The sequence below is a fragment of the Zea mays genome, chromosome 4, assembly GCF_902167145.1.
Source record: "Zea mays cultivar B73 chromosome 4, Zm-B73-REFERENCE-NAM-5.0, whole genome shotgun sequence".
Lineage (NCBI taxonomy): Eukaryota > Viridiplantae > Streptophyta > Magnoliopsida > Poales > Poaceae > Zea > Zea mays.
Window position 1 is genome coordinate 188,414,104 of NC_050099.1, and position 71,200 is coordinate 188,485,303.

The 71,200-nt window shown below is 51.1% G+C and overlaps 1 protein-coding gene and 2 pseudogenes across 1 annotated transcript; 2 read left to right on the forward strand and 1 right to left on the reverse strand.

Annotated features, from left to right (window-relative positions):
* Window positions 1–2,152: 2,152 nt before the first annotated feature.
* LOC103655760 (probable xyloglucan galactosyltransferase GT19) lies at window positions 2,153–2,972 on the forward strand (annotated as a pseudogene).
* Window positions 2,973–3,947: 975 nt separating this feature from the next.
* On the forward strand, window positions 3,948–59,893 carry LOC103655761 (probable alpha,alpha-trehalose-phosphate synthase [UDP-forming] 7; annotated as a pseudogene).
* Window positions 59,894–63,039: 3,146 nt separating this feature from the next.
* On the reverse strand, window positions 63,040–65,855 carry LOC100280378 (uncharacterized). The gene is made up of 7 exons (NM_001366131.1): window positions 65,338–65,855; window positions 65,042–65,159; window positions 64,311–64,429; window positions 63,887–63,972; window positions 63,606–63,715; window positions 63,484–63,513; window positions 63,040–63,410 (listed from the first exon to the last, which is right to left on the reverse strand). Exons 1-7 carry the CDS (start codon window positions 65,841–65,843, stop codon window positions 63,354–63,356), a joined length of 1,026 nt encoding a protein of 341 aa, NP_001353060.1. The 5' UTR covers window positions 65,844–65,855; the 3' UTR covers window positions 63,040–63,353.
* Window positions 65,856–71,200: the final 5,345 nt, after the last annotated feature.

A 71,200-nucleotide genomic window follows, 5' to 3' on the forward strand; every position in this document is an offset into this window, starting at 1 on the left:
GACTTAGAGGGTGTTTGTTTAGGATTATAATCTATCCAGATTATATAATCAATTCAAAATTTATTAGATTATATAATATAGGTAGATTATAATCTCAAACAAACACCCCTCTACTACTATAGTAGCGTGGTTTGATTTGATTATGTATACTACTCGCCCGCCTCCCCCTCCGCGCTGCTAGAGTGCGCTCGGCCCACGCCCCCGACACCCCCACCCCCCTCCGTCGCGTCCACCCAGCCACCAACGACCGCCGCGCCGTGCCCCCGCAATGTCCGCCCCGCCGCGATCCCCTCCCCAGCGCAGTCTCCTGTGCTAATTTGGGATATGTTTGGTTTGTTATAGGCTGCGATGATCTGAAACTGCTATTCAGTTGCACTATCATACACGTAGATTTAGTATGCATTTCTATGTAAAGCGTGACAGAGATGGAACATTGGGGGCTTCCTATTTTATTTGTTAGCTAGCTTGGATACTAAACACCACATGGGCAAAATGAAATTGTTATTGATTTTTTTTATATTTCTTGACTTGAATTGTCTTTATGTGAGTTCTGTATTAAGATTTTTCATTCTTCCCCAGATGTGCATTTCTATTCTTCATCGGTAACAATGGTGCACTTATCTCATGTGTTCAGAACTTCCCCAAGAGTCATGGAACAATAGTTGGTATCCTCAAAGGTTTAAGTGGTGCAATACTGACACAGATTTATGCAATTGTACACTCTCCTGATGATGCTGCACTGATCTTCCTTGTAAATCAAAGCATCGGGTATTTTTTGTTACTGCTTTCGATTGCAAATTTGTTTCAAGATCCATTTTTTATTTTTTAATGATTTATCAGGCTTAAATCAATAGTTCTTTTTATCATCTATTTGGTGCAGATTGACATGGCGTGAGTGAAATAATTTATTTCTTGAGCTAGATCTGCTACTGCCTTACTGGACTAGGTGTAAATTATCACACCAAGTTGTTTTAGTTACTCCACAAAACCAACTGATTTCCCTGCCAAACCAGAGGGTTCTGATCTAATTCCTTCCTAACCAGTTGTATTCTCAGTGCTATGACCATGTCTATAAATCTAATTTATCTGTGGTGTTAAACCTGCACTGTATGCGCCATTAGGACTGCCATAGAGTAAATTGGAATATTAAGGTGAACAGACCTTCTGCTTCTGGTGAGGATGAAGAGCCCCCTGTTCGTTGCCTTGTGTGTCAGCATGTAGCAATAGATGGCGGCTGCAAGTAACAAGGATGCTCCAAGCAGAGCAGATATAATGATGATTCCATGCTTCTTCTCTTGCTTCCCTATTCCAAGATACACATTCCTAGAGTAGCTAAAAGTTTACATATTAGTAGCTGATAGTTAGTACTCAAATCAAGAAAGAAACTGGACTTAAAAACCATATTGATCAAGAAAGAAACTGAACTTGAAAATTGAAAAACTGGTTGGGATTTAGGATGGTGTCGCTCGAGTCTCGACCCACATTTCACAAAGCTTAATTTGGATACGATCATCATGTCTTATGAGAGAGCTAAGAGTAGGGCCATATTACTTGACTGTGTGTGCCTGTGGGTTGCCACAAGAATTAAAAATTAGTATAAATATATATACGGAGAAACATATTGCAAAGTTTATATCAGGCACATCTGTAAGGAGAAGGCCTCCCATTTAGTTGCTACATGTAGAATTGAATCATAAACTGTATTATAAAATAAATAAAGAATTATATCAGTGACAACAAAAATATCGCATGCCTTGCATATCTAGAATTGCTGAATGGTAGTGGTTGAATTGCATCTAAAACATATTGGATGAATAAAAATTAGTCGCTAAAAACAAACACCGAAACATGGGATGACATGCTCGTACCCTCCTCAGTTCATTTGCACCATATATGAATTAAGAGAGGATATAGGATGGCTTGTTTGATATCTTTGCAATCTCTTCAATCTATTTAAATTACAGTGGTTTAATATAAAATTTAATTTAAATTCTACATAAATTATAAATATCCTATGAATTTCTTCTCAAACGAGTACGTGTTTAGAGACAGAGTGGTTTAGTAGGAAATTTAGTTCCAACAATGGAGTAATCAAGGCATTACGCCATTACGGTTACACGGACACCCGTACTCTCCCTCCCGAGGTCAGTCAATGGTGAATCCCCTCCTCATCTTCCTCCCTTTCCTCAGCGTCACCACCTTGCCCGGCACCGCCGACGCGCGCAGGACGGCGGATCCACATACGCGGCCTGCCCCCGCACTTCAACACCGACCTCCTCCGCCATTGCGGCGCCAACGCCCTCCCGCTCGCCGACCCGTCCGCCGTGGCCACCTCGGTCCCACCCTGCGAGTCGCTCGCCGACCACGGGCTCGGCCCTCGCACGCACCCACGCAACCGGTCCTGGTACCGCAACGAGGCGAGGCTCCTGGAGGCCTTCTTCCACCGCCGCATCCTGGAACGGGACTGCTTCGCCGACGACCCAGCCGATGTCGTGTTCCTGCCCTACTACGCGGCTCTCGACGCGCTGTCGTACATGATCGATCCGGCCCTGCTTGACGAATCCACGAGGCACGGTGTGGCGCTGGCGGAGTTCCTATCGTCGGACCAGGCACATATCCTGTCTCGCCGGCACGGGCATGACCATTTCCTGGTGGTCGCGGGGTCCGCATGGGACTACGCGCAGTCGCCGGGCGTGGAGCCGAGGCTATGGGGCTCGACGTCGCTGCTGCGACTGCCGGAGCTGGCCAACTTCACATCCCTGACTCTCGAGTCCCGCACGTGGCCATGGCAGGAGCACGCGATCCCGCACCCGACGTCCTTCCACCCGTCGTCTCTCGGCCACCTCCGCGCCTGGCTCGCCCGCGCGTGCCGTTCGTGTTGCGCCACGCTGATGCTCTTCGCGGGCGGCGCCTCCCGCCCGTGCCGGCCATTGCTGGGACAAACAGTACTGGGATATAGATGGACGGTCTAGATTGGCTCGAGGCAAAACCAGGTGGAGGCAGGCTACCCCTTACACACCTAGCAATCTGTTTCTCGGTATATATATTTATGTCTTTCATTGTTGTTGCTTCATCTAATACATCTTTGTTGTCACTAAGAAAAGCATAGAATTCACTTACTACCTAACAATATTCTGAGCTATTAGGCTCTGCTACTCAATTTATAATGGTGACAGTGGTATCCTCCATTAGGTGATTAATCTACAAAATTACATAAATAATAAATAAGATCTGGAAAGGCAGTTACTCAACCCAATATTGAAGCTGGGAAAACAGAATGGCAGGCACCTTGTCTAAGTACAGCTCAATAGCCCAAGTTGATATCATCGTTATCTGCATCTTGTCCTCTTTGGTGAGGTTATCGAGCCTTCTCAATAAGAAAGTTCTGAGAGCATCCTCTCAAGTAGACATGATCGATAAATAAATTTATATACCATTGTACTACTATTTGATAAAAAAATATCAAGCATATATAACGGCAATCGGCAACATGATTATAATATTTGTACACAACCATGGCATGTTCACAGTAATATAAAATAGCAATGACGGAAAGCTCCAAACAGCAGCGGCGGAGGAGCCATTATGACTTAGTGTGGCATCAGCCATACCTTACTTTTAATAACTCTTATATCTTCTACTATAACAACAAAATAAAACGTGGTTTGGTGGATATGTTGTCTCTAATCTAGCAGTAGGTCTTGAGTTCAATTCACAATTCTTGCAGATTTCATTTTTTGAGCCGGACAGGGACGAGGGCAAAACAGGAAATGAAAAAAGGCAGAACAGAAAATGGCAGGCTACCCTTACAGCCTTAATAAGTAGTAGAGATTATGATGGTACATTGGTACCACAGACTTCAATAGACAAGAAACCAAGTTCAAAAATATTGAGAATCATCAACACCCTAAGTTTGCAATGGGAGAAGTAGGGATAGCCTGGGATCAATGTTTGCATCATGCCCAAAGCTAGGAATTGCTGCAGAACAAGGTTACTTCTTAAGGTTTTCACATGTGCATTGTTCAATCTCTTATTTGGTGCTAACAGCAAAATACTTGATGCAGTAGTACTAGAATTTAATGCTTGTTCTAGCTTTTCATTTGTTAAGCTAATATATTTTTAGTGTCATAGTGTTTCTCTCAAGAAATGTCAAGCATGAACGTTTTGTGTATTGCTCAACACCTAATTAGATTGAGTGATTGACTATTTGTTGTCTTCTCACAATAATAGTACTATGTTTAAAGGAGTCAGAACTAAAAATATTATGTTCTTTTATTCATGTTAACCTTGGAATATTGAGATATTTCATTTTCATTATTGAAAGGGAAATAGGCTCACACCTTTTCCTAAATGATTTTGATGGTTGAATTGCCCAACACAAATAATTGGACTAACTAGTTTGCTCTAGATTATAAGTTCTATAGGTGTCAAAGGTTCAACACAAACCAATAAAAAGTTCAAGAAAGGGTTCAAATAAAAAGAGCAAAAGACAAACCGAAGACTGCCCTGGTCTGGCGCACCGGACTGTCCGGTGTGCCACCGGACAGTGTCCGGTGCACCAGGGAGAATCACTCCGAACTTGTCACATTCAGGTTTCTGGAATTGCCCTCCGCTATAATTCACCGGACTGTCCGGTGTGCCAAGCGGAGCAACGGCTAATTGTGCCAACGGTCGTCTGCAAAAGTCTACAGTGAACAGTGAACAGTGCACCTGCGCGCGCAGAGTCAGAGCAGGCGCCATATGGCGCACCGGACAGTGAACATGACCTGTCTGGTGCACCACCGGACTGTCCGGTGGCCCACATGTCAGAAGCTCCAATGGTCGAACCCTAACGGTTGGGTGACGTGGCTGGCGCACCGGACAGTGTTCAGTGGCGCACCGGACTGTCCGGTGCGCCCTTCGACAGCAGCCTTCCCCAACGGCCACTTTGGTGGTTTGGGCTATAAATACCCCCAACCACCAACACTTCAAGGCATCCAAGTTTTCAGCCAACACATTCAATACAAGAGCTAGTGCATTCAATACAAGACACAAATAGAGTGAATCAAAATCTCTCCAAGTTCCAATTCCACTCAAAGCAATTAGTGACTAGAAGAGAGAGTTTTGTCGTGTTATTTTGAGCTCTTGCGCTTGGATCGCTTTTCTTCTTCCTCTATTCTTGTTCCCAAGTTCTTTGTAATCAAAACAAGAGACACCAATTGTGTAGTGGTCCTTGTGTGGACTTAATGTCCCATTTTTTTCTCGAACGCGCAAGAGACATGCGCATCTTTTCATTAAGAAGGAAGAGAAAAAGGATCCAAAATGGATCAGTACAGGAAGACCCCCATTACGGTGGTCGAAAACAAAGAAACAAAAATACATCCATAAATAAAAGGAACCAGAAACCACTTTGACCTAAAGACCTGGGATTGGGGCTGTTAAGAGATCTAAGTTTGTAGCCCCTCCTAACACCCACAGGTCCCTTTCCTCCTCGGTTCTCTTAATGGCTTCATTAAGGCAGGGAGAAAGGCCGTCAAAAACACAGGCGTTTCGGTGTTTCCACAATATCCAGAGGCCGAGACTGATAAGCGAGTTTAGTCCTTTTCTGGCAATTCCATGCAACTGATCACTACATCTTTTCCACCAGAGCATGGTATTCTCTTCATAGACATAAGGAGTGAAATTCTGGAGGTTAACCTTTGTCAGCAACTTGAACCAGTAATTTCTTGCAAACACACATCTCACGAGGAGATGGTCAATGGTTTCCATTTCCTGGTCACAAAGGGGGCACTGATCAGGGTGATCAAGCCCCCTCCTCTAAAATCTGTCAGTTGTCCAACACCTCTGCAGCGCTACAAGCCATAGGAAAAATTTGCATTTGGGGGGGGGACCAGGAGTGCCAAACCCTGTCACAATGCTCAAAGTATGTTGACCCAATAAATAAACTCTCGTAGGCTACTTTGGCAGAGTATTTGCCATTATGGGCAACCCTAAAAATGTGTTTGTCCTCTCTATGTGGGTTTATGTTTACTGTGATAATAGCATCCCAAAGATCAAGATAATCAGCAAGGACCTCCACAGTGAGAGATCCTTGGATGTCATTTAGCCAACTTCTATTTGCTAGAGCTGTATGAACAGTTCTACTGTTTTGGATTCGCCTTGGCACAGCTAGTAGCAATCTGGGAGCAATATCCATCACACTTCGACCATGAATCCATCTATCTTCCCAAAAAGTGTGGAGTGTCCATTGCCAATTTCCGTGTGAGTGGCAGCATGAAAGAAGGATTTCACCTTGGAAGGAAAATGCATAGGGAGTCCTGCCCAAGGTTTATCAGGTTCCACTTTAGTCAGCCACAACCATCTCATTCTCAAAGCCCAACTGAGTTCTTTAAGGCTGAAAATGCCCAATCCTCCCAACTCAACTGGCCTGCACACTCTACCCCAAGCCACCAGGCAGTGTCCCCCTCTGACTTCTTTTTTTCCACGCCACATAAATCCTTTCTTGATTTTATCAATATCCTTGAGAACTCTTGGATGTAAGTCCACTGCCATTGAAAGGTAGATGATCATTCCTGTCATAACATATTGGACTTGTACTTTTCTTCCAGCTCTAGTCATCAAGTCAGCTTTCCACCCCAGGAGCTGGTCAGCAATCTTGTTGATTATGTATTGAGTTTGATTTCTGGAAAGCTTGCTCAAAGACAGAGGCAGGCCAAGGTATTTACAGGGGAAAGAAGAGATCTCACAGGGGAGACACTCCTGAAGGGTCGCCACTTCCTCTTCCCCACATCTAATTGGGTACACACTGCTTTTTTGGATGTTTGTTTTCAACCCAGAAGCTTCTCCAAAAATATCTAAAATTTTTTGAACCAGTTGAATATCAGATTCATTTGGATGCAAAAACATGATCACATCATCAGCATATAAGGACACTCTGTGTTGCAAAGGTCTAGAAGCCAATGGATGCAGCAGATTTTCTAGATCAGCTTTTGAAATTAACCAACCTAGCACGTCCATGACAAGTATGAACAGCATAAGTGAGAGGGGGTCTCCCTGTCTTAAGCCCTTTTTGAGCTGAATTTTTTCGCCAGCAACACCATTAAGCAGTACTTGTGTGGACGAGGTAGATAGCAGTCCACACAGAACATTCATCCAAATCTGCCCAAACCCCAGTTTTTGAAGAACTTCGAGGAGGAAAGGCCAGGAAACTGAGTCAAAAGCTTTAGTAATGTCTAGTTTCAAAAGGATTCTTGCTTGTCTTTGCTGATGGAGGAGTCTGGCAGTTTGTTGCACAATCATAAAATTGTCTTGGATGAACCGACCTTTGATGAAAGCACTCTGCCTTTGGGAGACCATAGATTGCAGTTTATTCCCCAGTCTATTAGCTAGGATTTTAGTGACTAGCTTGGCCATGCTATGCACTAAACTAATAGGCCGAAAGTCCTTGACTTGGTCAGCACCCTCCTTTTTTGGAATAAGGGTGATAAGAGCTGAATTTAGTTTGTGAAAGTGACCAAATTTCCTATCCCAAATAGCTGACAATACTTGCATCACATTTTCCTTAATGATAGGCCAACAGGCTTTGTAAAATCTTCCTGTGAACCCATCAGGTCTAGGGGCTTTGTCGGACGGTAGCTCTTTAATGGCTTCAAAGGCTTCTTTTTCTGTAATTGGTAAGTCCAGATCCTCCAAATTATGAGAGGGCAGCCCCAGGTAGTTAAGATTAATAGTGACAGTTCTATCTAGTCTTGTTCCCAATAGGCTTCTGTAGAAGTTATCCACCAGCATGGCTTTGTCAGCATGATCAGTAAATACATTATCTCCAGAGACCAGTTTTGCCACAAAGTTCTTCTTCTTTCTATATCTGGCATGCATATGGAATAGTTTGGTGTTAGCATCACCCTCTCTGAGCCAGTTGATTCTTGATCTGGTACGTGCAATGGTGCGCTTAAAAGAGGCAAGGGCTAAGGAGTGCTTTTTCAGTCCACATCTCAGCCAATCCTCCAAAGGGGACAAAAGCCTGAAATCTTGGGCTACTTCAAGCCTGTGAAGAATCTCCCTTGCTAAAGCTAACTGTGAGGTCACATGTCCAATATTTTGTCCACTCCATTTCTGCAAGGACCTAGCAGTGGCTTTTAGTCTTCTATCAAAGCTTAGAACTAGGCAAACTCCTTCATCAATAGATATCCAAGCATCATTGACAGCTTCCTGGAATCCATCTAACTTTGGCCAAAATGATTCAAAATGGAACCGCCTCTTGCCAAAATAGTTGCTTTGCAGACCTAGCACAAGGGGGCAGTGATCAGAGTCCTCCGAGGCAGCACTTTGGAGGAGGTTATTGGGAAAAATATCTTCCCAGTCACTTGAGCACAGGACTCTGTCTAATCTAACCAATGTAGGAGACACTTGGTGATTAGACCAGGTATATTTGCGCCCTATTAGAGGCAGGTCAATAAGGCTTGTATCATCAATAAATTTCCTGAATCTCCCCATCATGGCTCTATTACAAAAAGTGTTGTTTTTGTCATCCTCTTTGTATATAAGATTGAAGTCCCCTAAAACAACCCAAGGCCCATGACACTCTGCTCTGATCTGTCTGAGTTTGTCGGCGTTTCGAGACCGGGGGTTCCCTGGGCCGACGAGTGAATGTCGTCGCGTGCCCCAGCCCAGATGGGTCGGCGCGAGGCCGAGCGCGAAGGGGGAAGAAAGGTGGCCGGAGACGGGCGTGAGAGAGGTGGAAATCCCGCGGCCTTCGTGTTCGTCTCGTGCCCAGGTCGGGTGCGCTTGCAGTAGGGGGTTACAAGCGTCCACGCGGGTGAGGGAGCGAGCGGCCTTACGCGAGCGCCTGTCTCGTCCTCGTCCCCGCGCGGCCAACCCTCTCTAAGAGGGCCCTGGTCCTTCCTTTTATAGGCGCAAGGAGAGGATCCAGGTGTACAATGGGGGGTGTAGCAGAGCGCTACGTGTCTAGCGGAGGAGAGCTAGCGCCCTAAGTACACGCCATCGTGGCGGCCGGAGAGGTTTTGGCGCCCGGTTCGTGTGGTGTCGTGGCCGTCGGAGGAGCACTGGAGCCTGGAGGAAGGACAGCTGTCGGAGCTGTCGAGTCCTTGCTGACGTCCTCTTGCTTCCGTAAGGGGGCGGAGAGCTGCCGTCGTCAGGGAGCGTGCAGGGCGCCATCATTGCCTATCTGGCGGAGCGAGCCAGATGGGACGCCGGTCTTGTTTCCCGTAGCCTGAGTCAGCTTGGGGTAGGGTAATGATGGCTTCTCCTGTCGACGTGGCCGGCTCGCGCCCGAAGTTGGGCGATGTGGAGGCTCCTCCGAGGTCGAGGTCGAGTCTGTCTTCCGTGGCCGTGGTCGAGTCCGAGCCTCTGGGTCGGGCGAGGCGGAGACCGTCGGCTGAGGCCAGGGCTGAGTCCGAGCCCTGGGGTCGGGCGAAGCGGAGTTCGTCGTCTTCTGGGGCTTAGCCCAAGTCCGAGCCCTGGGTCGGGCGGAGTGGAGTTCGCCGTCTTCCGGGGCTTAGCCCGAGTCCGAGCCCTGGGTCGGGCGGAGCGGAGTTCGCCGTCTTCCGGGGCTTAGCCCGAGTCCGAGCCCTGGGTCGGGCGGAGCGGAGTTCGCCGTCTTCAGGGGCTTAGCCCAAGTCCGAGCCCTGGGTCGGGCGGAGCGGAGTTCGCCGTCTTCTGGGGCTTAGCCCGAGTCCGAGCCCTGGGTCGGGCGAAGCGGAGCTTCCTATGGTGCCTGCGGCCGGGCCTGACTGCCTGTCAGCCTCACTCTGTCAAGTGGCACTGCAGTCGGAGCGGCGCAGGCGGCGCTGTCTTTCTGTCAGGCCGGTCAGTGGAGCGGCGAAGTGACGGCGGTCACTTCGGCTCTGTCGACTGAAGGGTGCGCGTCAGGATAAAGGTGTCAGGCCACCTTTGCATTAAATGCTCCTGCGATTTGGTCGGTCGGCGCGGCGATTTCGTCAGGGTTGCTTCTTGGCGAAGACAGGGCCTCGGGCGAGCCGGAAATATGTTCGTCGCTGGAGGGGGGCCTCGGGCGAGACGGAGATCCTCCGGGGTCGGCTGCCCTTGTCCGAGGCTAGGCTCGGGCGAGGCGTGATCGAGTCCCTCGAATGGACCGATCCCTGACTTAATCGCACCCATCAGGCCTTTGCAGCTTTATGCTGATGGGGGTTACCAGCTGAGAATTAGGAGACTTGAGGGTACCCCTAATTATGGTCCCCGACAGTAGCCCCCGAGCCTCGAAGGGAGTGTTAGCACTCGCTTGGAGGCTTTCGTTGCACTTTTTTGCAAGGGGACCAGCCTTTCTCGGTTGCGTTTTGTTCCAGTGGGTGCGCGCGAGCGCACCCGCCGGGTGTAGCCCCCGAGGCCTCGGAGGAGTGGTTTGACTCCTCCGAGGTCTTAATGCCTCGCGCAATGCTTTGGCTGGTCTGGTCGTTCCCTCATGCGAACGGGCCGTAGCCCGGGTGCACGGTCGGGTCCCAAGTTCTCGGGCTGGTACGTTGACGCTGTCAACGGTTTGGCCGGAGCCGGGTTTGCGAGAGCAGCCCCCGAGCCTCTGCACAGGGCGAGAGGACGGTCAGGGACAGACTCGACTTTTTTACAAACGCCCCTGCGTCGCCTTTCCGCAAGGAGGAGGGGGGAAAGCGCCATGTTGCCCTCGGTGGGCGCCGAACATGGTGTCTCCGGTGAGCTGCTAGCGGGTAATCCGAGCGGACGTCCGTGCCCCATTTGCTAGGGGTCGGCTAGAGGCCCAGAGGCACGCCCAAAAGTACCTGCGGGTGATCTGCCGGACCCGGTCCCCTGTCGACGGGGTCCGAGGGCTCGATGCCTCCCTCTGATGGGATTCCGTTACAAGATCGTTCCCGCTGGTCTCGGAAATGTCCTAGGGTACCTCGGGAGCGCAGCTCGAGCCTTGGTTATGTATCGAACGTACCCATAGTCATCCCTCGCTCTGTGTCTGAGGCGGCTGTGAACCCTTCGAGGGCCAGCCTTCGAACCCCTGATCAGTAGTGGGCGCGGAGCCCGAGTGGCCTGAGGCAGCCGTTGAACCCTTCCGAGGGGCCGGCCTTCGAACCTCTGACCAGTAGTGGGTGTGGAGCCCACGTGCTCTGAGGCGGCTGTTGAACCCCTCCGAGGGGCCAGCCTTCGAACCTCTGATCAGTAGGAAGGCTCGGAGCCTGGTTCCTTCACGGAGAAGGGTCCTTTTCGGGGTATCCCCCTTTCCCGGTCCCTGTTGTAAGAGAGAGAAAGAGGAAAAGGAAAAGGATATAAAATCGAATGACATGGCGTACCTTTTTTGACGCGGTCATTATGGCGAAGGTGAAGCGTCGCTCGCTTCCCCTGCCAGACGCGCCGCCTTTCCCGCCGCGGAGTTAATGCGACGGGGCGTGCGGTTCGCTGGGCGGCCTTTGCGCGTGCGCGAGCCGTTCGAGGAACGGAACACGGACGCGTCGTCTTCACGCCGTGAGAGAGGGTTCTCTCGCTGCCCCTGGATAGGACGTATGCTTGGCTGACGACGTGACCGCTGCTCCTGCCCGCCTGCCACCGCCATTACTGCCGGCCCATTTTTTGGCCGCATTGACCGTCGCGCCAGGCTGGCGCTGCTGGGTCGTGCGCTGGGTCGCCTCGAGTCGCGACATTGGTTCCGCAGTCGAGGAGGCGCGGTAATGGCGCGGGTGGCGATGCAGTTGCTCGCATGCAGCATCCGGCGCGCCGGTTGCATGACGCATGGGCCTGGGCCTCCATGTTAGGCGTGTTGGAAGTCGGAGAAGTGCGCCCACTTGGCGCGGTTGCATGCCGCCTGCATGGCTGCCCGCCCTTTCGCCCGCTGGTCTGGGCAAAAGTGGAGAGCCGCTTGTAACCGCTGGGCGGTTGCATGCACCGCGCGCGGCGGTTTGGCTTCTTCTGCTCTGGGCCAGCTTGCATGACGCGTGGGACCCAGCTCCCGCGCCGCAGGGGGAGGACCTTGGAGCGTGTTGGAGAAGACTCGGCCCACGACGGCTGGGGACGCAAGTAGGGAGAGTCGCCTTTAAAAGGAGGGTGACCCCCTTGAAAGGCGACCATGTCTTCGTGCTCCCTTATGCATCGTGTCTTTCCACCTTCCGAGCCCCCGGATGGGGATGCCCGCAGTCCTTCCGCCTTGTCGTTGGGGGGAACGCAACTCCATGGGAGTTGGTACCTTTCAGCCATCGTTCGGCTTCAAGGATTTTCATCACGCAGCCCGGCTGCACCCCTCCGCCGGCGGTCACCCAAGACGGTGACCTCCAGCCCTGGATGGGGAGAGGCAAGCCGGGCTGTGATCTTGGTCCCGCCCTCAGCCTCAAGGATGTTCATCATCCTTGCTGGGGCAGAGAGCGAGGCGAGCCGGGGCTCTACCTCCCGCGCGGGCCGGCTGGCCACCTCTTCTTCCAGCTTCTGGTGGTGGCAACCATCCTCCAGCTCTGCGGAGGAGGCGTCCTCCAGCCATGCCGGGGAAGGCGAACTGTTGCTGCCCAGCTAGGATGCAACATTCCGCCCTCTTCCTCGCTTTCGTGGCGAGGACGGGAACGAGGACCTGCCGGTGCGCTTTGGAGCGGCCCGCTCTTTGGCTTTGATGGCTGGTTCGCGTCCCTTGAGCGGGAACGCGAACGAGAGCCTTTCGGCGGCCGCGTCCGTCCTGGGACCATGGCTGCTGCTGCAGAGGTCGCTGGCGAGTCACCCGGAACTCGTCGCCGCGCGGGCTCCCCGGTGTGGAGGTTGTTCATACCCGCGGGGACGGAACCGGAGTCCCGTTTGTAATGGCACCTTGAATGCCAGTCTTTTGTTCATAGTGGCTGTCGGGGCCTGAACATGTATGCATTTTTGGCACGGAGCCGTGTTTTTTCCTCATTTTCGAGCACTAAGACTCGCCTGTTGGTTGTCTGAACCGCTTCACCAAGCGTGAGAAGCCCCGTGTAAAGGTGATGAGTGAAGTATCCGTATCCCGGAGGCGTAGGAGTCCCTCGGCTCGGTCAGCCTTGTTGTCCGAGGCTTCTCTTGCTTAGTTAAAGGAACCCCTCGGCCGCTCTTCGATGAGTCGAAGCCAGGGGTAGCGGTGTCAGCGCGAACAGAGGCAGAGTTGGCTCAAAAAGAAGACCTGGTCGGTCGGAGCCTGGCCGGGTCGTCCGTTAGCGGGACCGACGCCGGAGTCGATCTGCCGAGGCCTCGGGCCGGGCTGATGTCTTCGGGGGACAGCTGGCCGAGGCCTCGGGGTGACCAGCCGAGTCGCCTGCTCGGGCCGGATTCTCGGAGAAAACCCTAGCGGCGATGGCCCGGGCGAGATGATGACGTCGTCCTTCAGAGTGGAGACCCCCGGACCGTGTCGCCGTCCGAGGCTAGGTCGGACCTCGCCGAAGGTGTAGCCGACGCCGAGGGTGCTGCTGCTCCCTTCAACCGTCAAGATCCGAGCCTGCAGGATCGGATTATCTTGTAGTGTGTGTTTTCTGCGGCCGCCGAGGCCCAAACACACCCTCGCCTTGTTGTAAAGCTGCGTCTCTTTTCCTCTTGTTTCGAGTATCTGGACTTTTTTGTCGGTAACAGATTGTTTGTGCGAGCGAGAGTTGCTTCTCACGGAAGGTGATGAGTGAGGTATCCGTATCCCGGAGGCGTAGGAGTCCCTCGGCTCGGTCGGCCTTACCGCTTACGCGCGCTCTTGCCCGTCCATGGGGTTCTGTCACCGACGCAGTCGAGAAGGCCCGAAGAACTGCTTCGGCAGAGGAGCTTTCGAACGTGAAGACTTGTTCGGTCCGCGGAATCACTTATCCGAGCGTGAGTTACTTATCGCAGAAGGTGATGAGTGAGGTATCCGTATCCCGGAGGCGTAGGAGTCCCTCGGCTCGGTCAGCCTTGGCTGCTTACGTGTACTCCGTCGTTTTCAGGATCCACTTTCGAAGTAGTCGAAAAGTACGAAAGACATTCTGGCAGAAAGGATCTTTTTTCGAGGAAAAAATTCGACGCAGAGGGGGTTCCCCCCTTTTAGCCCCCGAGGGAGGGTCGGGCTTTGCCGAGGCGAGGCCGACCCTTCCTTGATGACTAAACTTTGTGTGGGAGTGAGGTATATGAACAACTTGAAAACATTTTAAGGGTAGAAGCGACGTAGCTGTTGGATGTTCCAAGCGTTGCTGTAGACCTCGCCTTGACTGTTGGCCATCTTGTACGTTCCGGGCTTCAGAACTTTGGCGATGACGAACGGCCCCTCCCAGGGGGCGTGAGCTTGTGCCGCCCTCGGGCGTCCTGTCGCAGCCGAAGCACCAGGTCGCCCACCTGGAGGTCTCGGGACCGGACCCCTCGGGCGTGGTAGCGTCGCAGGGACTGCTGGTACCGCGCCGAGTGTAGTAAGGCCTTGTCCCGAGCCTCTTCCAGCTGGTCCAACGAGTCTTCTCGATTAGCTTGGTTGCTTTGGTCAGCATAGGCCTTCGTCCTCGGGGAACCGTATTCTAAGTCTGTGGGCAAGATGGCCTCGGCCCCATAGACTAGAAAGAACGGTGTGAAGCCCGTGGCTCGGCTCGGTGTTGTCCTCAGGCTCCAGACCACCGAGGGGAGTTCCTTCATCCATCGCTTGCCGAACTTGTTGAGGTCGTTGTAGATCCGAGGCTTGAGTCCTTGTAGAATCATGCCGTTGGCACGCTCTACTTGCCCATTCGTCATGGGGTGAGCCACGGCGGCCCAGTCCACCCGGATATGGTGACCCTCGCAGAAGTCCAGGAACTTTCTGCCGGTGAACTGGGTGCCGTTGTCGGTGATGATGGAGTTCGGGACCCCGAAGCGATGGATGATGTTGGTGAAGAACGCCACCGCCTGCTCGGACCGGATGCTGTTTAGGGGTCGGACCTCGATCCACTTGGAGAATTTGTCGATGGCGACCAACAGGTGCGTGTAGCCCCCGGGTGCCTTCTGCAAGGGGCCGACGAGGTCCAGACCCCACACGGCAAAAGGCCAAGTGATGGGTATGGTCTGCAGAGCCTGAGCGGGCAGGTGGGTCTGCCTTGCGTAGAACTGACACCCTTCGCAGGTGCGAACAATTCTAGTGGCGTCGGTCACCGCCGTCGGCCAGTAGAAACCTTGTCGGAAGGCGTTTCCAACAAGGGCTCGAGGTGCTGCGTGATGGCCGCAAGCCCCCGAGTGTATCTCTCGTAGGAGTTCCTGACCTTCGGTGATGGTGATGCATCGCTGGAGGATGCCTGAGGGGCTGCGGTGGTAGAGCTCCTTCCCATCTCCCAGCAAGACGAATGACTTGGCGCGCCGCACCAACCGCCGAGCTTCGGCTCGGTCGAGAGGTAGCTCTCCTTGGTGGAGATATTGCAGGTACGGGGTCTGCCAGTTTTGATTAGGCGTGACCCCGCTTCGCTCCTCCTCGACGCGCAGTGCCTCACCCTCGGGTGCCGAGGGTGCCTCGAGCTGAATCGAGGGTGGCTCGGGCCGGGCTGAGGGTGCCTCGGGCCGTGCCGAAGATGCCTCGGACTGAGCCGAGGATACCTCAGGCTGGGCCGAGGGTGCCTCGGGCTCGGGCGTGTCGTCGATCTTGATGGAGGGTTGATGCAGCTCTCGCGAGAAGACGTCCGGGGGAACCGTTGTTCGCCCCGAGGCTATTTTAGCCAGCTCGTCCGCAGTCTCGTTGTAGCGCCGGGCGATGTGGTTGAGCTCGAGCCCATAGAACTTGTCTTCCAGGCGCCGAACCTCATCGCAGTAAGCCTCCATCTTCGGGTCGCGGCAGTGGGAGTTCTTCAAGACTTGGTCGATGACGAGCTGCGAGTCACCGCGAGCGTCAAGGCGTCGGACCCCTAGCTCGATGGCGATCCGCAACCCGTTGACCAGAGCCTCATACTCGGCCACATTGTTGGACGCCGGGAAATGGAGGCGTAGCACATAGCGTAGGTGCTTCCCGAGGGGCGAAATGAAGAGTAGGCCTGCACCGGCTCCTGTCTTCATCAGCGACCCGTCGAAGAACATGGTCTAGAGCTCCGGCTGGATCGGAGCTGTTGGGAGCTGGGTGTCGACCCATTCAGCCACGAAGTCCGCCAAGACCTGGGACTTGATGGCCTTCCGAGGGGCGAACGAGATTGTTTCGCCCATGATTTCCACCACCCACTTTGCGATTCTACCCGAGGCCTCTCGGCACTAGATGATCTCCCCCAGGGGGAAGGATGACACCACAGTTACCGGATGAGACTCGAAGTAGTGTCGCAGCTTCCGCCGCGTCAGGATCACCGCGTACAGCAGCTTCTGAACTTGTGGGTAGCGGATCTTGGTTTCGGACAGTACCTCGCTGATGAAGTAGACTGGCCTCTGAACAGGCAATGCATGCCCCTCTTCTTGCCTATCGACCACAATCACGGCGCTAACCACCTGAGTGGTCGCGGCGACGTAAATCAAGAGGGCTTCTCCGGCAGCTGGGGGCACCAAGATAGGCGCATTCGTGAGGAACGCCTTCAGGTTCCCGAGGGCTTCCTCGGCCTCAGGGATCCAAGTGAAGCACTCGGCCTTCCTTAAGAGGCGGTACAGAGGCAGACCTCTTTCGCCAAGGCGTGAGATGAAGCGGCTCAGAGCCGCGAGACATCCCATGACCCTCTGTACGCCCTTCAAGTCCTTGATGGGTCCCATGCTGGTGATGGCTGCGATCTTCTCCGGGTTGGCTTCGATGCCCCGCTCGGAGACGATGAACCCCAAGAGCATGCCTCGGGGTACCCCGAAGACACACTTTTCGGGATTGAGCTTCACGCCTTTCGCCTTGAGACATCGGAATGTCACTTCAAGGTCGGAAAGGAGGTCGGAGGCTTTCCTCGTCTTGACTATGATGTCATCGACGTAGGCCTCGACCGTCCGGCCAATGTGTTCGCCGAACACATGGTTCATGCACCGCTGGTACGTCGCACCCGCATTCCTCAAGCCGAACGGCATGGTGACATAGCAGTACATGCCGAAGGGTGTGATGAAAGAAGTCGCGAGCTGGTCAGACCCTTTCATCCTGATTTGGTGATACCCTGAGTAGGCATCGAGGAAAGACAGGGTTTCGCACCCAGCAGTGGAATCCACGATTTGATCGATGCGAGGCAGAGGGTAGGGAACCTTCGGACATGCTTTGTTTAGACCAGTGTAGTCTACACACATCCGCCATTTCCCTCCTTTCTTTCTCACAAGCACAGGATTGGCAAGCCATTCGGGATGGAATACCTTTTGATGAACCATGCCGCCATTAGCTTGTGGATCTCCTCGCCTATGGCTCTGCGCTTCTCTTCGTCGAATCGGCGCAGAGGCTGCTTGACGGGTCGGGCTCCGGCTCGGATATCCAGCGAGTGCTCGGCGACATCCCTCGGTATGCCGGGCATGTCCGAGGGACTCCACGCGAAAACGTCGGCGTTTGCGCGGAGAAAGTCGACGAGCATTGCTTCCTATTTGGGATCGAGCTCGGAGCCGATCCGGATCTGCTTGGAGGCGTCGCCGCTGGGGTCGAGGGGACGGACTTAACCGTCTCTGCTGGCTCGAAGTTGCCGGCATGACGCTTCACGTCTGGCACCTCCTTAGAGAGGCTCTCTAGGTCGGCGATGAGGGCCTCGGACTCGGCGAGGGCCTCAGCGTACTCCACGCACTCCACGTCGCATTCGAACGCGTGTTTGTACGTGGGGCCGACGGTGATGACCCCGTTGGGGCCCGGCATCTTGAGCTTGAGGTAGGTGTAGTTGGGGACGACCATGAACTTTGCGTAGCATGGCCTTCCCAGTACCGCGTGGTAGGTTCCTCGGAACCCGACCACCTCGGACGTCAGGGTCTCCCTTCGCAAGTTGGAGGGTGTTCCGAAGTAGACGGGAAGGTCGAGTTGTCCGAGGGGCTAGACGCGCTTCCCGGGAATGATCCCGTGGAAAGGCGCAGCGCTTGCCCGGACCGAGGACAGATCGACACGCAGGAGCCCGAGGGTTTCGGCGTAGATGATGTTGAGGCTGCTGCCTCCGTCCATGAGGACCTTGGTGAGCCTGACGTTGCCGATGACGGGGTCGACGACGAGCGAGTATTTCCCCGGGCTCGGCACGTGGTCGGGGTGGTCGGTTTGGTCGAAGGTGATGGGCTTGTCGGACCAGTCTAGGTAGACTAGCGCCGCCACCTTCACCGAACAGACCTCCCGACGCTCTTGCTTGCGGTGCCGAGCCGAGGCATTCGCCGCTTGCCCACCGTAGATCATGAAGCAGTCGCGGACCTCGGGGAACTCTCCTGCCTGGTGATCTTCCTTCTTGTCGTCGTCGCGGGCCCTGCCACCCTCCGCGGGTGGCCCGGCCCTATGGAAGTGGCGCCGAAGCATGACGCACTCCTCAAGGGTGTGCTTGACGGGCCCCTGGTGGTAGGGGCACGGCTCCTTGAGCATCTTGTCAAAGAGGTTGGCACCTTCGGGGGGTTTCTGAGGGTTCTTGTACTCGGCGGCGGCGACAAGGTCCGCGTCGGTAGCGTCGCGTTTCGCTTGCGACTTCTTCTTGCCCTTCTTCTTGGCGTCGCGCTGAGTTGACGCCTCGGGGGCATCTTCCGGTGGGCGGCCCTGGGGCTGCTTGTCCTTCCGGAAGATAGCCTCGACCGCCTCCTGGCCAGAGGCGAACTTGGTGGCGATGTCCATCAGCTCGCTCGCCCTGGTGGGGGTCTTGCAACCCAGCTTGCTCACCAGGTCGCGGCAAGTGGTGCCGGCGAGGAACGCGCCGATGACATCCGAGTCGGTGATGTTGGGCAGCTCGGTGCGCTGCTTCGAGAATCATCGGATGTAGTCTCGAAGAGACTCTCCTGGCTGTTGCCGGCAGCTCCGGAGGTCCCAGGAGTTTCCAGGGCGCACGTACGTGCCCTAGAAATTGCTGGCGAAGGCTTGGACCAGGTCATCCCAGTTGGAGATCTGCCCTGGAGGCAGGTGCTCCAACCAGGCACGAGCGGTGTCGGAGAGGAACATGGGGAGGTTGCGGATGATGAGGTTGTCATCGTCCGTTCCACCCAGTTGGCAGGCCAGCCGGTAGTCCGCGAGCCACAGCTCCGGTCTCGTCTCCCCCGAGTACTTTGTGATAGTAGTCGGGGGTCGGAACCGGGTCGGGAACGGCGCCCGTCGTATGGCCCGGCTGAAGGCCTGCGGACCGGGTGGTTCGGGCGAGGGACTCCGATCCTCCCCGCTGTCGTAGCGTCCTCCACGCCTGGGGTGGTAGCCTCGGCGCACCCTCTCGTCGAGGTGGGCCCAACGATCGCGGTGATGGTGCTCGTTGCCGAGGCGTCCCGGGGCCGCAGGCGTGGTGTTGCGCGTGCGCCCGGTGTAGACCGAGGCTTCCCGCATGAATCGGGAAGTCGCGACATGATGTTCCGAGGGGTACCCCTGCCTTCAGGAGGCGGAGCTCTCGGCCCGTCGGACCGCGGCGCCTTCCAGGAGATTCTTGAGCTCTCCCTGGATTCGCCGCCCCTCGGTGGTTGATGGCTCTGGCATCGCATGGAGAAGCATTGCTGCTGCAGCCAGGTTCTGGCCGACCCCACTGGATGCGGGTGGCGGCCTAACCCTGACATCATCGGCGATGAGGTGCTGGAAGCCCTGGGGTAGATGACGCATTTCTCCGGCCGGAGGTTGGCCCGCCCATGCCTGCCCGACGTCCCGGCAGATTGGCTCAAACGCTCCTGCTCCCTCGTCGAGCCTGGCCTGCACCCCACGGATTTGCTCGAGCTGTGGGTCATGGCCCCCCGCCTAAACGGGGACCACAGCTAGCTCCCGTGGGATGTCAACGCGAGGCACCGGCCTAGGGAGATCACCGTCCTCCGGCATGCCGAGATGGTTGCCTTCGAAGGGACCCCCTAGATCGACGTGGAAACATTCGCGGCTTGGGCCGCAGTCCTCGTCGCCGAGGCTGCGGCTACCGTCGGAACAGTCGGAAAGGCAGTAGTCGCATGCGGTCATGAAGTCCCGCATGGCACTGGGGTCGCCAAGTCCAGAGAAATCCCAACAGAAGTCGGGCTCGTCATCTTCCTCGGACCCCGAGGGCCCGTAGGTCGAGATGTCCGTCAGCTGGTCCCAGGGTGACCGCACACGAAACCCCAGAGGGTTTGGACTCGCCTCTACGAGAGCGTCCGCCAAAGCGAAGCCGCTTGGCGGGTCGAGGCTGGATCCGAAAGGCGTGAGATGGGAATCGGTTGGTACCTCTTGGTCGACGGGCGGTGATGAAGTCACGTCGGGGACTGACTGCACCGTCGTCTCAGGTACGAGGGTGACGTCCAGCAAGCCTTTCGCGAGCGTGCTGGCGTCGTCCGTTTGCTCGGAATCGGCGTGTTGCGGGGAGACAGCGCTTGTCTTCGTCTCAAACGCGAGGTCGATGCCCGACGCGCCCCCCGTTGGGGCGCTGGCGCCGTCGACTCGCTTGACAGCCGACGAGGCGCTACCTCCTGCTTGGCCTTGGTTGCCCCGCCTCCTCCTCCGTCGGGCGGGAGAGGACGGGGTGAGCTCGAATGTTGTTCTTCCACCACGCAGGGAAGACGTTGTCGATTCCGCCGCCGGCAGGCGGGCTGTCGGCCGCCATTGTCGCTGTCGCACGGCGGTGGAAGGAGTATCATGTCATAGCTGCCGTCGAGGGACATGAACTCAAGACTCCCGAAACGGAGCACCGTCCCGGGCCGGAGAGGTTGCTGGAGACTGCCCATCTGGAGCTTGACGGGAAGCTATTCGTCAACACGCAGCAGGCCCCTACCTGGCGCGCCAACTGTCGGCGTTTCGAGACCGGGGGGTCCCTGGGCCGACAAGTGAATGTCGTTGCGTGCCCCAGCCCAGATGGGTCAGCGCGAGGCCGAGCGCGAAGGGGGGAGAAAGGTGGCCGGAGACGGGCGTGAGAGAGGTGGAAATCCCGCGGCCTTCGTGTTCGTCCCGCGCCCAGGTCAGGTGCGCTTGCAGTAGGGGGTTACAAGCGTCCACACGTGTGAGGGAGCGAGCGGCCTTACGCGAGCGCCTGTCTCGTCCTCGTCCCCGCGCGGCCAACCCTCTCTAAGAGGGCCCTGGTCCTTCCTTTTATAGGCGCAAGGAGAGGATCCAGGTGTACAATGGGGGGTGTAGCAGAGCGCTACGTGTCTAGCGGAGGAGAGCTAGCGCCCTAAGTACACGCCATCGTGGCGGCCGGAGAGGTTTTGGCGCCCGGTTCGTGTGGTGTCGTGGCCGTCGGAGGAGCGCTGGAGCCTGGAGGAAGGACAGCTGTCGGAGTTGTCGAGTCCTTGCTGACGTCCTCTTGCTTCCGTAAGGGGGCGGAGAGCTGCCGTCGTCAGGGAGCGTGCGGGGCGCCATCATTGCCTATCTGGCGGAGCGAGCCAGATGGGACGCCGGTCTTGTTTCCCGTAGCCTGAGTCAGCTTGGGGTAGGGTAATGATGGCGCCTCCTGTCGACGTGGCCGGCTCGCGCCCGAGGTTGGGCGATGTGGAGGCTCCTCCGAGGTCGAGGTCGAGTCTGTCTTCCGTGGCCGTGGTCGAGTCCGAGCCTCTGGGTCGGGCGAGGCAGAGACTGTCGGTTGAGGCCAGGGCTGAGTCCGAGCCCTGGGGTCGGGCGAAGCGGAGTTCATCGTCTTCTGGGGCTTAGCCCGAGTCCGAGCCCTGGGTCGGGCGGAGCGGAGTTCGCCGTCTTCCGGGGCTTAGCCCGAGTCCGAGCCCTGGGTCGGGTGGAGCGGAGTTCGCCGTCTTCAGGGGCTTAGCCCAAGTCCGAGCCCTGGGTCGGGCGGAGCGGAGTTCGCCGTCTTCAGGGGCTTAGCCCAAGTCCGAGCCCTGGGTCGGGCGGAGCGGAGTTCGCCGTCTTCAGGGGCTTAGCCCAAGTCCGAGCCCTGGGTCGGGCGGAGCGGAGTTCGCCGTCTTCTAGGGCTTAGCCCGAGTCCGAGCCCTGGGTCGGGCGAAGCGGAGCTTCCTATGGTGCCTGCGGCCGGGCCTGACTGCCTGTCAGCCTCACTCTGTCAAGTGGCACTATAGTCGGAGCGGCGTAGGTGACGCTGTCTTTCTGTCAGGCCGGTCAGTGGAGCGGCGAAGTGATGGCGGTCACTTCGGCTCTGTCGACTGAAGGGCGCGCGTCAGGATAAAGGTGTCAGGCCACCTTTGCATTAAATGCTCCTGCGATTTGGTCGGTCGGCGCGGCGATTTCGTCAGGGTTGCTTGTTGGCGAAGACAGGGCCTCGGGCGAGCCGGAAATATGTTCGTCGCTGGAGGGGGGCCTCGGGCGAGACGGAGATCCTCCGGGGTCGGCTGCCCTTGTCCGAGGCTAGGCTCGGGCGAGGTGTGATCGAGTCCCTCGAATGGACCGATCCCTGACTTAATCGCACCCATCAGGCCTTTGCAGCTTTATGCTGATGGGGGTTACCAGTTGAGAATTAGGAGACTTGAGGGTACCCCTAATTATGGTCCTCGACAGAGTTCTAGCAGGAAGGAGATCTTGTCTTCATTGCTTTGGGGACCATAGACATTTGTTAACCACAAATGCTGGCCATTGGAGTTTTTGAACTGCACAGATACGCTGAAATTGTCCACTCTACTCAACCCTGTGACTTGTAAATGACTCTTCCAGGCTACAAGAATTCCTCCGCTGGCACCCAAAGAGGGTAAGTAGACATAATGCTCGAAGTTTACTCCCAGAATGGTTATCACTTTTATTCGGTTAATTTCCTGCATCTTGGTCTCTTGTAAACAAACAATGTCCACTCCCAGGGAATCAATAAAACTGCGAACAGAACTCTGTCTCGAAGTAGAATTCAGTCCCCTAACATTCCATATAAATATTTTTTTGGATCCATATATTACATGTTCAGAGGAACAACAAAAGAGAGAAGGGGACACTCAGCGGGCAGCAACACTATGCGATGGAGCCTCTGCCCTCAGCTCATCCGGTACCTTCCACCCAAAGAAGGCTGCGAGAGCCTCTATGTGATTGAGGGGAAGTCTTTCAGAGAATATTTTTTCATAATCTTTTCTGGTTTGCTGATCTATCTCTTCCAGTTCCCCACCACCATGAGAGCCTTCATAACTTTCTTTGTTGCTCTTGAGGAAAGATCTTGCTTGCCAATTTCTGCTCCCATTCCAGCAATGAGGCGGCTACGGCGAAGGGACACAGCAGTGGACCGCTTGGAGATTATGGGCTTTGGAGTTGGATTTGCTGGTGCTGGCAGAATACCAGAAACTTCATTCACAATTTGTTTAAGAAATACCTCTTTTTTGGCTGTTACAGGGTCCACACCATCCATCTGCAGGGCTGGAATGGTATTATTTTCCGTTGTTTCTTCAGCAATTTCAACTAGCGGCTTATTATGCTTCTTTTTTCTATGATAAACGAGCAGGTTTGGTGCCTCTATGAGCCTTCTTTCTGATGTTGCAGCGCCCTGTCTTTGGAAACAATGCTGATGGGAATGTTCCTCAAAGTGCACCGGAGCCGAGGCCTCTCCTAAGGGAGCCTCAAGGCCCGCACGGTGTTTGACACTTGGTACCGAGTACAAATCTCTAGTAATACTCTGCTGTCCACTAGGATTGCAGTCCGACTGGTCAGAAAAACAACATGTTGAGCTTGCTCTTCAGTGTGCACCGGAGCCGAGTCATCCTCGTGGGGATTCTCAAGGCCCGCACGGTGTTCAGCAGTGTGGTCGCTACATTGGTTTTCAATGTGCACCGAAGCCGAAGCCTCTCCGAAGGGAGCCTCAAGGCCCACACGGTGATTGAGATTTGGAACCAAGCACAAATCTCTAGTGAAATTCTGCTGGCCAATGGGATTGTAGTCCATTTGATCAGAAAAAACAGCATGTTGGGCTTGCTCTTCATTGTGCACCGGAGCCGAGTCATCCCCGTGGGGAGTCTCTAGGCCCGCGCGGTGTTCTCCGTTGAGATCGCAGCAAGGGCCATCCACAGAATTGTCCAGCTCAGAAGGGTTAGGATTCGTTTGTTTGGAATCCAAGCATTTGGGACCCAGTCTTTCTTTGGCTGAACGACGTTGCTGTCCCAGCTCCCCAAGATTGCTTGCGTTGATGTCTTCCCGTGGTCGCCCTCGTGGAGAGTGTGACCGGGACCGCCGGTATGACCGAGGGCCATCATCATGATCACGGGGCGACAGCGGTGAGGCAGAGACCAAAGGAGCAGCAGCAGCTGAAGGAGGAATAGACCATCTGATCTTAACTGTATAACCCAGAGAGATAACCCCTTGCGAATCTCCAGTAGGCGCCTGTAGAGGCTCAGTGATCCAGAGCTCCCGTGACTCCGGAATCATGGATGTATCAATGCACCAGGCAGAACATCTGAAGGAAACCAGGTCACTCAGGCCAGAGGTATCTGAGTGCACCTTAAATAGCCAAGCAAATGGATTTATTAAATGTTCCACCGTAGCCGTCTCCCACACGTGCACTGGGATGCCATCTAATTCCAGGTTAACCAGCTGAGGAAGAGTTCTGCCAGAAGAGTTTAAAAATCTAGACCATCGCTTGCAGACCACTGTGAAAGTCGCAGCCCGCTGAATGGACCACCTCGAGTCGAGCCTTTGAGCCATATCTTCAGACGGGAGAACCAGCAGAAAACTATTTGGTGATAAGCGACGGAGAACAATGGAGTCTTCAGTGATTTCCAATCTTGGTGAGAGCAGGGATGCCACTTTGAATTTAGAAACTGAGTCACGGTTGCTGATCACCGAGACAACCACTGCCAAACGAAGATCTTCCTCGACAACAGTCATGGCGTGGTTCCAACCCAGCAAGCATGGGGGTACAAGTCCTGAAGAAGGCAGATGGGGCTGCATATAAATCCTGCTCCCATCATCTCTGGGAGGGGTGGGGGGTTTCCGTCTCTTGTGAGAGTGACGCCGGCGAGAACGGCCCCTGATAGTGATGGCATCAGCGCCCCCAACAAGGTCAGAAGCCATTCCTTGAAACAAATACTGGCTGCCTGAAATTGCAGCCATCGAAGTCTTCCTCCGCCAAACCTTCTGAGGCGCTGCAGGGTGAATAGATTGCCTCATCTGGCACAAACCACCAGAAGACGGATAGGAAAGTCTGCTCCAGACAGACTGCAAGATCCCAGGAGGTTGCTGATTTTGAAGACGGGACTAGACAGAGGCGCTTCCTGGGGCGACACCGCCAAGACGTGACCACACTGTCTGCTTGGAAACAGCTGTGGAAAACTGAGCACGATCTGGAGCCTCCGGGCAGCGGGACGCCCTATGCCCAAGCCCACAGCACTTGAAGCATCTTGTCCTTGAACGGCAGTCACGGACCAGGTGATTTGGTGAGAAACAGTTGAAGCACCTGCCGGAAAGATTGGTAGGTGCAGGGCGCTGGAAATTGGCAGCCTTCAGGCGCAACCGCCTGGAACGCCGGGACTCAACAGTCTTCCAACCATCAGCAGCGTCGGCGTCCTTCTCAGTGCCCCCACGACCGATGGCTGAAGAGCCGCAGCCCGGAGCTCCCTACACCGCGACGCCCGTGGCTCAGACCCGGGAGTCCAACTGGCCGGAGAAGAGGGCTGGGAGCGCAGGACCACGTCGCAGAAGGAAGGGCCAGCAGGGGCGCTCCCAGTGGAGCTGCAGGACCCGCTAGAATCCGTGCGCCAGCGATCCGGCTTGGTCCTCCCACCAGTCTTGGACGGAGCCACGCACAGGGGAGGAGGATGTGAGGGAGCGGCCGCCTGCAGGGGGGCTAAATGGGAGGAGGGAGGAGCGGCGGCGCTCCCCTGGAAGGTGGCCGCCGGTCCCGGAGTGGGCGCCGGCGTGGGGCATTGGGGAGTGCAAGCGTCGGTAGGGGAGGGGAGGGGTCGCGCGGGAAGGGAGGGGAAGGGACGTACCTGACAGTCCATCTGCACTTTTATTATAATGCCCCATTTGATTGAGAAGAGAAGCTCACTCGGTCTATGTGACCGTTTGCGAGAGGGAAAGGGTTGAAAGAGACCCGGTCTTTGTGACCACCTCAATGGGGAGTAGGTTTGCAAGAACCGAACCTCGGTAAAACAAATCACCGTGTCATCCGCCTTATTTGCTTATGATTTGTTTTTCGCCCTCTCTTTCGGACTCGATTATATTTCTAACACTAACCCCGGCTTGTAGTTGTGCTTAAACTTTATAAATTTCAGATTTGCCTATTCACCCCCCTCTAGGCGACTTTCAATTGGTATCGGAGCCTGGTACTTCATTAAGAGCCTAACCGCTCGAAGTGACGTCGGGAGCTCACACCAAGAAGGAGATGGTGACCGGCGAGAAGCCCGCGACAAGCCACGGGAAAGCTCCATCGGGAGAGTCCGGCAACAAGAAGAGGGAGGAATCACCTCCCCGCGTGAAGTCGCACCGGAGTGGCGACAAGAAGAAGAAAATGAAGAAAGTGATCTACTACGAGACCGATTCTTCATCGCCTTCCACCTCCGGATCCAACACGTCGTCCGTCACTTCTAAGCGCCATGAGCGCAAGAAGTTTAGTAAGATCTCATTACGCTATCCTCGCATTTCCAAACGCACTCCTTTACTTTCTGTCCCACTAGGCAAACCACCGGTTTTTGACGGTGAAGATTATTGTATGTGGAGTGATAAAATGAGGCACCATCTAACCTCACTCCACGCTAGTATTTGGGACATTGTTGAATTTGGTGTGCAGGAACCATCCGTGGGGGATGAAGGCTATGACTCAGACGAGGTAGCCCAAATCCGGCATTTCAACTCCCAAGCCACCACTATACTCCTCGCCTATATAAATCGAGAGGAGTATAATAAGGTGCAAAAGTTGAAGAGTGCCAAAGAGATTTGGGACGTACTAAAGACCACACACGAAGGAGACGAGGTGACCAAGATCACCAAGAGGGAAACAATCGAGGGGGAGCTCGGTCGCTTCATGCTTCACCAAGGGGAGGAGCCACAAGCCATGTACAACCGGCTCAAGACCTTGGTGAACCAAGTGCGCAACCTCGGGAGCACCAAATGGGATGACCACGAAATGGTCAAGATTATTCTTAGATCACTTGTTTTTCTTAATCCTACTCAAGTTCAATTAATTCATGGTGATCCAAGATATAAACTAATGTCTCCCGAGGAAATGATAGGAAAGTTTGTGAGCTTTGAACTTATGATCAAAGGCTCCAAGCAAATCATCGAGCGAGGCGCCACCTCTACACCCGAGGTGCAACCCGTCGCCTTCAAAGCGACGGAGGAGAAAAAGGAAGAGTCTACGTCAAGTAGGCTTCCCATCGACGCCTCCAAGTTCGACAATGAGGAGATGGCTTTAATCATCAAAAGCTTTTGCCAAATCCTCAAGCAAAGGAAGGGAAAAGATTACAAGCCCTGTTCCAAGAAGGTTTGCTACAAGTGTGGTAAGCCCGGTCACTTTATAGCAAAATGTCCATTATCAAGTGATAGTGACAGGGGCGACGACAAGAAGGGAAGACGGAAGGAGAAGAAGAAGTATTACAAGAAGAAGGGAGGCGATGCCCATGTTTGCCGGGAGTGGGACCCCGATGAGAGCTCCACCGACTCCTCCGACGATGAGGACGCCGCAAACATCGCCGTCAACAAGGGCCTTCTCTTCCCCAATGTCGGCCACAAGTGCCTCATGGCAAGGAACGACAAAAAGAAGGTAAAATCTAGAGCCTTCACTAAATATGCAACATCTAGTGATGAGGATAACTCTAGTGATGATGAGGATAACTTGCTAGCCCTTTTTGCCAACCTCAACATGCAATAAAAAGAAAAATTAAATGAATTAATAGGAGCTATTCATGAGAAGGATGAACTCTTGGATAGCCAAGAGGACTTACTTATTAAAGAAAACAAGAAGCATGTTAAGGTCAAAAATGCTTATGCTCAGAAAGTTGAAAATGTGAAAAATTAACTAGTGAGCTAAGTACTTGCCATGATATTGTCTCAAACCTTAGAAATGAAAATGCAAAATTAATTGCTAAGGTTGAGAAGTTAGATATTTGTGATGATTCAATTGTTAATCTTAGAAATGATAATGATAATTTGATTACTAAGATTGACAAATTGAATGCATCTCTCTCTAGCCTTAAAATTGAGAATGAAAAATTAATTACTAAGGCTAAAGAATTAAATGTTTGCAATGATGTTATTTCCAATCTTAGAAACGAAAATGTCATGTTACATGCTAAGATTGATGAATTAAATGTTTGCAAACTCTCTACATCTATCATTGAGCATGTTAATATTTGTACTAGATGTAGAGATATTAATGTTGATGCTATTCATGATCACCTAGCTTTAATTAAACAACAAAATGATCACATAGCTCAACTTAGTGCTAAGATTAATGAGCATGACTTAGAAAATGAAAAATTTAAATTTGGTAGAAGCATATTCTATAGTGAGAGACGCCCTGGCATTAAGGATGGCATTGGCTTCCAAAAGAGAGACAATGTCAAGCTTAATGCCCCTAAGAAATTGTCTAATTTTGTTAAGGGTAAGGCTCCCATGGTTCAGGATAACGAGGGTTACATTTTATACCCTGTCGATTATCCCGAACACAAAATTAGGAAAATTCATTCTAGGAAGTCTCACTCTGGCTCTTATCATGCTTTTATGTATAAGAGTGAGGCATCTAGTTCTAGTCAATCCACTCATGCTAAATTGCCTAAAATGAAATCTCCTATTGCATCAAATGATCATAACATTTCATTTAAGACTTTTGATGCATCATATGTTTTAACTAACTAATCAGACAAAGTAGTTGCCAAATATGTTGGGGCCAAACACAAGGGCTCAAAGACTTGTGTTTGGGTACCCAAGGTGCTTGTTTCTAATATCAAAGGACCCAAGACCGTTTGGGTACCTAAGAACAAGGCCTAAATTTGTTTTATTAGGTTTATGCATTCGAGGGCTCAAGTTGGATAATTGATAGCGGGTGCACAAACCACATGACTGGGGAGAAAAGGACGTTCTCCTCCTATGAGAAAAACCATGATTCCCAAAGAGCTATCGAATTTGGGGATGGAAATCAAGGTTTGGTCAAAGGACTTGGTAAAATTGCTATATCTCCTGACCATTCTATTTCCAATGTTTTTCTTGTAGATTCTTTAGATTATAACTTGCTTTCAGTTTCTCAATTATGTAAAATGAGCTACAATTGTCTTTTTACGGATATAGGTGTTACTGTATTTAAAAGAAGTGATGATTCAGTAGCATTTAAGAGAGTGTTAGAGGGTCAGCTATACTTAGTTGATTTTAATAGAGCTGAACTCGACACTTGCTTAATTGCTAAGACTAACATGGGTTGGCTCTGGCATCGCCGACTAGCCCACGTTGGGATGAAGAATCTTCATAAGCTTCTAAAGGGAGAGCACATTTTAGGACTAACAAATGTTCATTTTGAGAAAGACAAGATTTGTAGCGTATGTCAAGCAGGGAAGCAAGTTGGTGTTCATCATCCACACAAGAACATCATGACGACTGACAGGCCGCTTGAGCTACTCCACATGGATCTATTCGACCCGATTGCTTACATAAGCATCGGCGGGAGTAAGTACTGTCTAGTTATTGTGGATGATTGTTCTCGCTTCACTTGGGTGTTCTTTTTGCAGGAAAAATCTCAAACCCAAGAGACCTTAAAGGGATTTTTGAGATGGGCTCAAAATGAGTTCGGCTTAAGGGTCAAAAAGATTAGAAGCAACAATGAGACGGAGTTCAAGAACTCACAAATAGAAGGCTTTCTTGAGGATGAGGGGATCAAGCATGAGTTCTCTTCTCCCTACACGCCACAACAAAATGGTGTAGTGGAGAGAAAGAATAGAACTCTACTTGACATGGCAAGGACCATGCTTGATGAGTACAAGACTTCAGACCGGTTTTGGGCGGAAGCAATCAACACCACTTGCTATGCCATCAACCGACTCTATCTTCACCAAATCCTCAAGAAGATATCATATGAACTCCTAACCGGTAAAAAGCCCAATATTTCATACTTTAGAGTCTTAGTTAGCAAATGCTTTATTCTTGTTAAAAGAGGTAGAAAATCTAAATTTGCTCCTAAAGCTATAGAAGGCTTTTTACTTGGTTATGACTCAAACACAAGGGCATATAGAGTCTTAAACAAGTCCACTGGACTAGTTGAAGTTTCTTATGACATTGTGTTCGATGAGACTAACGGCTCTCAAGTAGAGCAAGTTGATCTTGATGAGCTAGATGATGAAGAGGCTCCTTGCGTCGCACTAAGAAACATGTCCATTGGGGATGTGTGTCCTAAGGAATCCGAAGAGCCTCCACAAGCACAAGATCAACCATCTTCCTCCATGCAAGCATCTCCACCAACCCAAGATGAGGATCAAGCTCAAGATGATGAAAATGAAGATCAAGAGGAGCCATCTAAAGAGGAGAATAATGATCAAGGGGGAGATGCTAATGATCAAGACAAGGAAGATGATGAGGGTCCAAGACCACCACACCCAAGAGTCCACCAAGCAATACAAATAGATCACCCTGTGAACACCATCCTCGGCGATATTCAAAAGGGGGTAACCACTCGATCTCGTGTTGCTCATTTTTGTGAACATTACTCCTTTGTGTCTTCTATTGAGCCATATAGGGTGGAAGACGTATTAAGGGATTCAGATTGGGTGTTGGCGATGCAAGAGGAACTCAACAACTTCACGAGAAATGAGGTATGGCATCTTGTTCCACGTCCTAATTAAAATGTTGTAGGAACCAAATGGGTCTTCCACAACAAGCAAGATGAGCATGGTGTGGTGACAAGGAACAAAGCCCGACTTATGGCCAAGGGATATTCACAAGTCGAAGGTTTGGATTTCAGTGAAACTTATGCACCCGTAGCTAGGCTTGAGTCAATTCGTATATTATTTGCCTATGCTACTTACCATGGTTTTAAGCTCTATCAAATGGACGTGAAAAGTGCCTTCCTCAATGGACCAATCAAGGAGGAGGTCTATGTTGAGCAACCTCCCGGCTTTGAAGATAGTGAGTACCCTAACCATGTATATAAACTCTTTAAGGCGCTTTATGGGCTCAAGCAAGCCCCAAGAGCATGGTATGAATGCTTAAGAGATTTTCTTATCGCTAATGGCTTCAAAGTCGGAAAAACCGATCCTACTCTCTTTACTAAAACAATTTCAAATGATTTGTTTGTATGCTAAATTTATGTTGATGATATCATATTTGGGTCTACTAACAAATCTACATGTGAAGAGTTTAGTAGGATCATGGTACAAAAATTCGAGATGTCTATGATGGGGGAGTTGAAGTATTTTCTAGGATTTCAAGTCAAGCAACTCCAAGAGGGCACCTTCATCAGCCAAACGAAGTACATTTAAGACATACTCACCAAGTTTGGGATGAAGGATGTTAAGCCCATCAAGACACCCATGGGAACTAATGGGCATCTCAACCTCGACATGGGAGGTAAATCCGTAGATCAAAAGGTATATCGGTCGATGATAGGATCTTTCCTCTATTTATGTGCATCTCGACCGGATATTATGCTTTCTGTATGCATGTGTGCAAGATTCCAAGCCGATCCTAAGGAAGTTCACCTTATGGCCGTAAAACGAATATTGAGATATTTAGTTCATACTCCTAAGTTTGGTCTTTGGTACCCCAAGGGATCCACTTTTGATTTAATAGGTTATTCAGATGCTGATTGGGCAGGGTGTAAAATTGATAGAAAGAGCACATCAGGGACTTGTTAGTTCTTGGGAAGATCCCTGGTGTCTTGGGCTTCAAAGAAACAAAATTCAGTAGCTCTTTCTACCGCCGAAGCCGAGTACATTGCCACAGGCCATTGTTGCGCGCAATTGCTTTGGATGAGGCAAACTCTTAGGGACTATGGTTACAAATTAACCAAAGTTCCTCTCCTATGTGATAATGAGAGTGCAATCCGCATGACGGATAATCCCGTTGAGCACAGTCGCACTAAGCACATAGCCATTCAGTATCACTTTTTGAGGGATCACCAACAAAGGGGGGATATCGAGATTGCATATGTTAGCACCAAAGAACAATTAGCCGATATCTTTACCAAGCCATTAGATGAGAAAACTTTTACCAAACTTAGGCATGAGCTAAACATTCTTAATTCTAGAAATTTTGATTGATACTTTGCACATATAGCTCATTCATATATCTTTGATCATCTCTTTCATGTGCCATGACTAATGTGTTTTTCAAGTGTATTTCATGCTAAGTCATAGATTGAAAGGGAAATGGAGTCTTCGGCGAAAACAAGGCTTCCACTCCACTCCATCGAACTATTCATCCTTCGCCGTCGCTCCACACCGCTCTACAATTTGGTATAATCTTCACTCCTATCTTATTTACCAAAGGGGGAGAAAGTTTGAAAAAGTGCTTATATTTCACTCACAAGTATCCGTTTTTGGCGATTTATGCCAAAGGGGGAGAAAGTATTAGCCCAAAGCAAAAGGACCGCACCACCACCAATTTCAAAATTTTGTAGTCTTTCAATTTGTATTAAAGAAGTTTTTCAATTGATATTTTATTTTTGATATAATTTCAAATTGGTATGACCTCTTTCAAAATTCATATGTAAAACCCTCTTGAACACTAAGAGGAGAATTTCATTGAGGGGAGTTTTGTTTAGTCAAAGGTAAAGCATTTAAAACAGGGGGAGAAAATTTCAAATCTTGAAAATGCTTCTCGAAATCTTATTCATTTACCCTTGACTATTTGCAAAAAGACTTTGAAAAGAATTTCCAAAAGAATTTGCAAAAACAAAACAAGTGGTGCAAGCGTGGTCCAAAATGTTAAAATTAGAAGAAAGCATCCATGCATATCTTATGAAATGTATATTGGTTTAATTCCAAGTAACCTTTGCACTTACATTATGCAAACTAGTTCAATTCTGCACTTATATATTTGCTTTGGCTTGTGTTGGCATCAATCACCAAAAAGAGGGAGATTGAAAGGGAAATAGACTCACACCTTTTCCTAAATGATTTTGGTGGTTGAATTACCCAACACAAATAATTGGACTAACTAGTTTGCTCTAGATTATAAGTTCTACAGGTGCCAAAGGTTCAACACAAACCAATAAAAGTCCAAGAAAGGGTTCAAATAAAAAGAGCAAAAGACAAACTGAAGGCTGCCCTTGTCTGGCGCACCGGACTGTCTGGTGCACCAGGGAGAATCACTCCGAACTTGCCACCTTCGGGTTTCTGGAATTGCCCTCCGCTATAATTCATCGGACTGTCCGGTGTAGCACCAGACTGTTCGGTGTGCCAAGCGGAGCAACGGCTAACTGCGCCAACGGTCGTCTGCAAAAGTCTACAGTGAACAGTGCAACTGGGCGCAGAGTCAGAGTAGGTGCCAGATGGCGCACCGGACAGTGAACAGGACCTGTCCGGTGGCCCACATGTCAGAAGCTCCAACGGTCGAACCCTAACGGTTGGGTGACGTGGCTGGTGAAAGGGAATTAGGCCTACACCTAGTACCTAATTATTTTTGGTGGTTGATTTGCCCAACACAAATAATTAGACTAACTAGTTTGCTCTAGTGTATAAGTTATACAGGTGCCAAAGGTTCACAACAAGCCAATTAAAAAGACCAATGTTGGATTCAATATGGAGAGCTAAAAGCATACCGAAGTGTGCCCTGGTCTGGCGTACCGGACATGTCCGGTGCACCACCGGACATTCTACAGTACCTGTCCGGTGCACCAGGGGACTCCGCGCTGAACTCCTCAGCTTCGGGAATTTTTAGAGCCGGCGCACTATAATTCACCGGACTATCCGGTGTACACCGGACAGTGTCCGATGCTCCAAAGGGACGCGGCTCTGGAACTTGGCAGCCTCGGGAAAATCAGAACGGCTGCTCCGCTATAATTCACCGGACAGTGTCCGGTGCTCCAAAGGGATGCGGCTCTGGAACTTGGCAGCCTCGGGAAAATCAGAACGGCTGCTCCGCTATAATTCACCGGACTGTCCAGTGTACACCAGACTGTCCGGTGAACCAGCAGAGCAACGGCTACTTCGCGCCAACGGTCACCTGCAGGCGCATTTAATGCGCGCCAGAAGCGCGCAGAAGTCAGGCACGCGCGCGCTGGCACACCGGACATTAAACAGTACCTGTCCGGTGTGCACCGGACATCCAGGTGGGCCTAGAAGTCAGAACTCCAACGATCAAATTCCAACGGCTTTGGTGACGTGGCTGGCGCACCGGACATGTCCGGTGTGCATCGGACTGTCCGGTGCACCATACGACAGACAGCCTCCACCAACGGTCATGTTTGGTGGTTGGGGCTATAAATACCCCAACCACCCCACCATTCATAGTATCCAAGTTTTCCAGCTTCCAACCACTATACAAGAGCTAGCATTCATTGCAAAGCACACCAAAAGAGATCAAATCCTCTCCCAACTCCACACAAAGCCTTAGTGACTAAAGAGAGTGATTTGTAGTGTTCATTTGAGCTCTTGCGCTTGGATCGCTTCTTTTCTTTGGCATTCTTTCTTGTGATCAAACACTCACTTGTAATTGAGGCAAGAGACACCAATTGTGTGGTGGTCCTTGCGGGAAGTTTGATTCCCAAGTGATTTGAGAAGAGAAGCTCACTCGGTTCGAGGGACCGTTTGAGAGAGGGAAGGGTTGAAAGAGACCCGGCCTTTGTGGCCTCCTCAACGGGGAGTAGGTTTGCAAGAACCGAACCTCGGTAAAACAAATCCACGTGTCACACTCTTCATTTGCTTGCGATTTGTTTTTCACCCTCTCTCGCGGACTCGGTTTTATTTCTAACGCTAACCCGGCTTGTAGTTGTGTTTATATTTGAAAATTTCAGTTTCGCCCTATTCACCCCCCCCCCCTCTAGGCGACTATCAATTGGTATCAGAAGCCCGGTTCTTCATTAGAGCCTAACCGCTCGAAGTGATGTCGGGAGATCACGCCAAGAAGGAGATGGAGACCGGCGAAAAGCCCATTACAAGCCACGGGAGTGCTTCATCGGAAGAGTCCCGCACCAAGAGAAAGGAGAAGAAAGACTCCTCCAAAGGGAAGGAGAAGAAGAAGGACTCCTCCAAAGGAAAGGAGAAGAAATCTTCTTCACACAAAGAGAAGAAGGAAAAATCCTCTTCTCACAAGCCTCGTCGGAGTGGGGACAAGAAAAAGAAGATGAGGAAAGTGGTCTACTACGAGACCGACTCTTCATCAACATCCACCTCCGGCTCCGACGCAGCGTCCGTCACTTCTAAGCGCCAAGAGCGCAAGAAGTATAGTAAGATTCCCCTACGCTACCCTCGCATTTCTAAACATACACCTTTACTTTCCGTCCCATTAGGCAAACCACCAACATTTGATGGTGAAGATTATGCTAGGTGGAGTGATTTAATGCGATTTCATCTAACCTCACTCCACAAAAGTATATGGGATGTTGTTGAGTTTGGTGCACAGGTACCATCCATAGGGGATGAAGACTATGATGAGGATGAGGTAGCCCAAATCGAGCACTTCAACTCTCAAGCAACAACAATACTCCTCGCCTCTCTAAGTAGAGAGGAGTATAACAAAGTGCAAGGGTTGAAGAGCGCCAAGGAGGTTTGGGATGTGCTCAAAACCGCACACGAAGGAGATGAGCTCACAAAGATCACCAAGCGGGAGACGATCGAGGGGGAGCTCGGTGGGTTCCGGCTTCGCAAAGGGGAGGAGCCACAAAACATGTACAACCGGCTCAAGACCTTGGTGAATCAAGTGTGCAACCTCGGGAGCAAAAAGTGGGATGACCACGAAGTGGTTAAGGTTATTCTAAGATCTCTTATTTTCCTTAACCCTACTCAAGTTCAATTAATCTGTGGCAACCCAAGTGTCGGCGTTTCGAGACAGGGGGGTCCCTAAGCCGACGAGTGAGTGTGCTGCGTGCCCCAGCCCAGATGGGTCGAGCGCGTGGGCGAGCGCGGAGGGGGGAGAGGCGAGGCGGCCGGAGCCGAGCGTGAGAGAGGTGGAAGTCCCGCGGCCTTCGTGTTCGTCCCGCGCCCAGGTCGGGTGCGCTTGCAGTAGGGGGGTTACAAGCGTCCACGCGGGTGAGGGAAGCGAGCGGCCCCAAGAGAGCGCCTGTCCCGTCCTCGGTCCCGCGCGGCCAACCTCCTCTGAGAAGGCCCTGGTCCTTCCTTTTATAGTCGTAAGGAGAGGATCCAGGTGTACAATGGGGATGTAGCAGAGTGCTACGTGTCTAGCGGAGGGAGAGCTAGCGCCCTAGGTACATGCCGATGTGGCAGCCGGAGAGATCTGGGCATCCTGCTGGCGTGATGTCGTGGCTATCGGAGGTGCGGCGGAGCCTGATGGAGGGACAGCTGTTGGAGCGGTCGAGTCCCTGCTGACGTTATCCTGCTTCCGTAAGAGAGCTGGGGGCCGCCGTCGTCATAGAGCTTGTGGAGCGCCATCATTGCCCCTCTGGCGGAGCTGGCCGGACGAGACGCCGGTCTTGTTCTCCGTGACCCGAGTCGATTCGGGGTAGGATGATGATGACGTCTCCTGTTGACGTGGCGGTCTGTGCTCTAGGCAGGGCGACGTGGGGTTTCCTCCGAAGCCGAGGTTGAGTCTTGCTTTCAGTTGCCGTGGCCGAGCCCGAGCCAAGGGGTCGGGCGAGGTGGAGGTCGTTCGGCCGAGGCCAGGGCGGAGTCCGAGCCCTGGGGTCGGGTGGAGCGGGGTTCGTCGTCTTCCGGGTCTTAGCCCGAGTCCGAGCCCTGGGGTCGGGCGGAGCGGAGTTCGCCGTCTTCCGGGTCTTAGCCCGAGTCCGAGCCCTGGGGTCGGGCGGAGCGGAGTTCGTCGTCTTCCGGGTCTTAGCCCGAGTCCGAGCCCTGGGGTCGGGCGGAGCGGAGTTCGCCGTCTTCCGGGTCTTAGCCCGAGTCCGAGCCCTGGGGTCGGGCGGAGCGGAGTTCGCCGTCTTCCGGGTCTTAGCCCGAGTCCGAGCCCTGGGGTCGGGCGGAGCGGAGTTCGTCGTGGCGCCCTTGGCAAGGCCTGATTGCCTGTCAGACTCACTCTGTCGAGTGGCACTGCAGTCGGAGTGGCGCAGGTGGCGCTGTCCTTCTGTCAGACTGGCCAGTGGAGCGGTGGAGTGACGGCGGTCACCTCGGCTCTGCCGGGGGCGCGTGTCAGGATAGAGGTGTCAGGCCACCTTTGCGTTAAATGCCCCTGCAATTTGGTCAGTCGGTGTGGTGATTTAGTCAAGGTTGCTTCTGAGCGAAGCCAAGACCTTGGGCAAGCCGGTGATGTGTCCGCCATAAAAAGGGGGCCTCGGGCGAGACGGAAGTCTTCTCGAGGTCGGCTGCCTTCGGCCGAGGCTAGGCTCGGGTGAAGCGTGATCGAGTCACTCGTGTGGACTGATCCCTGACTTAATCGCGCCCATCAGGCCTTTGCAGCTTTATGCTGATGGGGGTTACCAGCTGAGAATTAGGCGTCTTGAGGGTACCCCTAATTATGGTCCCCGACAGTAGCCCCCGAGCCTCGAAGGGAGTGTTAGCACTCGCTTGGAGGCTTTTGTCGCACTTTTTTGCAAGGGGACCAGCCTTTCTCGGTTGCATTTTCGTTCCGGTGGGTGCGCGCGAGCGCACCCGCCGGGTGTAGCCCCCGAGGCCTCGGAGGAGTGGTTACACTCCTTCGAGGTCTTAATACTTCGCTTAACGCTTCGGCTGGTCTGGTCGTTCCCTCATGCGAACTGGCCGTAGCCCGGGTGCACGGTCGGGGCCCAAGCTCTCGGGCTGGTATGTTGACGCTGTCAACGATTTGGCCGGAGCCGGTTTTTGCGAGAGCAGCCCCCGAGCCTCTGCACAGGGCGAGAGGACGATCAGGGACAGACTCAGCTTTTTACATACGCCCCTTCGTCGCCTTTCCGCAAGGAGGAGGGGGGGAGTGCGCCATGTTACCCTCGATGGGCACCGAACATGGTGTCTCCGGTGAGCTGCAAGCGGGTAATCCGAGTGGACGTCCGTGCCCCGTTCGTTGGGGGTCGGCTAGGGGCCCAGAGGCACGCCCAAAAGTACCTGCGGGTGATTTGCCGGACCCGGTCCCCTGGCGACGGGGTCCGAGGGCTCGATGCCTCCCTCCGATGGGATTCCGTTACAAGATCGTTCCCGCTGGTCTCGGAAATGTCCTAGGGTACCTCGGGAGCGCAGCCCGAGCCTCGGTTATGTATCGAACGTACCCCTGGTCATCCCTCGCTCGGTGTCTGAGGCGACTGTGAACCCTTCGGGGGCCAGCCTTCGAACCCCTGATCAGTAATGGGCGCGGAGCCCGAGTAGCCTGAGGCGGCCATGGAGCCCTTCGGGGGGCTGGCCTTCGAACCCCTGACCAGTAGTGGGTGTCGGGCCCACGCGATCTGAGGCGGCTGTTGAACCCTTGGGGGGCCAGCCTTCGAACCCCTGATCAGTAGTGGGGGGCTCGGAGCCCGGTTCCTTCGCGGAGAAGGATCCCTTTCAGGGTATCCCCCTTCCCCGGTCCCTGTTGCAAGAGATAGAGAAAGAGGAAAACGGAAAAGGATACGAAATCGGACGACGTGGCGTACCTTTTCTGACGCGGTTATTACGGCGAAGGTGAAGCGTCGCGCGCTCCTCCTACCAGAGGCGCCGCGTGTCCCGCCGCGGAGTTAATGCGACGGGGCGAGTGGTTGGCGGGGCGGCCGTTGCGCGTGGGTGATCCGTTCGAGGAACGGGTCACGGGTGCACCGTCTTCACGCCGTGAGAGGAGGCTCTCTTGCTGTCTCAGGATGGGACGTGAGCCTGGCTGACGACGTGACCGCTGCGCCCGCCCGCCTGCCACCGCTATTACTGCCGGCCCACTTTCGGTCGCTTTGACCGACGCGCCAGTCTGGCGCTGTTGGGTCGCCTCGAGTCGTGGCATAGGCTTCGCAACCGAAGAGGCGCGATGGTGGCACAAGTGGCGGTGCGGTTGCTTGCATGCAGCAACTGGCGTGCCGGTTGCTCGACGCGTGGGCCTGGGTTCCAAGCTGGCGTGTCAGAAGTCGGAGAAGCGCGTCCATCTGGTGCGGTTGCATGCCGCCTGTATGGCTGCCCGCCCCTTCTGCCCGTTGGTCTGGGCAAAAATGGGGGGTCGCCTGTAACCGCTGGACGGTCGTGCGCACCATGCGCGGCGGTTTGGCTTCTTCTGCCCTGAGCCTGCTTGCATGACATGCGGGACCCAGCCCCCGAGTCGCAGGGGAGGGCCTTGGAGCGTGTTGGAGAAGACTCGGCCCGCGGCGCCTGGGGGCGCGCGTAGGGGGAGTTGCCTTTAAAAGGAGGGAGGCTCCTTTCGTAAGGCAACCATGTCTTCTTCCTCCCTTAAGCGCCGGGTCTTCCCGTCTTCCAAGCCCCCGGATGGGGGATATCCACCGCCTTTCCGCCTCCTCGTTGGAGGAACGCAACTCCATGGGAGTTGGTACCTCTCAGCCATCGTTCGGCTTCAAGGATTTTCATCACGCAGCCTGGTTGCTCCCTTCCGCCGGTGGCCACCCAAGACGGTGACCTCCAGCTCCTGGATGGGGAGAGACAGACCAGGCTGCGGTCCCGCCCTCAGCGTCGGGTGCGTTCGTCATCCTCGCTGGGGCGGGGGCCGAGGCGAGCCGGGGCTCTACCTCGCGTGCGGGTCGGCGAACCACCTCCTCTTCCAGCTTCTGGTGGTGGCAATCGTCCTCCCGCGCTGCGACGGAGTCGCCCTCCAGTCATGCCGGGGAAGGCGAACTGTTGCTGTCCAGCTAGGATGCAACATTCCGTCTTCCCCCTCGCATTCGGGGCGAGGACGACAGCGAGGATCTACCGGAGCGCTTGGAGGCGGCCTGCTCTTTGGCTTTGATGGCTTGTTCGCATCCCTTGAGTGGGACCGCGAACAAGAGCCTTCCGGTGACTGCGTTCACCCGGGGCCATGGCTGCCGCTGCAGAGGTCGTCGCCCCGCAGGCCCGAGGTCGCTCATACCCTCGGGGACGGAACCGGAGTCCCGTTTGTGATGGCACCTTGGATGCCAGTGTTTTTGTCCATTGTGGCTGTCGAGGCCTGAACGTGTATGTAATTTCGGCACGGAGCCGTGTTTTTTCCTCATTTTTGAGCACTAAGTCTCGCCTGTTTGATTGTCTGAACCGCTTCACCAAGCATGAGTCGCCCCATGTCAAGGTGACGGGTGAGGTATCCGTATCCCGGAGGCGTAGGAATCCCTCGGCCCGTTCGGCCTTGTTATGTGAGGCTCCTCTAGCTTAGTTGAAGAGACCCCTCGGCCGCCCTTTGGTGGATCGAGGCCGGGGGTAGCGACATCAGTATGAACAGAGGCGGAGTTGACTCGAGAATGGGGAACCTGGTTGGCCGGAGCCTAGCCGTGTTGCCCGTCAGCGGAGCCGACGCCCAAGTCGGTCAGTTGAGGCCTCGGATCGGGCTAGCGCCCTTGGAAGCCGGTTGCCCGAGGCCTCAGGGGTAACCGGTTGAGCCGCCTGCTCGGGCCGGATTCCTGGAGGAGCCCCTGGACCTCGGCGCCGCCCGAGGCTGGGTCGGGCTTTGCTGTAGACGTCGTCGATGCCGAGGGTGCTATGGCTCCCTTCGGCGTGAAGACCCGAGCCTGCAGGATCAGATCATCTTGTAGCGTGCGCTTTCTGCGGCCGCCGAGGCCAGAAGAACACGCCCTCGCCGCGCTTGCGAAGCTGCGTCTTTTTTCCTCCTGCTTCGAGCATCTGGACTCTGTCGGTAACTGGGACGTTTGTGTGAGCAAGAGTTGCTTTTCGCGGAAGGGACGAGTGAGGTATCCGTATCCCAGAGGCGTGGGAATCCCTCGGCTCGGTCGGCCTTGCCACTTACGCGTACTTTCACCCGTCCATGAGGCCCTGTCCCCGACTTAGTCGAGAAAGCTTGAAGGACTGCTTCGGCAGGAGAGCTTCCGAACGTGATGACTCGTTCGGTCCACGGAGTCGCTTTATCCGAGCGCAAGTTACTTATCGCAGAAGGGGACGAGTGAGGTATCCGTATCCCGGAGGCGTAGGAGTCCCTCGGCTCGGTCAGCCTTGGCTGCTTACGTGTACCCCGTCGTTTCCAGGATCCGCTTTCCGAAGTAGTCAAGAGGCACGGAAGAAACCCTGCTAAAAAGAGATCCTTTTTCGAGGAAAATTCGACGCAGAGGGGGTCTCCCCCCTTTTAGCCCCCGAGGGAGGGTCGGGCTTTGCCGGGGCTAGGCCGACCCTTCCTTGACAACTAAACTTTGCGTAGGTGCGAGGTATATGGACAACTTGAAAACATCTTAAGGGTAGAAGCGACGTAGCTATTTGATGTTCCAAGCGTTGCCGTAGATCTCGCCTTGATTGTTGGCCAGCTTGTACGTTCCGGGCTTCAGAACCTTGGCGATGACGAATGGCCCTTCCCAGGGGGGCGTGAGCTTGTGCCTCCCTCGGGCATCTTGTCGCAGCCGAAGCACCAGGTCGCCCACCTTGAGTTCTCGGGACCGGACCCCTCGGGCGTGGTAGCGTCGCAAGGACTGCTGATACCGCGCCGAGTGTAGCAAAGCCCTGTCCCGAGCTTCCTCCAGCTGGTCCAGCGATTCCTCTCGGCTAGCTTGGTTACTTTGTTCGGTGTATGCCCTCGCCCTCGGGGAGCCGTATTCCAGGTCAGTGGGCAAGATAGCTTCAGCCCCGTAGACCAGGAAAAACGGCGTGAAGCCCGTGGCACGACTCGGCGTCGTCCTTAGGCTCCAGACCACCGAGGGGAGTTCCTTCATCCATCGCCTGCCGAACTTGTTGAGGTCGTTGTAGACCCGAGGCTTGAGCCCGTGTAGAATCATGCCGTTGGCACGCTCTACTTGCCCATTCGACATGGGATGAGCCACGGCGGCCCAGTCCACCCGGATATGGTGATCCTCGCAAAAATCCAAGAATTTTTTGCCGGTGAACTGGGTGCCATTGTCGGTGATGATGGAGTTTGGGACCCCGAAGCGATGGATGATGTTGGTGAAGAATGCCACCGCCTGCTCGGACCTGATGCTGTTCAGGGGTCGGACCTCGATCCACTTGGAGAATTTGTCGATGGCGACCAGCAGGTGCGTGTAGCCCCCGGGCGCCTTCTGCAAGGGACCGACGAGGTCCAGACCCCATACAGCGAAGGGCCAGGTGATGGGTATTGTCTGCAGAGCCTGAGCGGGCAGGTGTGTCCGCTTCGCATAGAATTGGCACCCTTCGCAGGTGCGGACAATTCTAGTGGCGTCAGCCACCGCCGTTGGCCAGTAGAAGCCTTGCCGGAAAGCATTTCCAACAAGGGCTCGGGGTGCTGCGTGGTGGCCGCAAGCCCCCGAGTGTACTTCTTGCAGCAGTTCCCGACCTTCGGCGATGGAGATGCATCGCTGGAGGATGCCCGAGGGGCTGCGATGGTAGAGCTCCTCTTTGTCGCCCAGCAAGACGAATGACTTGGCGCGTCGCGCTACCCGCCGAGCCTCGACTTGGTCGAGGGGTAGCTCTCCTCGACGGAGATATTGCAGGTACGGGGCCTGCCAATCTTGGTCTGGCGTGGCCCCGCTCTGCCCTTCCTCGATGTTCAATGCCCCGCCCTCGGGGGCCGAGGGTACCTTGGGCCGGCCCGAGGTTACCTCGGGCTGAGCCGAGGGTACCTCGGGCTGAGCCAAGGGTACCTCGGTCTGAGCCGAGGGTACCTCGGGCCGAGCCGAGGGTACCTCGGGCTCGGGCGCGTCGTCGAGCTTGACGGAGGGTTGATGCAGGTCCCGGGAGAAGACGTCCGGGGGGACTGTCGTTCGCCCCGAGGCTATCTTCGCCAGCTCGTCTGCGGTTTCGTTGTAGCGCCGAGCGATGTGGTTGAGCTCGAGCCCGAAGAACTTGTCTTCCAGGCGCCGAACCTCGTCGCAGTAGGCCTCCATCTTCGGGTCGCGGCAGTGGGAGTTCTTCATGACTTGGTCGATGACGAGCTGCGAATCACCGCGGGCGTCGAGGCGTCTGACCCCTAGCTCGATGGCGATCCGCAATCCGTTGACCAGAGCTTCGTACTCGGCCACATTGTTGGACGCCGGGAAGTGGAGGCGCAGCACGTAGCGCAAGTGCTTTCCGAGGGGCGAGATGAAGAGCAGGCCCGCACCGGCCCCCGTCTTCATCAGCGACCCGTCGAAAAACATGGTCCAGAGCTCCGGTTGGATCGGAGTCGTTGGTAGTTGGGTATCGACCCATTCGGCCATGAAATCCGCCAACACTTGGGACTTGATGGCCTTCCGAGGGGCGAACGAGATCGTTTCGCCCATGATCTCCACCGCCCACTTTGCGATTCTGCCCGAGGCCTCTCGGCACTGGATGATCTCCCCCAGGGGGAAGGATGACACCACAGTCACCGGATGGGACTCGAAGTAGTGTCGTAGCTTCCGCCTTGTCAGGATCACAGCGTACAGCAGCTTTTGAACTTGTGGGTAGCGGATCTTGGTCTCGGACAGCACTTCGCTGATGAAGTAGACCGGCCTCAGAACGGGCAATGTATGCCCTTCCTCCTGCCTCTCGACCACAATCGCGGCGCTAACCACCTGAGTGGTCGCGGCAACGTAGACCAAGAGGACTTCTCCGTCCGCCGGCGGCACCAAGACCGGCGCCTTTGTAAGGAGTGCCTTCAGGTTGTCGAGGGCTTCCTCGGCCTCAGGGGTCCAAGCGAAACATTCGGCCTTCCTTAAGAGGCGGTACAGAGGCAGACCTCTTTCGCCGAGGCGTGAGATGAAGCGGCTCAGGGCCGCGAGGCATCCCATGACCCTCTGTACCCCTTTTAAGTCCTTGATGGGTCCCATGCTGGTGATGGCCGCGATCTTCTCCGGGTTGGCCTCGATGCCTCGCTCGGAGACGATGAAACCTAGGAGCATGCCTCGGGGCACCCCGAAGACACACTTCTCAGGATTAAGCTTGACTCCTTTCGCCTTGAGACACCGGAATGTCACTTCAAGGTCGGAGAGGAGGTCGGAAGCCTTCCGAGTCTTGACTACGATGTCATCGACGTAGGCCTCGACCGTGCGACCGATGTGTTCGCCGAACACATGGTTCATGCACCGCTGGTACGTCGCACCTGCATTCCTCAAGCCGAACGGCATGGTGACATAGCAGTACATGCCGAACGGCGTGATGAAAGAAGTCGCGAGCTGGTCGGACTCTTTCATTCGGATCTGGTGATACCCTGAGTAGGCATCGAGGAAGGACAGGGTTTCGCACCCAGCAGTGGAATCCACGATTTGGTCGATGCGAGGCAGAGGGTAGGGAACCTTCGGACATGCTTTGTTGAGACCAGTGTAGTCTACACACATCCGCCATTTCCCCCCTTTCTTCCTCACAAGCACAGGGTTGGCAAGCCATTCGGGATGGAATACCTCTTTGATGAACCCTGCCGCCATTAGCTTGTGGATCTCTTCGCCAATCGCTCTGCGCTTCTCCTCGTCGAATCGGCGCAGAGGCTGTCTGACGGGTCGGGCTCCGGCCCGAATATCCAGCGAGTGCTCGGCGACATCCCTCGGTATGCCGGGCATGTCCGAGGGACTCCACGCAAAGACGTCGGCGTTTGCGCGGAGAAAGTCGACGAGCACTGCTTCCTATTTGGGGTCGAGCCCGGAGCCGATCCGGATCTGCTTGGTGGTGTCGCCACTGGGGTCGAGGGGGACGGCCTTGACCGTCTCCGCTGGCTCGAAGTTGCCGGCATGGCGCTTCACGTCTGGGACCTCCTTGGAGAGGTTCTCCAGGTCGGCGATGAGGGCCTCGGACTCAGCGAGGGCCTCGGCGTACTCCACGCACTCCACGTCGCATTCGAACGCGTGTTTGTACGTGGGGCCGACAGTGATGACCCCGTTGGGGCCTGGCATCTTGAGCTTCAGGTAGGTGTAGTTGGGGACGGCCATGAACTTCGCGTAGCATGGCCTCCCTAGCACGGCGTGGTAGGTTCCTCGGAACCCGACCACTTCGAACGTCAGGGTCTCCCTTCGGAAGTTGGAGGGTGTCCCGAAGCAGACTGGGAGGTCGAGTCGCCCGAGGGGCTGGACGCGCCTCCCAGGGATGATCCCGTGGAAGGGCGCAGCGCCTGCTCGGACGGAGGACGGATCGACGCGCAGGAGCTTGAGGGTCTCGGCGTAGATGATGTTGAGGCAGCTGCCCCCGTCCATCAGGACCTTGGTGAGCCTGACATCGCCGACAACGGGGTCGACGACGAGTGGGTATTTCCCCGGGCTTGGCACATGGTCGGGGTGGTCGGCCCGGTCGAAAGTGATGGGCTTGTCGGACCAGTCTAGGTAGACTGGCGCCGCCACCTTCACCGAGCAGACCTCCCGGCGCTCTTGCTTGCGGTGCCGAGCCGAGGTACTCGCCGCATGCCCTCCATAGATCATGTAGCAGTCGCGGACCTCGGGGAACCCCCCTGCTGGGTGATCTTCGTTCTTGTCGTCGTCGTGGGCCCTGCCACCCTCGGCGGGTGGCCCGGCCCTGTGGAAATGACGCCGAAGCATAACGCACTCCTCGAGGGTGTGCTTGACGGGCCCCTGATGGTAGGGGCACGGCTCCTTGAGCATCTTGTCGAAGAGGTTTGCACCTCCGGGGGGCTTCCGAGGGTTCTTATACTCGGCGGCAGCGACAAGGTCCGCGTCGGCGGCGTCGCGTTTCGATTGCGACTTCTTCTTGCCTTTCTTCTTGACGCCGCGTGGAGCAGACGCCTCGGGGGCTTCTTCCGATGGGCGGCCCTGGGGCTGCTTGTCCTTTCGGAAGATAGCCTCGACTGCCTCCTGGCCAGAGGCGAATTTGGTGGCGATGTCCATCAGCTCGCTCGCCCTGGTGGGGGTTTTGCGACCCAGCTTGCTCACCAGGTCGCGGCAAGTGGTGCCGGCGAGGAACGCGCCGATGACATCCGAGTCGGTGATGTTGGGCAGCTCGGTGCGCTGCTTCGAGAATCGCCGGATGTAGTCCCGGAGCGACTCCCCCGGCTGTTGCCGGCAGCTTCGAAGGTCCCAGGAATTCCCGGGGGCGCACGTATGTGCCCTGGAAATTGCCAGCGAAGGCTTGGACCAAGTCGTCCCAGTTGGAAATCTGCCCCGGAGGCAGGTGCTCCAACCAGGCACGAGCAGTGTCGGAGAGGAACAGGGGGAGGTTGCGGATGATGAGGTTGTCGTTGTCCGTTCCACCCAGTTGGCAGGCAAGGCGGTAGTCCGCGAGCCACAGCTCCGGTCTCGTTTCCCCCGAGTACTTTACGATAGTAGTCGGGGGCCGGAACCGGGTCGGGAATGGCGCCCGTCGGATGGCCCGACTGAAAGCCTGCGGACCGGGTGGTTCGGGCGAAGGACTCCGATCCTCCCCGCTGTCGTAACGTCCCCCACGCCTGGGGTGATAGCCTCGGCGCACCCTTTCGTCGAGGTGAGCCCGACGGTCGCGTCGATGGTGCTCGTTGCCGAGGTGGCCCGGGGCCGCAGGCGCGGTGTTGCGCGTGCGCCCGGTGTAGACCGAGGCTTCCCGCATGAATCGGGAAGTCGCGGCATGAGGTTCCGAGGGATATCCTTGCCTTCGGGATGCAGTGCTCTCGGCCCGCCGGGCCGCGGCGCCTTCCAGGAGATTCTTGAGTTCTCCCTGGATCCGCCGACCCTCGGTGGTTGACGGCTCCGGCATCGCGCGGATGAGCATTGCTGCGGTTGCCAGGTTCTGACCGACCCCGCTGGATGCGGGCGGCGGCCTGATCCTGACGTCGTTGGCGACGCGGTGCTGGAGACCTTGGGGCAGATGACGTATTTCTCCGGCCAGGGGTTGGCCCACCCATGCCTGTCCGACGTCCCGACGGATCGGCTCAAGCGCTCCCGTTCCCTCGTTGAGCCTGGCCTGCGCCTCGCGGACTTGCTCGAGTTGTGGGTCGTAACCCCCCGCCGGAGCGGGGACCACAGCTAGCTCCCGTGGGATGTTGGCGCGAGGCACCGGCCTAGGGAGATCACCATCCTCCGGCATGCCAAGATGGTTGCCTTCGGTGGGATTCCCTAGCTCAATGTGGAAACATTCGCGGCTCGGGCCGCAGCTCTCGTCGCCAAGGCTGCGGCTTCCATCGGAACAGTCGGACAGACAGTAGTCACATGCGGCCATGAAGTCCCGCACGGCACTGGGGTTGCCAAGTCCGGAGAAATCCCAACCGATGCTGGGGTCGTCATCTTCCTCGGACCCAGAGGGCCCGTAGGTCGAGACGTCCGTCAGTCGGTCCCAAGGCGACCGCATACAGAACCTCAGTGGGGTTGCACTCGCCTCAATGAGAGCGCCCGCCAAATCGAGGTCGTTTGGCGGGTGGAGGCCGAGTCGAAATGACGCAAGATGGGAGTTAGTCGTTACCTTTTGGTCGACGAGGAGCGACGTAGTCACATCGGGGACTGGTTGCGCCATCATCTCTGGTTCGAGGGCGACGTCCTGCAGGCTTTCCGCGAGCGCGCCGGCGTCGTCTTCTTGCTCAGGGTCGGCGTGCCGTGGGGGGACGGCGCTCGCCTCCGTCTCGAACACGAGGTCGACGTCCGGCGTGCCTTCCGTCGGGGCGTCGGGGGCGTCGATTCGCTCGACGGCTGACGAAGCGCGACCTCCCGTCTGGCCTTGACGGCTCCGCCTTCCCCTCCGTTGGCGGGGGAGAGAACGGAGCGAGCCCGAATATAGCTCTTCCACCACGCGGGGAAGACGTCGTCGATTCCGCCGCCGGCGGGCGGGTTGTCGGCCGCCAATGTCGTGGTCGCACGGCGGTGGAAGAAGTATCATGTCGTAGCTGTCATCGAAGGACATGAGCTCGAGAGCCCCGAAACGAAGCACCGTCCCGGGCCGAAGAGGTTGCTGGAGACTGCCCATCTGGAGCTTGACGGGGAGCTATTCGTCAGCACGCAGCAGGCCCCTACCTGGCGCGCCAACTATCGGCGTTTCGAGACAGGGGGTCCCTAAGCCGACGAGTGAGTGTGCTGCGTGCCCCAGCCCAGATGGGTCGAGCGCGTGGGCGAGCGCGGAGGGGGGAGAGGCGAGGCGGCCGGAGCCGAGCGTGAGAGAGGTGGAAGTCCCGCGGCCTTCGTGTTCGTCCCGCGCCCAGGTCGGGTGCGCTTGCAGTAGGGGGGTTACAAGCGTCCACGCGGGTGAGGGAAGCGAGCGGCCCCAAGAGAGCGCCTGTCCCGTCCTCGGTCCCGCGCGGCCAACCTCCTCTGAGAAGGCCCTGGTCCTTCCTTTTATAGTCGTAAGGAGAGGATCCAGGTGTACAATGGGGATGTAGCAGAGTGCTACGTGTCTAGCGGAGGGAGAGCTAGCGCCCTAGGTACATGCCGATGTGGCAGCCGGAGAGATCTGGGCATCCTGCTGGCGTGATGTCGTGGCTATCGGAGGTGCGGCGGAGCCTGATGGAGGGACAGCTGTTGGAGCGGTCGAGTCCCTGCTGACGTTATCCTGCTTCCGTAAGAGAGCTGGGGGCCGCCGTCGTCATAGAGCTTGTGGAGCGCCATCATTGCCCCTCTGGCGGAGCTGGCCGGACGAGACGCCGGTCTTGTTCTCCGTGACCCGAGTCGATTCGGGGTAGGATGATGATGACGTCTCCTGTTGACGTGGCGGTCTGTGCTCTAGGCAGGGCGACGTGGGGTTTCCTCCGAAGCCGAGGTTGAGTCTTGCTTTCAGTTGCCGTGGCCGAGCCCGAGCCAAGGGGTCGGGCGAGGCGGAGGTCGTTCGGCCGAGGCCAGGGCGGAGTCCGAGCCCTGGGGTCGGGCGGAGCGGGGTTCGTCGTCTTCCGGGTCTTAGCCCGAGTCCGAGCCCTGGGGTCGGGCGGAGCGGAGTTCGCCGTCTTCCGGGTCTTAGCCCGAGTCCGAGCCCTGGGGTCGGGCGGAGCGGAGTTCGTCGTCTTCCGGGTCTTAGCCCGAGTCCGAGCCCTAGGGTCGGGCGGAGCGGAGTTCGCCGTCTTCCGGGTCTTAGCCCGAGTCCGAGCCCTGGGGTCGGGCGGAGCGGAGTTCGCCGTCTTCTGGGTCTTAGCCCGAGTCCGAGCCCTGGGGTCGGGCGGAGCGGAGTTCGTCGTGGCGCCCTTGGCAAGGCCTGATTGCCTGTCAGACTCACTCTGTCGAGTGGCACTGCAGTCGGAGTGGCGCAGGTGGCGCTGTCCTTCTGTCAGACTGGCCAGTGGAGCGGTGGAGTGACGGCGGTCACCTCGGCTCTGCCGGGGGCGCGTGTCAGGATAGAGGTGTCAGGCCACCTTTGCGTTAAATGCCCCTGCAATTTGGTCAGTCGGTGTGGTGATTTAGTCAAGGTTGCTTCTGAGCGAAGCCAAGACCTTGGGCAAGCCGGTGATGTGTCCGCCATAAAAAGGGGGCCTCGGGCGAGACGGAAGTCTTCTCGAGGTCGGCTGCCTTCGGCCGAGGCTAGGCTCGGGTGAAGCGTGATCGAGTCACTCGTGTGGACTGATCCCTGACTTAATCGCGCCCATCAGGCCTTTGCAGCTTTATGCTGATGGGGGTTACCAGCTGAGAATTAGGCGTCTTGAGGGTACCCCTAATTATGGTCCCCGACACCAAGATATACACTAATGACCCCCGAGGAAGTAATCGGGAATTTTGTAAGTTTTGAGTGCATGATCGAAGGCTCGAGGAAGATCAACGAGCTTGATGATCCCTCCACATCCGAAGCTCAACCCGTCGCATTCAAGGCGACGGAGGAAAAGAAGGAGGAGTCTACACCAAGTAGACAACCAATCGACGCCTCCAAGCTCGACAATGAGGAAATGGCGCTCGTCATCAAGAGCTTCCGCCAAATCCTCAAACAAAGGAGGGGGAAAGACTACAAGCCCCGCTCCAAGAAGGTTTGCTACAAATGTGGTAAGCCCGGTCACTTTATAGCCAAATGTCCTATTTCTAGTGACAGTGACAGGGGCGATGACAAGAAGGGGAGAAGAAAGGAGAAGAAGAGGTACTACAAGAAGAAGGGCGGCGATGCCCATGTTTGTCGGGAATGGGACTCCGACGAAAGCTCTAGCGACTCCTCCGACGACGAGGACGCCGCCAACATCGTCGTCACCAAAGGACTTCTCTTCCCCAACGTCGGCCACAAGTGTCTCATGGCAAAGGACGGCAAAAAGAAGAAGGTTAAATCTAAATCCTCCACTAGATATGAATCCTCTAGTGATGAAAATGTTAGTGATGAGGAAGATAACTTGCGCTCTCTTTTTGCCAACCTCAACATGCAACAAAAAGAGAAACTTAATGAATTGATTAGTGCCATTCATGAAAAGGATGATCTCTTGGACACCCAAGAGGACTTCCTTATTAAAGAAAATAAGAAGCATGTTAAGGTTAAAAATGCTTATGCTCTAGAAGTAGAAAAATGTGAAAAATTGTCTAGTGAGCTAAGCACTTGCCATGAGACCATAGACAACCTTAGAAATGAGAATTCTAATTTATTAGCTAAGGTTGATTCTATTGCTTGTAATGTTTCAATTCCCAATCTTAGAAATAATAATGATGATTTGCTTGCTAAGATTGAAGAATTGAACTTATCTCTTGTTAGCCTTAAGAATGAAAATGAAAAATTAATTGCTAAGGCTAAAGATTTTGATGTTTGCAATGCTACTATTTCCGACCTTAGAACTAAGAATGATATATTGCATGCTAAGGTTGTAGAATTAAAATCTTCCAAACCCTCTACATCTACCGTTGAGCACACTTCTATTTGCACTAGATGTAGAGATATTGATGTTAATGCTATTCATGATCACATGACTTTAATTAAACAACAAAATGATCATATAGCAAAACTAGATGCTAAAATTGCCGAGCATAACTTAGAAAATGAAAAATTTAAATTTGCTAGAAGTATGCTCTATAATGGGAGACGCCCTGGCATCAAGGATGTCATTGGCTTCCAAAGGGGAGACAATGTTAAACTTAATGCCCCTCCTAAAAGATTGTCCAACTTTGTTAAGGGCAAGGCTCCCATGCCTCAGGATAACGAGGGTTACATTTTATACCCTGCTGGTTATCCTGAGGACAAAATTAGGAGAATTCATTCTAGGAAGTCTCACTCTGGCCCTAACCATGCTTTTATGTATAAGGTTGAGACATCTAGCTCTAGGCAACCAACCCGTGCTAAGTTGCCTAAGAAGAAAACTCCTAGTGCATCAAATGAACATAGTCTTTCATTTAAAACTTTTGATGCATCTTATGTGTTGACTAACAAATCCGGCAAAGTAGTTGCCAAATATGTTGGGGGCAAGCACAAGGGGTCAAAGACTTGTGTTTGGGTACCCAAAGTTCTTGTGTCTAATGCTAATGGACCCAAAACCATTTGGGTACCTAAAGTCAAGAACTAAATTTGTTTTGTAGGTTTATGCATCCGGGGGCTCAAGTTGGATACTCGACAGCGGGTGCACAAACCATATGACAGGGGAGAAAAGGATGTTCTCCTCCTACAAGAAAAACCAAGATCCCCAACGAGCTATCACATTCGGGGATGGAAACCAAGGTTTGGTCAAGGGTTTGGGTAAAATTGCTATATCTCCTGACCATTCTATTTCCAATGTTTTTCTTGTAGATTCATTAGATTACAATTTGCTTTCTGTATCTCAATTATGAAAAATGGGCTACAACTGTCTTTTCACTGATGTAGGTGTCACTGTCTTTAGAAGAAGTGATGATTCAATAGCATTTAAGGGAGTGTTATAGGGTCAGCTATACTTGGTAGATTTTGATAGAGCTGAACTCGACACTTGCTTAATTGCTAAGACTAACATGGGCTGGCTCTGGCATCGCCGACTAGCACATGTTGGGATGAAGAATCTTCATAAGCTTCTAAAGGGAGAACACATTGTAGGACTAACAAATGTCCATTTTGAGAAAGACATGATTTGTAGCGCATGCCAAGCAGGAAAGCAAGTTGGTGCCCATCATCCACACAAGAACATCATGATGACCGACAGGCCGCTTGAGCTACTCCACATGGATCTATTCGGCCCGATTGCTTACATAAGCATCGGCGGGAGTAAGTACTGTCTTGTAATAGTGGATGATTATTCTCGCTTCACTTGGGTATTCTTTTTGCAGGAAAAATCTCAAACCCAAGAGACCTTAAAGGGATTCTTGAGACGGGCTCAAAATGAGTTCGGCTTAAGGATCAAGAAAATTAGAAGCGACAACGGGACGGAGTTCAAGAACTCTCAAATCAAAGGTTTCCTTGAGGAGGAGGGCATCAAGCATGAGTTCTCTTCTCCCTACACGCCACAACAAAATGGTGTAGTGGAGAGGAAGAATCGAACTCTATTGGACATGGCAAGGACCATGCTTGATGAATACAAGACTTCGGATCGGTTTTGGGCCGAGGCCGTCAACACCGCTTGCTACGCCATCAACCGGTTGTATCTTCACCGAATCCTCAAGAAGACATCATATGAACTCCTAACCGGTAAAAAGCCCAACATTTCATATTTTAGAGTCTTTGGTAGCAAATGCTTTATTCTTGTTAAAAGAGGTAGAAAATCAAAATTTGCTCCTAAGACTGTAGAAGGCTTTTTACTAGGATATGGTTCAAACACAAGGGCATATAGAGTCTTTAACAAGTCCACTGGACAAGTTGAAGTTTCTTGTGACGTTGTGTTTGATGAGACTAACGGCTCTCAAGTAGAGCAAGTTGATCTTGATGAGATAGGTAATGAAGAGGCTCCGTGCATCGCGCTAAGGAACATGTCCATTGGGGATGTATGTCCTAAGGAATCCGAAGAGCCTCCAAATGCACAAGATCAACCGTCCTCCTCCACGCAAGCATCTCCACCAACTCAAAATGAGGATGAGGCTCAAGTTGATGAAGTAGAAGATCAAGCAAATGAGCCACCTCAAGATGACGGCAATGATCAAGGGGGAGATGCAAATGAGGAAGACAAGGAGGATGAGGAACAAAGGCCGCCACACCCAAGAGTCCACCAAGCAATCCAACGAGATCACCCCGTCGACACCATCCTCGGCGACATTCATAAGGGGGTAACCACTAGATCTTGTATTGCACATTTTTGTGAGCATTACTCTTTTGTTTCCTCTATTGAGCCACACAAGGTAGAGGAAGCACTCCAAGATTCGGATTGGGTGGTGGCGATGCAAGAGGAGCTCAACAACTTCACTAGGAATGAGGTATGGCATTTAGTTCCACGTCCTAATCAAAATGTTGTAGGAACCAAATGGGTCTTCCGCAACAAGCAAGATGAGCATGGTGTGGTGACAAGGAACAAAGCTCGACTTGTGGCCAAGGGATACTCCCAAGTCGAAGGTTTGGATTTCGGTGAAACCTATGCACCCATAGCTAGGCTTGAGACAATTCGTATATTATTGGCCTATGCTACTTACCATGGCTTTAAGCTTTATCAAATGGACGTGAAAAGTGCCTTCCTCAATGGACCAATCAAGGAAGAGGTCTATGTTGAGCAACCTCCCGGCTTTGAAGACAGTGAGTATCCTAACCATGTCTACAAGCTCTCTAAGGCGCTTTATGGGCTCAAGCAAGCCCCAAGAGCATGGTATGAATGCCTTAGAGATTTTCTTATTGCAAATGGATTCAAAGTTGGAAAGGCCGATCCTACTCTATTCACTAAAACTCTTAAAAATGACTTGTTTGTATGCCAAATTTATGTTGATGATATTATATTTGGGTCTACTAACGAGTCTACATGTGAAGAATTTAGTAGGATCATGACAAAGAAATTCGAGATGTCTATGATGGGGGAGTTGAAGTACTTCTTGGGATTTCAAGTGAAGCAACTCCAAGAGGGCACCTTCATTAGCCAAATGAAGTATACTCAAGACATTCTAAACAAGTTTGGGATGAAGGATGCCAAGCCCATCAAGACACCCATGGGAACTAATGGGCATCTCGACCTCGACACGGGAGGTAAGTCTGTGGATCAAAAGGTATACCGGTCGATGATAGGTTCTTTACTCTATTTATGTGCATCTCGACCGGATATTATGCTCTCCGTTTGCATGTGTGCAAGATTCCAATCCGACCCTAAGGAAGCTCACCTTACGGCCGTAAAACGAATCTTGAGATATTTGGCTTATACTCCTAAGTTTGGGCTTTGGTATCCTAGGGGATCCACATTTGATTTGTTTGGTTATTCGGATGCCGATTGGGCGGGGTGCAAAATCAATAGGAAGAGCACATCGGGGACTTGCCAGTTCTTGGGAAGATCCTTGGTATCTTGGGCTTCAAAGAAGCAAAATTCGGTCGCTCTTTCCACCGCCGAAGCCGAGTACATTGCCACAGGCCATTGTTGCGCGCAATTGCTTTGGATGAGGCAAACCCTGCGGGACTACGGTTACAAATTAACCAAAGTCCCTTTACTATGTGATAATGAGAGTGCAATCAAGATGGCGGATAATCCCGTCGAGCATAGCCGCACTAAACACATAGCCATTCGGTATCACTTTTTGAGGGATCACCAACAAAAGGGAGATATCGAGATTTCATATATTAACACTAAAGATCAATTAGCCGATATCTTTACCAAGCCTCTTGATGAACAAACTTTTAACAAACTTAGGCATGAGCTAAATATTCTTGATTCGCGCAACTTCTTTTGTTGATGTGCACACATAGCTCATTTATATACCTTTGATCTTATCTCTTTCATATGCTATGACTAATGTGTTTTCAAGTCCATTTCAAACCAAGTCATAGGTGTATTGAAAGGGAATTGAAGTCTTCGGCGAAGACAAAGGCTTCCACTCCGTAACTCATCCTTCGTCGTCGCTCCGAACCACTCCCCATCTTTGGGGGAAAGAGCAAAAGGACTCCATCTTTGGTATAATCCTCACTCATTTATTCTTGACCAAAGAAGGAGAAAGTATTTCAGAGGGCTCTAATGACTCCATTTTTGGCGATTCATGCCAAAGGGGGAGAGAGAGTATGAGCCCAAAGCAAAAGGACCGCACCACCACCAATTTCAAAAACTTAGTTTTTCAAAGAGTATTTTCAATTGGTATCCTATTGCGTTCAAAAGGGGGAGAAAGTAGTATTTCAAAAATGATATATCAAAACCCTCTTGAACACTAAGAGGAGGATCTCACTTAAGGGGAGTTTTGTTTAGTCAAAGGAAAAGCATTTGAAACAGGGGGAGAAAAGTTCAAATCTTGAAAATGCTTCATAAAATCGTATTCATTTACCTTTGACTATTTGCAAAAGAACTTTGAAAAGGATTTACAAAAGAATTTGCAAAAACAAAACATGTGGTGCAAGCGTGGTCCAAAATGTTAAAAACGAAGAAACGATCCATGCATATCTTGTAAGTATTTACATTGGCTCAATTCCAAGCAACCTTTGCACTTACATTATGCAAACTAGTTCAATTATGCACTTCTATATTTGCTTTGGTTTGTGTTGGCATCAATCACCAAAAAGGGGGAGATTGAAAGGGAATTAGGCCTACATCTAGTACCTAATTATTTTTGGTGGTTGATTTGCCCAACACAAATAATTAGACTAACTAGTTTGCTCTAGTGTATAAGTCAAGCCAATTAAAAAGACCAACGTTGGATTCAATATGGAGAGCTAAAAGCATACCGAAGTGTGCCCTGGTCTGGCGCACCGGACATGTCCGGTGCACCACCGGACATTCTACAGTACCTGTCCGGTGCACCAGGGGACTCCGCGCTGAACTCCTCAGCTTCAGGAATTTTCAGAGCCGGCGCACTATAATTCACCGGACTGTCCGGTGTACACCGGACAGTGTCCGGTGCTCCAAAGGGACGTGGCTCTGGAACTTGGCAGCCTCGGGAAAATCAGAACGGCTGCTCCGCTATAATTTACCGGACTGTCCGGTGTACACCGGACTGTCCGGTGAACCAGCAGAGCAACGACTACTTCGCGCCAACGGTCACCTGCAGGCGCATTTAATGCGCGCCAGAAGCGCGCATAAGTCAGGCACGCGCGCGCTGGCACACCGGACATTAAACAGTACCTGTCCGGTGTGCACCGGACATCCAGGCGGGCCTAGAAGTAAGAACTCCAACGGTCAAATTCCAACGGCTTTGGTGACGTGGCTGGCGCACCGGACATGTCCGGTGTGCACCGGACTGTCCGGTGCACCATACGACAGACAGCCTCCACCAACGGTCATGTTTGGTGGTTGGGGCTATAAATACCCCAACCACCCCACCATTCATAGTATCCAAGTTTTCCAGCTTCCAACCACTATACAAGAGCTAGCATTCATTGCAAAGCACACCAAAAGAGATCAAATCCTCTCCCAACTCCACACAAAGCCTTAGTGACTAAAGAGAGTGATTTGTAGTGTTCATTTGAGCTCTTGCGCTTGGATCGCTTCTTTTCTTTGGCATTCTTTCTTGTGATCAAACACTCACTTGTAATTGAGGCAAGAGACACCAATTGTGTGGTGGTCCTTGCGGGAAGTTTGGTTCCCAAGTGATTTGAGAAGAGAAGCTCACTCGGTCCGAGGGACCGTTTGAGAGAGGGAAGGGTTGAAAGAGACCCGGCCTTTGTGGCCTCCTCAACGGGGAGTAGGTTTGCAAGAACCGAACCTCGGTAAAACAAATCCGCGTGTCACACTCTTCATTTGCTTGCGATTTGTTTTTCACCCTCTCTCGCGGACTCGGTTTTATTTCTAACGCTAACCCGGTTTGTAGTTGTGTTTATATTTGAAAATTTCAGTTTCTATCAGCTGGCGCACCAGACTGTCCGGTGCGCCCTTCGACAGCAGCCTTCCCCAACGGCCACTTTGGTGGTTTGGGCTATAAATACCCCAACCACCAACACTTCAAGGCATCCAAGTTTTCAGCCAACACATTCAATACAAGAGCTAGTGCATTCAATACAAGACACAAATAGAGTGAATCAAAATCTCTCCAAGTCCCAATTCCACTCAAAGCAATTAGTGACTAGAAGAGAGAGTTTTGCCGTGTTATTTTGAGCTCTTGCGCTTGTATCGCTTTTCTTCTTCCTCTATTCTTGTTCCCAAGTTCTTTGTAATCAAAACAAGAGACACCAATTGTGTGGTGGTCCTTGTGGGGACTTAGTGTCCCATTTGATTGAGAAGAGAAGCTCACTCGGTCTAAGTGACCGTTTGAGATAGGGAAAGGGTTAAAAGAGACCCGGTCTTTGTGACCACCTCAACGGGGAGTAGGTTTGCAAGAACCGAACCTCGGTAAAACAAATCACCGTGTCATCCGCCTTGTTTGCTTGTGATTTGTTTTTCGCCCTCTCTTTCAGACTCGATTATATTTCTAACACTAGCCCCGGCTTGTAGTTGTGCTTAAACTTTATAAATTTCAGATTTTCCTATTCACCCCCCTCTAGGCGACTTTCAATTATGTTGATTTCTTAAATATTTAAAATTAAGTGGATGATGAAATGCTATGTTTCACTATGTAGGTGGACCGGAGATGAAAGGTGGCAAACAAGCTGAGAGCACCTAGAGGGGGGTGAATAGGTGCTCCTGAAAAATCAACTCTAAACAACACAAATTTAGTTTATAATTAGGGTTAGTGAAGGCTAAAACCAAGTTGGTATGAGTAGAGATGGAGGAGAGGAGAACTCTTCACTTGATTGCTCCGTTGAGATGTGTATTAAACTTAGGAGCAATAATACAAGTGAAATATAAGAACCCTTGGAAGACAATAATCACAATAAAGTAAATAGATAAAAGACACAACGATTTTATCTCGTGGTTCGGCCAATGCCTACTCCACGTTGTGGTGACGTCCTTCGGTCAAGGGTTGCACTCAACCCCTCTCAAGTGATCCAAAGATCAAATTTGAGTACCAAGATTTTCTTCCTTATCTCAAATATCATTTGTGAGGAATCTCCACAAGTTAGAGTCTCTCACACCTTACACAGATGATCTTAATCAAAGCACAAGAGTAAAGGGGGGAGTAGCAATACACACAAGAACTCACTTCGCAACAACAACACGCACACAAGTCAAAACGAGCACACGAAATAAAACAGCGGAGTCATAGCTTAAGAATGCGCTCAAATCTCTAACTAATGAAATAGCAACGTGGTCGCGGAGTCTCGGAGTTTGTAGGATGCTCAAGGAATGCTTGTGTAACATCTCCATGCGCCTAGCGGTCCTTTTATAGTCCCAAGGTCCAAAGGAGTTGTTTGATCTTTATTTGGAAGGCTGTAGTTGCCTTCTGTCCGCGGGTGCACCGGACTGTCCGGTGCACACCAAACAATGAACAATGCGTGATTCCCTTCCTTTCCTAGCGAAGCCGACCGTTGCCATCCTTTGGCCCCATGGCACATTGGACAGTCCGGTGGCACGCCGGACAGTCCGGTGCGACCTGGTGACCGTTGGCCCGGCACACGTGGCAGTCGTTGATGATTGCGCGCCAACTGTTGGCGCAGTCGAGAGCCGTTGGTTGCCTGGCTCACCGGACAGTCTAGTGCACACCGGACAGTGCGATGAATTATAGCCAGAATGCCCGACCAATTTCTCGAGAGTCAAGTTCGGCCACGGTGCAGTCTGGCACACCAGATACTGTCCGGTGCTGCCCATACAAGCCTAATTTTGACCAAACTTAGCCAAGCTTTTTCTCCAATTTTGCTCAACCCGAGGAGTTTCCTAGCACTTAGATGAACATAGTTAGCAACTAAAACAATTTACTAGGTGCTAGACTCATACCTTTGTTCCTTCATTTGAATATGATTTGCAATATACTCCTATATTTCTCAAATTGCCTTTATTTATACATGTCCTCATACTCATAGTAGGCATGTTAGTTCAAAGTGATGTGTTGGACACTTAATCACCAAAACACTTAGAAATGGACCAAGGACACATTTCCCTTTCACAAGCATCCATACCTCAGACTTTGGGTGGATGCAAATGGTGGAGCCATTCATGAATCTTTATACAGAAGCAACAGATGGATCCTATATTGAAACCAAAGAAACTGCTTTGGTATGGCATCATCAGGATGTTGACCTAGGCTTTGGGTCTTCACAGGCCAAGGAGATGCTGGATCACCTAGAAAGTGTACTAGCAAATGAACCGGTCGCAATTAAGAGTGGACAGTTCATTGTCAAAGTGAAACCTCAGGTTTAGTATTTACCACTTCCAGTTCTTCCAAGGGTCCTTGTTATTTTACTAATGATTTGTCAGATTTTTTTTGCCTTCAACAGAAAAACAAACATACATGTTTTTATATGATACTACCTTCTCCTGATTTTTCATTCTGACATGCATTTTTGCATAGCTATTAACTTCTTAAATTGTCTTCCTTGGCGGTAGGGTGTTAGCAAAGGTCTTGTAGCTGAGAAGATACTCACGTTGATGATGGAGAAATGGCGGCAAGCAGATTTTGTATTATGCATCGGTGATGACAGGTCAGATGAGGACATGTTTGAAAATATTGATGATATCATGAAAAGAAACATTGTTGTTCTGAAGACACCGCTATTTGCATGTACAGTGGGGCAAAAACCGAGCAAAGCTAGGTTCTACCTCGATGATGCATTTGGAGTAGTCAATATACTAAGCTTGCTAGCAGATGCTTCGGAACCTGCCCATGTAATAGAGTTGGAGGATGACTTGGCTACATCTGTCTCATCCATATATATTAGTGATGAACCGCCACAGCTTGGTAATAGAAGGGATGAAGGATCTTAGGCTTGAACTCCTATAAATTACATGCTATGAGGATTGAGTTGCAAAGTTTTCCCTGTTGATGGATCTCAAGTTGTGGGACATCCAATGAAAATTGACAGCAGGGCTAAAGATGCTTTGCACGACACATCAGCAAGCTAATTGATTCATTATAGATGATAGTCTGTTTCTCCAGGTGAGTTGGTGATCAAAACCTACTGACAACAATCCTAAATTCTGCAGTTCAGAGAGGAATATTACATAAGCAACTTCAATTGCCTCATTCTGCACTTGGTTCGGGAACCATGGTCAGTTGCTGCCAAGAAAATTCATCTATCTGTCATGTTCGGGCGCACGTACACCAGGCGACGCCGAGCCAGGGACGTGCGCCGTGTGCAGGAGCGCGCCAAACAGCTGGCCGACGTTGAGAAGGAAAGAGGACGCTGAGAAGGAAAGAGGATCAGCGGATGGCTGAGAAGGAAAAAAAGGGAAGGACAACGTAAGAAGAAAACAAAGAATAAGGAAACAAAGAAGAAGGAAACAAAGAATAAGGAAACAAAGATTAGCTTGCTATTTTAGTCCTAAATTAGAGGAGCCTACTGCTTTGGTCGGTTGGACCTCAGCCTATTTATATCTTGTAACCGTACTCAGTCAAGGGAAGCACAAGTTAAACCAATCTCACATTTCTCTCTTCTCTAACCGTGAGCCAGGAGGCATAACCCGGTGAACGTGTCAGCGGCACGGGGGCATAACCCTGCCGGAGTTATCACGGAGCGAGAGTACGAGCTCCAGAGTAGAGGTCCGACATCCCTGCCGAACACTGCTCTTGACACTATCCATAGCTGATTCCTTGTGTTCTTTCAAATTTTAACGCTCCGCTTGATGATATAAATATGTAGATTCCTGTGCCGAAGGTAGCAACTTTTATCGGTGCTAACATTCTTATGGAAATGGAGATTCCTGTGTCACAGTTTTGTTGAAATAATAGGGTAGAGTTATGAAATACATCTTTTGTGGTGTTTTCAGTCAGCAAGTCTTTGCAATTGCACAGCTAGATTGAATACATGTTTTTCGGTTGCATAATCAATGATGCTATAAAATATAAATAAATATATTTAACATCGAAGCCAAGGACGACATTTGAGCGACATGCTAGCATCAGCGGTATCTTGTTTTGAGTTATCAGAGGATTTTTATGTAGCTGTGATGATTAACAAATAAAGGATATGTGACTGAATGTTTTGTTATAGTTTATACCCGTTGAACTGTACTTCAATTGTTCACCCATTAAGCATTAACTTGTGTCAATTCTGTCTTAGACCGGGCTGTTGGTGAAAGGTGATAGCACAACCATTCTTTCTTATTTTACCGTAGTAACATGAACATGAACATCGGACATGCACATACTAGATAGTTTGATTTGATTTACTCATAGCATGTTAATCATTGAAACATTTTGTTTTATATGTTTTGACAGCATGTACGTGTCCAAAACCACAAACAGGAACTGTCCATTTTGGTTAATCATTTCGACATTAGCAAATTTTATTTGAGTCGACATATTTATAATAATATTACATATTTATATTATCAACTAGGTGAGTGCTCGTGCGTTGTAACGGGAACATATAATACAACAATAACTTATATACAAAATGTGTGTTATACTGTTATAAAAAATGTTTTATAATCCATTTGTGATCCTGGTCATACATAAATTTTATTATTTTAATCTAGTTGTTTCACCACTACATTGCAACCATCAACATCATGCAGACTTCGATATATAACACGATTTGCATGGTCTCATTATTGGAGAGCACGTCCCACACCTGCCAGAAGAAGTTCCCTCGTACATCGTCAGTCATCAACACGCACCGCCATACGTACTTGCTTAAACAAAAAGGCAAGTGTGTGTTTGCGAAGAGAATTAAAGGCAAGACGGCACAAAAACTACCCGACGGTGGCGAGGATGACGAACTAGTCATTGCTGTCGGTGCTCCTCTGCATCACTTCTGGTGCCGACATGACGCCACAATCCTTAATATAGTAGTCGTCGAACGCGCGCGATATGGCGAGTACCGATGACTATTGGCTGGGCTGCCAGACGAAGTGCACCACAGGCTCATTAGCGAGGTAGTACACCTGGTCGTTGCATCATCGGATGCGCTACTCCTCTACATACATTATGTTCGAGGATACTCACACAACATCAACAACGGCCATCGTCCCAGCACACAAGAATTCATGGCCGGTCAGTAGCGACTTACGTGGCAGGTTAGGCTTTAGGTGGACGATGAGCTGAACAACGTGATGGCGCCGTCGTCGGATGCGATGCCCAGAACAACCTGAGAGTCGCCGACGTTGGCGACGACCATGAGGTCCCTCTACTTGACGATGGGCAGCGCGGTGCAGCCGCTCTGGACCGCGTCCAAGCGGTGACTGCGCCGGAGCTTGTCGTACACTGCGGCGCATGCAGCCACGTAGGACTGCTTACAGAGGTCGAACTGGCAGTCACCAAGCTCCTTCTCGTCGTCGATGAACGACGCCAACGCGAGCGCCTCCTGCTAGTGATGTTTGTTCGAGATTTTCAAGTAAGAAATATGGATTCATCCTTGGTGTTGGTTTATGAAAATGACCCATAAGTCAGATCCATGGAAAAAAATATTACGGGGAATAAATGTCACACATGAAAAAATAATAATTTAAGTTGAAAATATTATTCAAACAAAAGAAATTTCATGAAAGACTCTTCTTTAAATACTACTCCATACATTCAAAAATATAATTCAAGAATCTCGGTGATACTTATCTACTACTACGCATTGTGCTAATGTAGTAGGTGGGCTTAGAGAGAGATATAGTAGATATTTTTTCTGTCATAGATGTAGACATAAACACGCATATAGTGTAGCGGTAGCTACTTGCCTGAGGGGTCACGCGTTCGAATCCCCTTGTGGCCATTTGTGTTTTTTTAATTTTTTAGTTAGACGTGGGCTGTACGTGAGAATAAGAATGAGATTTGCGGAAGAGGGGAATGAGAAAGACATAATAGAGAATGGTGGCAGAACATAGGAATGGGCTGTGCGGGGAGAGAGAATAGGAATGACAGAACAAGAAATGAAAATGACATAACAGGGAATGATGACAGAACACGGAATGGGTAGGCTACCCTTGCGGGGTGTGCGGGGAGGGAGAATAGGAATGGTAGAACAAGAAATGAGAATGCAGAATAAGAAATGAGAATGGTGACAGAACACAGAATGGATATGGCAGAACACAGAATGGGCAGGCTACCCTTGCGGGTGTGCAGGGAGGGAGAATAGGAATGGTAGAACAAGAAATGGGAATGCAGAATATGAAATGAGAATGGTGATAGAACACGAAATGGGCAAGCTACCCTTGCAGCCTTAATAAGTAGTAGAGATATAATATTAATGTTACGATGATATTTTGTTACATGAATTTGACATATCATTATAATATTTGTCGCTCTATTCTATGTTTTATACTAAATTTTAACTATCGTGACAACACACGAGCACATACCTAATTTAATTTAAGGAACCCAAATTCATTCAGCCATTCATATTCACGAACACCTACCCGGCAAACAGATCAGATCAATTAATTGCAGGTACAAGTAAAAAAAAGGACTCCGACAGTTAGCTAAATCTGATCCATCCTCATAATTACAGTAATAAACAAGCATGGAATTGCTTCGCTACTGCCCAGTGGCTATCTACCTGCAGCTTGTAGAAGGCCGACACAGCACTGAGCAGACAAAAAATGTCTGAATTATACACACAAGAAACCCAGTCTTAACAGTGTCGTCCCAGCAGAAATGAAATAATTAAGTGCCTGGAAAAGAAGTCCCTTCAAATGAATCAACAACAATGATCATAACTCAAAGGAGACCGTTAACGCCGTACTTATCACTTCTTGCTCTCTTCAGTAATTCCCTCTACATGGTGAGTCAGCTAGTCACAGGCTTGCAATAAAAAAAGAATTGCTGAACCTTGTGAAGAAGAACTAACCTGAATCTGTGTGGTAATGCATCCAACACCCTAGTTTTGAATTTTGACAAGTTTACAACTAGGCTTTAATATCACCGAAAGAAGAAGGGAAAATGTGGAAAGATGCTATAGGCATTGCATACCTGAAACTTCTTCACCGCCCAAGGTACATCACTCCAGGTTTTAGATTGTATGTCCTCCCAAAATAAAGGCACTTGAACTGACTCTACATGCTGGATAAACCTTAAGCTACCTGTTACAGGTACAATGTATGGTACATCAAATAGCAGCAGGTGATGCTCCAAAATAAGGTCATCATGTACCTGCTGGAGTGCTGGTCTTGTTATCCGAGAGAGAGAGAGAGAGAGAGAGAGAGAGAGAGAGAGAGAGAGAGAGAGAGAGAGGCAGAGAGTATTATTATTACTTGTAACAAAGGCTTCCTTCCAGAATTCATTCATGGACCACGATGGAGAGACCTCTCGTACTGGGATTCCAATATCATGGCACACCCTGTTCCAAAGAAATAAAATTGTGTTACGAGGCATCAGTATTTGGTAATAATCTCTAATTCATGATATCTCAGTCAGGATAGCAGAGGCAATCACTCCCTCTCACGCAACCCCTTTAGTATGTGATTATTAGGTCTAGCATATGTCAATGGACCTAGTGCAGAGAATACAGAGTGCAAAACTGTGAGATGAAAACAAGGTAATCTCAAAGTAGGCATAAGGTGCCTCCCAGCTACTTTATCAGTATACAGTATCCTAAAATTTGTTTCACTTCCTCCAAAATCGTATAAGATGATAAAGCCAAAGCACGTGGAATTCAGAGTATCAAAGAATATTTACTCGATCACTATCTGACGCATAATCCCAGGGAGAACTCCGTCACTCAGTGGTGCTGTTTGCACTTCAAACTTAGTAGCCATTGTTTGATTAGAGAATTTTCCGTTGCTCTCGCATTCCTCCTATGGAGAAATACATCAGTTATTGTATAGACGAAAACTATATTCGAAATTCCAAAATGACAATGCACTTGTTTAAGTTTACAAATTGCAGTGTACACCATTAGTAGTGAAGATCCATGTGGCTGGCAATATGCTGCGGGTACTTCTAGAGGGATCAGGTAAATACAACAATAAAATCTGAAAAGTATAAAGATATCTATCTGGTTATTCCTCGGAGGCTTGGACATCCAAGAATCCATTCAAAGGAAGGCACCAAGGATTGTCATTTTAGCCCAGACTCTAATCAGTAAGTGTGTTTATATGATGGCGGACAATGATTAAGGCAGCAGCAGCAGCAGATGTAAATAGTAGAGTAGAACTGAACAGAAATGGTGAAAAGAAAATTTGTGAAAGGAAATGCATATGACTTTCACTTGTGGCTTGCCATGGTTATACTCATTTCTCTGTTCTGAGGAACAAAAACAGCATAAGACTAGTTAAGTGATGAGTACTGAGAACTCTATAATATCATTGGCATTCAGTGTAAGTGCAGAAGGATTCTTCTTCCATATTATATATCCGTAAAAATCACAAGAAGGTGCCTTTCATAGACAGGAAATAAGTTGGACTCGCCTGTTGGCAGACAACAAAGAAGTTTGTAACAGCGCCTTCAAGAATGTGATCCCCGTCATTAGTCAGCAAGAGCTCAGTGACCCCAGGAGGCCTCATCTTTTCCAAACTCTTCCGGATCCTGCATGCATCCGAAGGTAAGGTAAGAAATGGAACATCAGCTCACCATCTTAGGCAGCAACCAAAACTTGCAGGAAGATTGCAATGAATCACATTAGTTAGATAGAGCAAAGAGAAGACGAAAAAGATTAAATAAAAGAAGAAACAGGAGAATACATACAGTAGAGTACAGCACCCACCTGGCCCAGGACGCGTACTTGGCGGCAGCGGCGTCCCTTCCCCTGCCGGCCGCGGCAAGCCTGGCCCCCGATTCTCCAAAGATCGGCGGGGAATACGTCCCCACGTGGACGAAGACGTCGAGGCCAGCCCCGCCACCGCCAGAAATGGGATCGGCTCCCCTGACCAGGGCCGTGAGCGCCAAATCCTCGTCCTTGGTCATGGGCAGCCTTGTGCGCATCTCGCGGATGGCGACCCGCACGGAGGGGTTCACGAGAGAATGGATGGATAGTAAATCGAGGTCGAGGGCGCGCGATCGGGGGAGGGGGAGGCCGAGCAGGTTGGGGCGGGAACGGGCGAGGAGCGTGGCGGATTCGGCGAGGCGGCGGAGGTGACGTGTCCACCAGAGGAGGGTTCCGGGGGCGGTGGTGTAGGCGCCCGGAGTGGAGACGAGGAAGGCGGCGGCGGAAGGTGGAGCGTGTGGGGAGATACCGCCATTGCTGACGAGCACGGCCGCCGGCGACGCCATGCTCAGGCTCAGCTGAACTGACGGTGGTGTTGACTGGGACGGGAGGACGGGACAGGTGGTAGTGAATGTGAGATCGGACGGCCGTGGGACACCAGATTGAGGATCGCACGGCCTACACCTGACCTACTGTATGTTGTATGCTGCAATTATGATGAAATGTCATTTTTCTTTTCTTCGCCTACACCTACTCGAGACGAGGGATTACAAAACCGGCGAAACCGCTCGGTTTATCAAAATCGTGGCTCCACGATATTGGTTTACCAGTTTTTAAAATTCATTTTAAATTTTAAAAAATATAAATATATATGTATATATAAAATGAAAAAATACAATAAAAAGTATAAGTTCTAGTGAGTTATTTGATATACAATATATCTAAATTTAATTTAGTTTAGCTCATTAAAAAATAGAAAAAGTATGGACCTGTTAACCCGTTGATTTATCGTCAGAAGTCGGTGGTTTACCACGATTGGAGCAGGTAAAGCGTGTTTTAGTTTCAGCAAACCGGATTTAGTACCCATATTTAGTTCTATACTACGTATTTATTGATCAGATTTAGTTTTTGCGGTGTTTAGGGTTTCAGATTTAGTCTCAATAATATGTTTCGGATTTATATATGTTATATGTTAGTATTGTTACGTATGTGATGGCTTATGTTTATGGTTTAGTTATTGTTAAATGTAAATGCCCAATAGTTTATGAATTAGTTTATGTTAAATGTGCCCACTCATTTAAATGTGTATGCCTAATTAATTATTGTTAAATGTGGATGGAAAGAGTAAGATTCAATGCACCTCCAACATTGGATGAAGACTCACCTAGCAGTGACACATCTCTTCCTAGCATGTTGTTTACATCACTTTTACACAAACAAGGAGTCACAAAGGAAGTGCAAGAATATGCCGATGAAACAGTTGGGGACACCCACCTTGGCAAGCGAAAGATAAGACTTGGTCCTTCAGAAAGGAAAGGAAAATGAGTCAAATTCGCCAATCAAACCGAAGAGGATGGAGATAGTGACGATAGCACAACCGATCCTAGTGCAGGTCATGACGGAGATGATGACAACCATGGTGATAAATCGAGAAGGTGATGCTAGATCATATGGTGCAGGAGGGAGTGAGATGGGGATTGGAGGTCCACTAGAGGAAGTCAATTCACCCATGGCACACAAGGTTTTTATCATGATGCACCTCATTCACAGCGGGAGACAATAAGCGGTCGACATCGTTCATTCTCATTTCCTGTCCAATAAGATGGAATCCGTAGCTCAAGTAGCTCAGTTCTAACTATCCGCATGGACATGATTCAATCTTCAACCCTTATGCATGGTATGGCAACCGGATCAGAGACCACCAGCCGCAGTACCACCATCGATCATGTATGGGTATGGACAAGTTTCCCCTCCACCACCATATTCAAATTTGTTAAATATATATCCACCAGGACCACAAGATGTGCCATTCTAGAATGTTATCCAGGCGCCTGCACATGTAACTACAAGCAGATCGGTATGTTATTTTTGCTTTGTCAATAAGTATTTATTTGTTGTTCTTGTTTTATCGCTAATGTATCTCATATCTTTTGTATAGGACTATGTCTACGTAAGTGTCCATATCACAATCCTTCCAGCATGCCAGAGTAATACTATCACTATGACTCGAGCTGAATACGTGAGTATTGTGAAACAAGTCAACCTATGTGTCATTGGAGAACTGTAAAAGAACTTGTATTTGAGTATTGCAAAGTCTGTTGGCTGTTTATTTCATGAGGATTAGAGTTTGTGGTTATATATGTATGTTGTATGCCATTTCGGTGAAAATATGTTGTGTGGATCAATTAATATTTACTGTGCAATGTGAATTAAGCAAAATACAAATTTGTCCTATCATTTTTTCATTTTTCTGTAGTAAAGATAAAAAAACTCGGTTCAATTTTGCTGGAAAACTGACGGTTGGGGCGGTTTACGAGCGATTTTCATCGGTTTTTCATTGGATCGACAGGAAAAAGTTTTAGTTTGATTTGGCAAACCAGTCATTTTACCGATTTTTACCAGTAAACTACCGATTTACGGTTACTGGTGAGGTGCGGTTTTCGATGCCAAAACGTTTCAGTGAACCATGCTGGAGACACAATCTTGGGTATAGTGTAGATACCAACATTCAGATAGTTTATATAGCTTCGGACGCAAGACGTATAATACCCTACATTGTCTTTGTATGGGTGGATTGATTGACATCGAGGAGAATAAAGTTCATGGTGTTAGGTTGACCCACTCCGAGACGTTGCTCGGATTATTATGTTAAAAATGTCTCATCAAGCATTCTCAAAATCGTGTACCTACTTGTTCTTTATACGTAACATCATGATTATTTCACATTGTGTTGTGTGTAGCAATGCATTTTAGGGCGATCAAATGCTACTATGTAACTAGGTAGCTATAACAACACTTTTCTGATGTAGCATGAAACATGAGATGAGATATGAGTGGATCAAGATAAAAAATTTGTCCCTCCTACATAATAGGAGAGATATTGTTGGGCCCCTCGATGTGGTCGGATTAAGAAAGTATATGATCATATCAATATGATAAATTAATTAGTTATGATATGATAAAATAATTAGTCACAAGTTACAACCCACTACAAGTTTGAGTGAAATGTTGAGTTGTTATGAGGGTGACATAAAATATTGCCTTGAGTTTCATAGATATCATGCGACAAAAGGATCAATACATATGTAAATTAAGGTTCAAATTATGTGATTTTTATGTGTCCATGAGATTCAATATGCGCTCCTAGACGTGACTATTGACTAATGACTCAAAAATAGTTTTCGATCAATGTCCATCTCCACTTGAACCTAACAGGACGATGGCCACAGGGGTTGGAACAACTAGATAGATTATTGCTCTAGCGAAGTAGAAGATTGTTGAATATGTGTTCAAGAGACAATCATGATCTTTGAGAATGCTAATAGACCTTTAGAGCAAAAAAGCTCACTAGCAAGGGTATATATATAGTTTGTATATTTGGAGCACCGGACTTCCAATAACTAGAGGAAGCTCTGGCTCAACGGTGTCATCTGGTTCAGCCGCACCAGGTTTGGGCAGCTATAAAAACACCCCCAGACCGCTAGGGATTAGGTTTTAGTAGCGACGGCGGTTCCCTCAGGCGAACGAGCGACGACGGTTTCCTAGGGCGTGCGAGCGGCGGTTGCGCCCCGAGGCGGGCGACCGGCGGCGGCGCTCCCGAAGCAGACGAGCGGCAGCGCCACACCCCAGTCCCAGTGGCGACAGCGGTTGCACGAGACGCGGTAGGCTTCGGCAATGGCGGTGGTGGCCCTGAGGGAGCGCGACAGCGACAGATCTGGGAGGCGTGCACGAGGCGGCAGATCCCAGAGGCGTGCGCAACGTCGGCTCCTCGGAGGCACGCGTCCCAGTGTGGCGCACGCTGGAGTCCCACCTCCCGCGACGGCGATGGCCTTCCCTAGGCGCGAGCGACGACGACGGACTTCCCTAGGCGCAAGCAGTGGTGGATCGACGACCCTGTTTTTATGTTTTTTGTATAATATTTATGACAACGTCAATAGATTTTTATGATATATTGTCAGTTCATGGCTCTCCTTCTATCTTTTATATGTTTATGATATTTCTATTCATATTTTATGTAAACTTTTGTTGATTTTTACATAGTATACTATAATGCATAAATACCTTTGATGTGTAGCATAATTAGTATCAGTATATTTCATAAACTGGTTCTAACGAGCTTAACTGCATGACTGTTGCAGAGATCCTATATTTACAGACGGAATAAAAACATTGAAAATCAGATTTTTGTTTCCATGCATGCCATTCAATTTCCTTTCAAGTCACATTTTGCCATCCTAAATTTGTGTGTACAACAGAAAACAGATTTTTACACAGTATACCGCAGTGCATAAATGTCTTCACTGTGTACTATAATTTTTATCAGTATATATCATAAACTGGTTCTAACGGGCCTAGATGTATGGCTGTTGAAGAGATCTTATATTTATGAAGGAAATTAAGCATTTAAATCTAATTTTTTATTTTCATGCATGTCAATCTATTTCCTTTCGACCCACATTCTTTGCATCTTAAATTTGTGCGCATGTAGCATAAAACAGATTTTTTACGCGGTGTACCACACTGCATAAATATCTATATCGTATATCATAATTAGTATCAGTATATATCATAAACTGGTTTCGACAATCTAACTGCATGGCTGTTGTAGGGATCTTACTTTTATGAACGAAATAAAATATTTAAATCAGGTTTTTTGTTTTCATGCATGTGAATCCATTTCCATTCAACGCCCATTCTTGTTATCCTAAATTTGTGCGTATGAGAAATAGATTTTTTACGCGGTAAACCATAATGCATAAATATCTTCTAAAGAGCCTACCTGCATTGTTGTTGAAGACATCCTATATTTACGGGGAAATAAAACATTTAAATTAGATTTTTTTTGTTTCTATGTATGTCAATCCATTTTCTCTCCACGCACATTCTTGCCATCTTAAATTTGTGCACATACAACATAAAACTGATTTTCTATGTAGCGTACCGTATTGCATAAATAACTACATATTGTAGCGTAATTAATATTATTATATATCATAAAATGTTTTCCAACGAGACTACTTGCATGATTGTTATCGAGATCCTATATTTATGGATGGAAATCACGGAATAAAGCATTCAAATCAGACTTTTTTGTTTTCATCCATGCCGATCCATTTTCTAAATTTGTGTGCATGCCTCCTAAAATTTTCGCGCATACAAATGAAAACAAAGCGCATGGAGGGGGCACGTGAGGTGGATACGGTGAGGGAAGGTTTGACCTGGTGCATGGTGGGTACGACACGAGACCACATGTACCTGGTTGTTGGGTGCGGTTGAGTAGGTGGCTGGAGCTTCCTGTAATATTGGAAGCTCTAGGCTCTCAATATGTTATCATAGATGGATATGGTAGATATACTCTCTTCTAATTTGATAAATATGAAAGAGAAGAAAGAGATGCTCTAAAGATTAAAGATGACTTAAGCTATATCTTTTATGAGTATTTAGATCTATCACTAAACACAATTGAGCGTGCAAGAAGCCACTTGTAGTTCCCGTGCAATGGCATTTGTCATCTTTTGACACGTATATATTAATTAATTAACGAGCGAGATGCAAGACAACTTAAATAAAAGCATTAATGCTTAGAGCTCAAGAATTGATTGATGTGCTTCTCAAATGTACCATCTCCTTCCATCCCGCTAGCTATGCTATGTATGCGCTTTGCTTTCCTTCTTCATCCTCCACACTTTTGATTTTGACGCAC

Coding starts and splice junctions, on each gene's coding strand:
- LOC100280378 (NM_001366131.1), bottom strand. CDS start 65,843: ATGGCGTCGCCGGCGGCCGTGCTCGTCAGCAATGGCGGTATCTCCCCA. Junction 65,160..65,337: donor AAGTACGCGTCCTGGGCCAG/GTGGGTGCTGTA, acceptor GGATGCATGCAG/GATCCGGAAGAGTTTGGAAA. Junction 63,411..63,483: donor GCATTACCACACAGATTCAG/GTTAGTTCTTCT, acceptor CTCACCATGTAG/AGGGAATTACTGAAGAGAGC.